The following is a 72,089-nucleotide window of genomic DNA, read 5'->3' on the forward strand; positions in this document are numbered from 1 at the left end:
TAATAATAATACAATTGTTTTTTTTTAATTGTTTGTTTTAATTTTATTTCTTTTGTAGGATAAAGGGAAATGGGTCAATCCAAGATCCACATGCAAGATCCAGATCAGATTTGTGAATAGAGATAGGAAGATCCAAATCAAAGACAAATCAACCCAAAGTAAGGCCAAGGAAAGGATCCAAATATAGTTTTGTAATTATTATTATTTGAATAATTAGATCTAATATTAAACTTTATAAGTAAAAAAATAATAATAAAAAAAAATAACTTTCTTTGTACAGTTTTATTATTATATTATTATTATTTGAATAATTAGATATGTTATTAATAAATTTCTATAAAACTTTAGAGCCAGAGCCTAAGTAAAAAAATAAAAATAAAAACAATTTGTTTTCTTTGTACAATTTTATTTTATTTATTTATTTAATTTATTTAATTTATTTTATTTATTTATTTATTTATTTATTATTATTATTTTTATTATTATTATTATTATTATTACTTTTATTATTATTATTTTTATTTTATTATATTTTTTATTTTTATTTTTATTTTATTTTTATTTTTTTTATTTTTATTTTTTTTTATTTATTATTATTTTTTTTATGCAAACCCTTTAATGCTTAAAATGGAAAAAGTTCTAAAATGTAAAGCGTAAAAATGTTTTAAAAAAAGGCCAAAACTAATTAGTAGAGACCTTAGGGTCGTTGTGGGACATAGTGTCTAAAAAACCCTTTTCCACACGTAACCAAACGCCGAACTCAAATCTCTTAAATTCCTAATTTTCAAAATTATGTGGCGACTCTCTAGTCGTGAGGTTAATTAATAAAAAAAAGTTAAAAAAGGTAAGATATGGAGTTGTCTATAAAGCCTTAATTTTAAAACTTCAAACATTAAAATTAATTCCCCTCACGTTTTCAAAAAATAAAATTTTTAAAGAGTGTCCCAGATTTTTTAAACTAATGATCAAAATTTTTTTAAAAAAATCGATCACACTTTCAACCATCCCATTTAATTCTGGTGTTTTCGGAGGCGATTTTTGGTGATGAATACCTTGCCGTCGACAATACTCATCAAAAGGCCAAATGTACTCTCCCCCGTTATCCGTTCGAATACACTTCACATTTTTTCCAATTTCCCTCTCAACTAAGGCTTGAAACACTTTTAATGTGTCTAACACTTGATCTTTCAGTATTAATGTATAATAAGCCCAAACCTTTCGAGAATAGTCATCAATGAAGGTTGCAAAATAATACGCACCACCAATTGATCTTGATTTCATTAGCCCACATACATCATAATGCACAAAGTCTAGTAATTATGATTTTCTTTTCGATTAAGATGATTTAAATGACACTCGTCTTTGTTTTCCAACCAAACAATCTGAACATCTTTTCAAGTGTACATTTGAAAACTCACATAAAACATTCTTCTTAACCAGCATATCTAAGCCATTCTCACTAATATCAGTTAAAAGTTTGTGCCACAACTCAAAAGAAGAACCAACTTCATAAGTGTTGATATAATATTTAGATATTCCAGAACGAACAATATACAAACTCGAAAATCTCTTACCTTTAGCAACAACCATTGATCCCTTTTAAGCTTCTATTCATCTCCAAAAAAAGAATTACAAAAGCCTTCATCATCCAATCTTCGAACCGATTAAAGATTGAAGCCAACATTAGGAATATGCTTAACCTCTTTTAGGACCAGAGTAGTGCCATTGACCATCCAACACAAATATTATCAATTCCAACCACTTTAGCTTGACCAATATTGCCCATACGAGTAATACCAAAATTACCAGCCTCATATATTAGAGAAAAAATCTCTTAGTGATGTAGCATAATGTTACGGGCTGCTCATCAAAAACCTTGGTCCTAAAATATTTTATGCACCCGTCTCTCGGCCCAAGTGTCCATATGGGCCAGTTTATGTTTTTATGGAATAATTCTGTTTTGTTTATTTTCTCTCTTATTTCTCTTGAACTGAATTCTGTTATTTTGAAAGTTTGTTGTAATCGAATACTCTTGGGTAAACCAACCTCTTTAAATGGTGATGCCCACCCCACTTTTTGGGGCTATGAATTGAATATTTTGGAACTTGGTGCTCTAAGTTATCTCTCGGCCCTTCTCCCCCTTCTTGGACCGCTAGGTATAATCTAGTGGTATTTCTCTTCTCCCCTTTGGCTCTTCTCTCCTTAACCTCGAATTCTCATCTCATTCTATGTCCGCTGCGTTTGAGAATTGAATTCTGTCCCTGATCCCTACAATCAAGAACTTGTTTCTTGAATTAAAAAACTCGAAAGGCTCGGTCATAATTTAAAGTCTAACACATAAGTATAAACACCATTATCCATAATCCAATTCATCTCATCACAAGACACATTAACATCCTCACTATCATTATAACAAACAATGAGGAAATCATCAACAATAGTAACATCATCACGATTTTTACCTTATTTATGGTTGGAAATAGTGGTTGTTTTCTGATTTTTCTTCATGCTCTTCTTCAATTTAAAATAATTTTTCTTGATATGGCCCTTCAGGCCACAATGATGACACTCAACACTTGCTCACTTATTAGAAGCCCCACGAGATTTGCTACGATTACTCACATCTCGCCATTTACTTCTCCCCTGGATTTTGTAACCAAGGCCTCAGATTGTAAAGAACAGTCTTGTGTCTTTTTTCTCATCTCTTCATTCAATACACTACTTTTTACTAAATCCATTTAGAGAACACCATTTAGAGCAGAATTAGACAAAGTTATTCTAAAAATCTCCCATGAGTTAGGTAGAGTACCAAGTCAACATAAGTCCTATATCTCGTCATCAAAACTGGGTTTTCATTGTTTTCCAATTGATTAAAAATTCCCACAAAAGTATTTAAATGGCCAGTCATCAGAGAACCAACTTGATACCTTGATGACATTAATTGTTTTATAAAAAAAACTTGTTATTACCTATCTTTCTCTCATACAATTCATCAAGTTTAGTCCAAAGAGTACGAAAATTAGTAATAGAAATCACTTGATTCAAAACATTTTTATTAACTCATTGACGAATATAACCACATACTTGTCTATGCAAAAATTTCCAATCATCCACATTTTTTTCTACAGACTTAAACGAAGAGAACACTATCAAATGAAAACTTTTCACATACATCAAATTTTCCATTTTAGCTTTCTAGATATTATAATTAGTCATTCCAGCTCACCATTCTAGATGTGTTAGTCTCCATCTTTATACTCAAATAAAATCAGGCTCTAATAACGCTTTGATGGGAACTTTATTTTTCAAAACATAACACTTTTTCAATTAATTGAGTGTAAGAGATAAGCAAAACATAATAAAATTGAAGCGACAATGCACAACAAGTTTTAGCGTGGAAAACCTTTATAAATCGAGAGTAAAATCCATAAGACTTATATATGCCACTTAACAATCCATTATCATCAGCAATGTTACAATAAATGGTTCACTCTAGATATAACCATACTAGAGTCTAATCAATTGCATCAATATCACATAACAATCTTGACAAATAACAAGAAAGAATAAGAAAGAGAAAGATCAACCAACCATACAAATTCTACAATTATGGTTGTTCGTCGGACTGACTTAGAATCCTTATAAAATAGATTTTTACCATTCAAAACATAGCCCTCAAAATAACCAATAAACTGTCAAAATTTGAAGACGATTAAACGGTGCAAACTCCGACAAACGAAAAATTTTCAAACCCTTGAATCTGTTTTGTTATGCTCTCTCTTGTTGTTCATAAAACCCAGATAACTTAAAATAAAAAAAATAATGTCCTTTCACATTATATAATGTGAATATAAACAAAAACCCATACCAAGTTGGGTCTCTCCAACTAAGTGAACCAAACCCAACCCAACCCAACCGAATGATTGACAACTTACAGCCGTGATGCAAGTACTCCAGTCCTTTCTTTTATATGGAAAGAGAACAATATATATTATATAATAAGGCCTTGTTCGTATTTGGGTTTTAAAATAACCCAACCAAATCAATTGTCATTTCACTCCCCCTCTCATCCTTCAAATCAATCAAGTCATTAACCAAAATACCCTCTATTTTAAATTATAATTATTTATTTTATTTATATATATCAATACCTTTTAAGTCTTTTTACCAAAAATCATCATCATTTTCTCAAAATTATCACCAATCATTAGCAATAATCATTTTTCTCTCTTTCCAGGTTATTTAAATAACCTGAACCGAACAAGCCTAAATGTGTTCCTAAATGTGTTTATTTAATTAAAAATATGAGCAACTTCTCACCTTGTGCAGGTCTATTGCAATGCGAATTCTCATTTCCCAATTCAATTTACTGGAGGCCTTAATAAGTAGTACAACATTAATAACAATCATTAGATAAAAAACATGGGTATCCATATTGGTAATGGTGGGATATTTTCACTAAATAAATACCTGAAAGAAAATCTTTGAGATTTCCATTAGCCATGTATTCGTAAATAAGAGACATATTGTTATTTTCGCCGCAACAGACACAAAGGAGGCCAAATTACGGTGGTGAACTCTCAACAAGATCTCAGCCTATGAAAGATATAAATACTTAATTTTGATATGCATTATGGTTGTTTTGAATTGTTGTTGGTGTTAAAACTATCATAGTTTTAGTAATGGGACAAAACAAATTAAATCTTTCAAATCTTTAAAAACAAATTTAAATTAAAAAAATAAAATTATTTATTCATTTCTAGATTTCCAACGGAGCAATAGGGATGACTATATGTGAACTCCAATTTTCGTCCCGTTTTAGTTCGAGAATTCATTTTACTACATCCCTACTACATTCGGTTTCAGAAAATTTCCATCGGATACTGTTTATATCATATTTTATAAAAAAAATATATGATAAAATTTTATAAAATATTGTTTTATATAATATAGTGTAATTTATTGAAAATTAATATTATTGTAAAAATATTTATAATATTTATAAAATATGAAGAATAAATAAATATATTTAAAATATTATATATATAGTTGTGTTTTTTACACAAATATCAATAATTATGAATTACTAGTCAAACAAGAAAAAAATCATTTCTAATGAGGACAATTTAGATTGAACACCATGAGAATGAACACTCATGCATTCACAATTTCGACTTCTTACATTCATTCATAACCAACGATAATCCCGAACAACCGAACTCTATTTCGTTCAATCTCTCGTGACTTCGAGTAGATCCAATAGTTCGGGGAGGTTGAACAGGATGAGGTTCGACATTTCGGGGTTGAAAATGAAATCGTCGATCGTGAAAGTCTATATGTATGTTGAAATCGCTAATTTGTTTGACCTATTTGTACCAATTTTGTGTTTTATTTAAATTAGTTCAAAATTTTAATTATAAAATTTAAGGGGTAAATTAGGTATCTATACAACTCTTTAAACTTGGTTCAATATGCTGTTTAAACAATTTAAATTAATAATTATTTTCATTTATTTCATTCTTAATAAAATTAATCATTTATTAATTAAAAATAATCATTTATTTCTAATTATTAAAAATTATTTAAATAAATTAACAAATATATATATAAATAAAAATATAAATGCAGTTTTTTCAAATAACTAATTGCTTACCCCACCCCATACGACCCATTTTGTTAGAGTAAACGGTTTGTTTGTTAATTAGCGGGTTGAAATGGAGCTAATAGTTTAGCGAGGTCACTCTATGAGAGGTCTATTAGGATCAAGGCAGTTAAAATCGAGAGTTTACGTAAAATTGTTCCTCAATTATAAACTCGTAAAATCTAGAATTACTTGAAATCGTAAAAATTTAATTTAAAAATTAATAGTTATATGTTATTATTATTTATATATATAATTAAATATTTTATACCTAATCAATTTTTAAAATTTATATATTTAAATATAAAATTAATTAAAAATTAATAATAAATAAATAACACTATAAAAAAATTATACTTATAAAATTAATTATATTAATTAATTTATTTAAAAAATAATAACTTTATTTTTTAATTTTTATATATTAATTTATTTTTTAAACGTAAAATCGTATAGAATCGTAAAATCGAAATTATTTATAAACTTGTAAAATCGTAAAATCTTATTATCTCAAATTTAAAATCTTAATAGTTTACTTAAAATCAAACTCGTTAACTTCATGTGAAATTGTAAAATCGTAAAATTTTAAGAGTTAACTCGAGATTTTAACAGCTTTGATTAGAATTGGTGACTGGTTTGTCAATGTAGTTGGTTGACCTTAGTGAAAGTGAGATCACGAGATTAGACGTCTTAAGATTGGGGTTGGTTGACCAGAGTGAAAGTGATATCACGAGATGAGAGATCGTGTGAGGTCATGAGATTAGTAATATGAGAGTTTAATTGGGGAACAAAGAAAACATGGGTGATTAAATATCTGAATAAGATGATTGGTTGACCGAAATGTGAAAGTGAGGTCATGAGATGAGAGGTCGATTAGATTGATGGTTGGGTTGTCAATGTGAGGGTAAAGAGAGGTCATAATAATATGATATAAGATGGTTGATGTAAAAAACATTTGAAGTGAGTTAATAATATTAGAAACGAGAGATTAACTAGAGAATAAAGAATATTAATAGCTAAATATATAAATGAGATTGTTGGTTGACCGAACAAATGAGGGTAAAGAGAATGGTGATGATAAAATTAGATGGTTGATTTCCAAAAGTAAGGGTAAAAGATGTTGATAAGGTTGGAGATGGTTGAGTGGAGAAGTGAGGTCACGAGATTAGAAAATATATAAATGATCCATTAGAAAATAAATGATATTGATGGTTAAATAAGATTTGTTGGTTGACCGAAGTAATGATAAAAGAAGTCGAAGAGGAAGAGGTCGCGAACAATTGAGAAAAAATGAATTGAAAGTCTTCTTATCAAAAATTTGTAATCATTCTTTTCTTTCTCACTTGATGATAACGAAGATGATGAATGAGAGGAGAAATATGACCACTAAGCTACTCCAACCACTAAAGCCTCTCATGTTCAGACCATAAATGTTGACGACGAAGAGGATGATGAAGGCGATGAAGACAACGACGATACAAATGTGAATATCGTTTATTTTAACTTTTTATATGTTGTATGTTCTAACCCCGGAGCACCTCTTGTTGAGACCATAAATATTAATGACTAAAAAAGGACGCGCAACGATAGAGATTACAACGATAATGAAGAAGACAATAAAAGATGAATTTGATTAATCTTGGAACGCAGAGTTATTATGCTAGGATTCCTAATTATGTATAATCTCTTTAGGACGTTTAACTTAGAAAAAACAAAATAGATAAATAATAGCCTTTAAACATGTCTTTAACACTAGCACTATTTTTTTTTAAATTAATAAAAAAAATGAATAAACAAACTAATTATCATTAAACCCACTAATAGATAACAAATAGTAAACCTATGCCACCTTCAATCAAATGTATAAAGTTTGAGAGATTTTGTTAACTCTCTCAAATTAAATTTTAAAAAAAAATATATTAACAGAATAAAAAAAATACTGCATAAATTTATTTACTTATTAATAATCCCAATCATCTCTACACGGTGTTATAAACCCAATTATAAAGACAAAATTCTTAATTTATTTATCTAATTTAAGAAGACTTTTGTCATGTTAAAAAGAAAATAACATATTTCACATATTAAATAAGTGATCCATCTATCTGGCTGATATACCACTTATAGCATCAACATTTCCAGAAAATACTTGATCCGAACTACTGGATTCATAGTATGTATTTCTTACCCTTGTTGAATGGGATTGGTTCGATGAATCCGACCCATTTCGTGGAATCATCTCCATTGACAAACACTCCTTAAGCTCTGCTAAAACAAAAGACATTGATTCTCTCTGAATGGAAGATGATCTTGTACATATCATGGCTAATTCCAAAGCTTTCAAAACTGAGTTGACATCATACTTAACTCCCAACCGTTGATCAACCAAACCATTTATATATGCTCTTTCGAGAATCGGTCTAACCCATTCTACTATGTGTATGCTTTCTTCTGGGCTTTGTTGTGTTATGATTGCGTGTTTTCCTGTTATCAATTCTAACAAAACTATACCAAAACTGTAGACATCGCTCTTGTCGGTTAGGTTCTGCATTATATAGTACTCGGGATCAAGATATCCTCGTGTGCCCATAACAACTGTCGATACATGAGTTATTAATTCCTCTCTTGGTGTGATGACCCTTGAGAGACCGAAATCCGCTATTTTCGCATCCATGTTATCGCTTAAGAGAATGTTTGCTGATTTCACATCTCTATGAATGATGGGCGGCTTACAACCGTGATGCAAGTACTCTAATCCTGTTTTTATTTATATTTATTTATTATCAAAGAGAATTAACAATATATATTAATAAATGTGTTTCATTTTTGTGGAGTATAATTAAAAGATGAGAAACTGATCACCTTGTGCAGCATCTATTGCAATGCGAATTCTCATTTCCCAATTCAATTTATTGGATGCCTTGTTGTTGTCTGCTAAGTAGTAGAACATTAATAACATTCATTAGAAAAAAAACATGGTAGCCTTATTGGTAATGGTAGGATGTTTTCACAAAATAAATACCTGAAAGAAAATCTTTGAGATTTCCATTGGCCATGTATTCGTAAATAAGAGCCATATTGTTATTTTCGTCGCAATAGCCGACAAAGGAGGCCAAATTACGGTGGTGAACTCTCAACAAGATTTCAGCCTGTGAAAAATATAGATACTTAAATATACAATTAATTTTGAAACTATCATAATTTTAATAATGGAACAAAATGAACTAAACATTCATCTTTTTGAAAAAAAAAAATAAATTAAAAAAAATAAAATCATCTATTAATTTCACGACTTTCCACTCAACCATAGGGATGACCATGATGGAGTGAACTTCCTACTAAAATTCATATTATTATAATTTTTTTTTTATAAATATGAAAAATAAATATATTTGTTATAATGGTGTCATTTACACAAATACCATTCATGGTCATATCGGTCAAATTGGAGAAATATCGCCTCAAACGGAACATTTAAATCGAAAACAGTGGACTGAATATCATTGCATTTGCAATTTCGACTTCTTACCTTCTGAACCCGTAGATATATGAGGTATGCGGTCTCTCTTAGTAACGAGAACTACTCTCAATTATCAATTACACACCTAACTTTCATTTCCTCAGTTTATCCTATACATTAAGATATTTAAACTTAATTTAGCAACTCTTCTCACAAGGCATACTTAATTTAACAACTCTTTTCAAAAGGCATACTTAATTTAACAACTCTTCTCAAAAGGCATGAATGTAAATATAAAACATCCCAAAATAAATATTTGTTCTTGTTCATGTAAATGTAAAAGAAAATTCTAAACTTGGCTAAATTTCTATGGTAGGTTGGTAACTCATGATCACAATGTTTTACATGTATTCGACCGAACTCTATTTCATTCAACCTCTCGCGACTTCGAGCATGCCCAATATTCTTGATTTCCATTTTAACTTAATAGTTCAGGGAGGTTGAACAAAATGATGTTCAACCATTCGGGGTTTAAAATAAAATAGATGGTCGCGACAACCTATAGTTTGTTGAAATCACTAATTTATGTGTTGGGGAGGCCAAGTGAAAGAAACATTTTTTATTCGTTTATTTGTGATAAGTCTTGTATAGCTAAATTCGTAATAGTTGAAACAAAAAATGACAAGTCAAGGATGTAATTTTACCTCGGCACGAAATTCTCTAGATCCTTGAGACGACGATGCAGACAACATCTTAACAGCGACTTGTGCAACATCATCATCCTCCTCCATTCGGCCCAAGTATACACAACCAAAACCCCCTCTCCCTAACACGGTTTCAAAGTCATTTGTAATGTGTACAATCTCACCATAACTGAACTTCCTCTTTTTCGATATTATAGAACCTTCCATCACGCCTTTCTCTTTCCCTGTTGTGCAAGATCATTCATTCATAGCATAGCTAATAATTGAAAAGCAAAATTAAAATTCAACCCAAAAGAGAATAAGATACCAACTGAGAATACAAAATAGAGACAAAGAGGAAGAGATCCAAATGAAGATGCTCTATTGAATATATATATTAGTAGTTGTTCTTGATTATTTTCAAATAGTATAGATCCAATATTTATATAATAATAGTTGATGTTTTTCAAAAATAATAAATGTGATAATTAGATAACCAATAAAATGTTTGAGTAACTGAGACAATAAATGTTACGCGGACTAATCGGCTCTCACAAACGAAACGGGGTGACACACCGTAAATTTGTCACGTATTTGAGAAAATTTGTTAAAAGAAAGTCCTCTCGTAAGAATGTCAACAATCTGATCATGAGTAGAGATGTATCGAGCGATTCGTTCACGAACAAAGTGGAAGTCAATTTCAATGTGTTTACTTTGGGCGTGGAAGACCGGATTGACAGACAAGAATGCAACCCCAATATTGTCACACCATAGAGTTTGAGCCTTAGATATTGAAAGTCGAAGTTTGCTAATAAGTGATTGTAACCAACTAAGTTCAACTGTGACATTAGCTAGAGGTCAAAATTCAGACTCAAGTGCTAAAATTCAGACTCAACTGTGACATTGCTAATAAGTGATTGTAACCCCAAGATGATCAATTTCATTACAAAAGTTGACATTGTTGATTGACAATTTGCAGATACGTGTCCAAAAACGATTGCATTTTGAGCATTTTAGACATTAATTTGTTGATAACAAGATGCCAAAATATATCTTTTTTTCATTATCTCAAATAGATTTTTACAACTCTTTATAGGAAAACATAGACTCTTCATATGCTTGACTCTTCAAATTACAAAACAAAATTATTCTGCATATTAAATAGCTCCCACCCAAATCTCTTGGTTATCCCACTCACCCCTAGTTATTACTCTAGGATTATTAAACATCAAAAAACTAAATACCTTATTAATTAAAGTTTATTCAACAAATTTCCCCCTTAAACTTAAATATTCTTCCCATCTCTCATTCCAATCAGCCTTTTACAACTCTCCAGCAGTGTGGTCGGTAATGGCTTGGTGAATATGTCAGCGGCTTGAGCTCGACTTTCAACATGCTCCAACTCAACCTTTCCTTCTTTGACTTGTTCTCGAATGAAATGAAATCGGACGTCAATGTGCTTGCTCCTTCCGTGATTAACTGGATTCTTTGCCAACTCGATCGCTGACTTGTTATCAACTCGAATCACAGTCCCTTCGTCTCGGATCACTCCCAAATGCTTTAGTAAATTTGAAAGCCATACTGCATGACACACACTCCAAGAGGCCGCCACATACTCTGCCTCGCAGGTCGACAAAGTTACAATAGGCTGCTTCTTTGACAACCAGGTAAAAGCTGAATTTCCGAGTAGGAATACATAACCCGAAGTACTTTTCCGGTCATCAACATCACCACACCAATCACTATCAGAGTAACCCACTAATCGGTAATTATCTGATTTTGAATAGAAGATACCAAGTGAAAGAGTTCCTCGAACATATCTCAGAATTCTCTTCAAGGCCTTCCAATGTGTATAGCTTGGATCCTCCATGAATCTGCTTGTTATCCCAACACTCAACATTAGGTCGGGTCTCGTGCTTGTAAGATACCTTAGACTTCCGATTAAGCTTCGATATCTCCCAGCATCAGCCCGTTCTCCTCCATCAAACTTTGAGAGTTTAGTGCCTGGTTCCATTGGAGTTGAAACTGGGTTGCAGTCCTCCATTTTAAACTTCTTTAAAATTTCAAGCGCATACCTCTCTTGGGATATAAAAATCCCTTCCTCTGACTGCTTCACTTCTAGGCCAAGAAAATATTTCATCAAACCTAAGTCTGTCATCTCGAACTCCTTCTTCATTACCTCCTTGAACTCCTCAATCAGTTTTGTGTTGCTTCCGGTGAATATGAGGTCGTCGACATAAAGAGCGACTACCATCATATCATTTTCTGATTTCTTTGTGTACAAGGCATGCTCGTACGGACATTGCTGGTACCCATTTTTCTTGAAATACTCGTCAATTCTCTCATTCCAAGCACGAGGAGCCTGCTTCAGCCCATAGAGGGCTTTTCTCAATCTCAGCACCTTCTTCTCATCACCTCTCTTCATATACCCAAGTGGTTGCTCGACGTACACCTCCTCCTTCAACACTCCATTTAGAAATGCTGATTTCACATCCATCTGTAGAATTGGCCATTGGTTTTGAGCAGCTAACGAGATCAGAAGTCGGATTGACTCCATTCTCGTGACAGGAGCAAAAACTTCATCATAATCGATTCCCTCCTTTTGTCTATAGCCCTTCACCACAAGTCGAGCCTTATAACGCTCAACCTCTCCTTCGACATTCATCTTTTTTTTGTACACCCATTTTACTCCAATGGGTCGAGTTCCTTCAGGAAGGTCGGTTAGCTCCCAGGTTTTATTGCGTTCAATTGCCCCAATTTCTTCATCCATAGCCGATCTCCATTTCTCGTCTTGTACAGCTTTCTCAAAATTCAAATCTTCTGAGTCGGCGAGAAGACATACAATGTGGACTTCATTTGTAGTGTCATATATCTCCCGTAGACTTCTCATTCTGGGCTGTAGAGGCTCAGATTCATCTTCTGAAAGCTCGGTGGTTGTTGATATCGGAGGCATAACAGCCTTTGAACTAGTTTCTTCCTCGATCGTGTTACTCCAGTTCCATGTCATTGATTCCTCCACGTGAACATCTCGACTCACCACCAATTTCTTATTAATAGGATCAAACAATTTATATGCCTTAGATTTTTCATCATACCCGATAAATATGTACTTCTTGCTTCGATCTTCTAACTTTGTCCTGTGCTGACTTGGTACTTGCCCATAGGCCACACTACCGAATACCTTGAGATGAAAGACACTCGGCTTCATACCACTCCAAATCTCTTGAGGTGTCTTCTCTCCTAGCTTGGCATGTGGACATCTATTTTGCACATAAACTGCGCACTGCACTGCCTCTGCCCAAAACTGTTTCGGCATATTCTTTCCTTTCAACATAGATCGAACCATATCGAGTATAGTTCGATTCTTTCGTTCTGCTACACCGTTTTGCTGCGGAGAGTATGGAGCAGTCAAGAAACGCTTGATTCCATGTTCTTCGCAGTATTTGTTGAACTCGTTAGAAGTGAACTCACCTCCTCTGTCAGATCGGACTGCTTTGATAACTTTGTTTGTTTCTTTCTCCACCATCACTTTAAATTTCTTGAAGTTTTCAAACACTTCTGACTTCTCCTTCAGAAAATAAACCCACGTCTTTCTCGAAAAATCATCAATTAAAGAAAAGAAGTATCTTTTACCACTAAATGATTCTGGAGTTATTGGCCCACATAAATCTGTGTGAATCAGTCCGAGTTGCTCCTTTGCTCTGTATTCAGAACTGCTTGGGAAAGAAGTCCTCGCTTGTTTCCCGATCACACATTCTTCACAGAACCTCTTTTCGAATATAATGTTAGGCAGTCCAAGCACCATCTCCTTTTTCACCAGCTCGTTCAACCCTCCGAAGTGAAGATGACCGAACCGATAATGCCACTTCATGGCCTCATCCTCTAGATCAAGTTGCATACATTTATCTTGAACTATTTTAAGCTCAAGTTTGTACATACGGTTTTTCTTCATTTCTACCTGGGCAATGAGTCTCCCAAGTTTATCCTTCAGTTGCATTTCTCGGTCCTTCATTATAGCCGAGTATCCTTTCTCCATCAACTGTCCCATGCTCAGTATGTTGCTTTTGAGATCAGGTACGTAGTAAACATCTCTGATTTCTCCGATTCCCCCATTTTTCTGCTGATACCTGATCGTTCCTCGACCTTTGACGGCTACTTTTGAAGCATCGCCGAAAGAAATGGATCCGGACTCCACCTTTGAGAGTATTTTGAATAAGCTCTCGTCGCCGCACATGTGGTTACTTGCCCCAGTATCCAAGTACCAAAATGAGTTATCAGAACAGCTTGGTTTGATCTCAGTTTCTGGAATTTTTGTCACCAGCAACAACCCTTCATCTTCTTTCTCAGCAAAAAAGTTTGTTGGTTCCTCCTTTTTCTTCTCGGATCTACAATCTTTGGAAATATGACCCAGTTTTCCGCAATTGTAACATTTTATCGAGTAACAATCCTTGGCAACATGTCCATTCTTTCCACAGTTATAACACTCAATATTATTATTTGTGTTTGTCCGGCCACCCCGAGCTTGACCTCTGCCATGCCAGTTCTGTTGGCCGACTTGCTCACTTCCTCGTCCACCTCTTCCTCTACCACCTAGGCTTCTGCCTCTTCCTCTGCCTCTGGTACTCTGAGCATAAAACACCTTCTCCTCTTTTATTGTCGCCTTCGCCTGGAGAGCCTGTTCAAGAGACTCCCCCTTCTTGTTTTTCCTTCTCTGCTCATGCGCTTCCAAGGACCCAGCAAGCTCTTCAATGGTGAGCGTTGATAGATCCTTAGATTCCTCTATTGCGCACACAATATTTTCGAAACTATCTGTCAATGACCTCAGAATCTTTTCAACAACTCGGTTTGATGAAAGACTCTCACCATTCCGATTTAGTTTGTTCACCACGGTCTCCACTCGAGTAATGAACTCAGATACGCTTTCAGACTCTTTCATCCTCATGTTTTCCAGATCGCCCCTTAGGGTTTGAAGCCGGACTTGCTTCACCCGTTCGTCTCCTTTGTTTGCTATTTTGAGTGTATCCCATGCCACTTTGGAAGATTTTGCGTCAGCTATCTTCTCAAAACCAGATTCGTCGACAGATCGGTATAGTAGATATAGAGCCGCCCTATCTTTAGCTCGAACGACCTTCAACGCGTTCAACTGGGCATTTGAATACCCATCCGTGTTCTCCGGTTCCTCATACCCAGTCTCGACCACATCCCAGTTATCTTGGGAACCGAAAAGGCCTTCATCTGCACCTTCCAGTTATCGTAGTTGACGCCTTTTGTCAACTTGGGTAGCGGGATGCCATTGGTTAGACCTTCCATTCCTATCAAGTGTTTAAACTCAACACACACACCTCACAAGGCTCTCGATCGCTTTTGTTTTTCTCTCTCGGCCAGCGCACACCGCGGCGTTCTCTTTTGAGACTAACAGGTTTTCTCACGCTCACCTCACACACAATAGCTCTGATACCAATTTGTTGATAACAAGATGCCAAAATATATCTTTTTTTCATTATCTCAAATAGATTTTTACAACTCTTTATAGGAAAACATAGACTCTTCATATGCTTGACTCTTCAAATTACAAAACAAAATTATTCTGCATATTAAATAGCTCCCACCCAAATCTCTTGGTTATCCCACTCACCCCTAGTTATTACTCTAGGATTATTAAACATCAAAAAACTAAATACCTTATTAATTAAAGTTTATTCAACATAATTTCCTATTTCGTATGCTAAAATTATTTTCGGGGCTATAATTGCACAGATCGCCAGACATAGGTTTGTGTTCTCCATAAAATCTAGACTCATATGATGTTGACCTATAGGGGTAGGCCTACTTAGAGTAGATCCATAAAAGTTAGGTCCTCCAACGTTTGATTTTGTCCGTTCGTCTCTGGAGGGTTGACCATCTTGATGTTGTTTTCTAGAATTTCTAAAAGCCACATTCGTAGCAGGCGATGGTGAGACATGATTGGTGAGTTTGAGCCGCTGCTCATGATTAAGGAGAAAACTAGTGAGATATTCAGTGATCACTGGTTGGACCCTAGTTGTGACAACAAGGACGTCGTATTCGGGGCAAGAGGTCCTAAAGTTTGAGTAAAAAATCTAAATCGAAAACCTTCTCGCCAATAAAAGCAAAAGAATTGACAACGAATTTTATGGATTGGAGATATTTTGTCATCTATTTGTCTCCATTTTTCTGAAGTTGGAAAAGCAATCAGAGTTGAACGAGTCGAGCCTTAGACCGAGTGACATACGTCTTTTCTAGGCAATCTAGAGATGGTGGGATGTTTCATAAACATATCATATGATTTGAGTAAAGACGGGCTCAGTGAACGCTTGTTCCGCTCCTCTCCTATGGAGTGTGAATAATCCTCGTAGGTTAAACATATAGTCTGTAAACACACTTAACGGTGAGAATTGATATGAGCCAACTTATTATCCTTTAATCTTGTTATTTCTAGATTTCGAAATGGGATTGGATAGGATAGTGATTTTTCCTCTTCATCAATAATATCGTTTTCAGCGGTAGCATTCGGGACATGATTTTTTTCGAAAAAGAAGTTGAACAACCGTTCTCTTTTAAAACGGGAAATTTGACTGAATGACCCTAATGATTCACTTATTTGAGTTTTTGACGCCCACTTAAAATAAAAAACGTTGGTTACACATTTTTCTTTTTTTGGATGATTTTTCTCCTGTCGCGAGACGTAACCGGCAATCGCGAGACGATTTTTTTTCGTCTCACGATTGTCGGTTGCGTCTCGTGATTGTGGACTGTTCACACGGTATACCGGAGGTTGCGTCTCGCAACGGGGACATTTTCATCCAAAAAAATAAAAGTGTCACCAGCGCATTTATTTTATGCGTTAGCCAAAAAGACAAATAAACTGATCTTTAAGGTCATTTCATCAAATTCCCCTTTAAAACCGGTATCACTTGAAACATCCAAAGAACGAAATTATGTTGGTCAAGTTTCACAGAGATAGACCGAAAAATCATTTGATTGATCAAAGAAAGTTGCAATCCAATATGGAGAGAATACAAAATATAGATAATAGATGAAGGTAGCCCAATAAAGATGCTCTATCGACTATGTGTATTAGTAGTTGTTCTTAATGATTTATAAATAGTATAAATATCATATTTATATATTAAGGGTTAACTTGTTCAAAAATAATAAATGTGATGGATAACCAATAAAATACTTCCGAAACAATAAATTTTACGTGAATTTTTCGACTTCTATAAAGAAATATGTTGGTTTAACCGTACCTGATCTCCATTTTCTATAAACACGCAAACTGATGATCAAAATGATCGCCAAAGCGATTGTAGATGTTACCGATGCCACTATAAGAGTCTTTATATTCTTCTTTTTGCAGGATCTTCCCTCTATCTGACAAATATATTCATCATCCACACTACCAATGCCAAAAAAAGGGTAATTAATTAATTAATCTCATAATAGCCCTCCAGAAGAGCAAGGAAACTTACATGAGTTCCAACTCTCTACTCCTGTATTTCATTAAAACACCAGTAGGAATAGGTCCAGCAAGATTGTTGTATTTTAAATTTCTGTTATATTGTATATAATCCACTTTTCAGATATTTGGTCATAAAATGAAAATATTGGTTGTATTATAAATGACTCACAAAAACTTCAGTGATTGTAATTCACCAAGGAATTCAGGTATACTTCCTGACAATCCATTATTAGACAAGTCCCTGAAAAAAAGAAGCAAAAATGAGCTTAAAAGAAAGAAGATTAATAGTCCCATTTGAGAGTTGAGTCATGAGTGTAAATTACAATATCTGTATCGAGGTTAGGTTGGCTATGGAATTTGGTATTATTCCTGTCAACTTGTTAGACGACAGGTTTCTGCATTTGATCAAACAATATTATGAAAAAAACAAGAAACTATGGAAAAACAATAAAAAAAAATTGACTTAACAGTGATATGATCCTAGGTTGAGTTGTATCATTATAGATGCAATCCAGCCCTTCCCAAATGTAATCTCGCGGCCCACAAGGATCACCCATCCAATTCTTGGTCAATTGATATGTTGTCATGATACTTGTCATGGCAACAACATCTTGATCATATGTTGGTAATCCTTGAATTGGTTTCAGCATAAAGACTTCAATTGCATTGAGAATGGGTGGGAGTTTGGAGTTTAAAGTTTTATAGATAGAAATTCGATGTTCTTTCGCGACCAAACCTGTTAAACTCGGTTCTGTTTCTGCAGAAAGGAAATGTGGAGTAATGGGTCCAAACAGATGCAATCCATTCCAAGACACATTAAATTCTCTAGATTGATTCATCAGTTCAGCAAAGTACATATAGATATAAAACCGAGAACCCACATCCGGATCAGCCCAATACAATTCCAAGGAGTCATTTGCATTAGAAGGTGTCACAGCAGATCTCATCACTTCATTTGGTGCACTATAGTCATCCTCAATGACTGTAAAAGGAGTGGTGATTGATTCCCAAGAAGGAGAACTTCTATAAGGCTTCCAAATTCGATCAAATACATCATTTTGATATCGACCCATTGCATTAGTAAATCCACTTTCATTTGTATATCCAATGTCGAATCTGTTGAACAACACCAACATCCCTTTTGTACCCAATTCTAGATTGTAAATGGAAGTGGTTAAAGGTCTTAGCTCTAAAGCAGAGATGAAAGGAGTGCCTAAACCCTTGTTTATAAAGAAGAAAGATAGTAAGAAGATAAGATAGAGAGAAGATTAGAATTGATATTGTGTATATTATTGATAAACAATAGACATATATATATATACATGAAATGGGAAAATGAAAAGTCTAAGACTATGAAAAGCTAAGAATATGAAAAGCTAGAAATACGAAAAGTTTTTAAATAATAAATGAGGAATTAATTATTTGGTTTAATATCCTCCCGCAAACGAAACGGAGTGGCACACACCGTGAGTTTGTCACGTAATAGAGCAAAACGGTTTGTCGCAAGTCCTTTGGTGAGTATATCTGCAATTTGATTATCAGTAGGTATGTACCGGATGGTGAGAGATTTTTGAGCAACACGTTCACGGACAAAGTGAAAATCAATCTCTATATGTTTTGTACGAGCATGGAAGACAGGATTGGCGGTGAGAAAGGCAGCACCAATATTATCACACCAGAGAGTGGGAGGTTGAATGAGAGAGACACGAAGTTCTTGTAGTAGAGATTGAAGCCAAATGAGTTCAGCAGTGGCATGGGCTAGAGCTCGGTATTCAGATTCTGTGCTAGATCGAGCAACAACCTGTTGTTTCTTGGAATTCCACGAGATAATATTATCACCCAAAAATATGCAATAACCTGTTGTAGAACGCCGGTCGTCAGGACAACCAGCCCAATCAGAGTCAGAAAAGGCAGAAAGTTCAATTGATGATGATGGACGAATAAGAAGTCCATGATGAGACGTGTTACGAAGATAACGAAGAATTCTTTTTACAGCAGTCCAATGAGTGGTAGTAGGTGACTGCATAAATTGACAAGCACGATTAACAGCAAATGAAATATCTGGTCGAGTATTAGTTAAATATTGTAAAGCTCCAACAGTACTGCGATAGAGAAATGGATCAGGGAGAATGTCACCATCATGTCGAGATAAGGATGACCCAGAAGATATTGGGGTATGAAGAGGTTTTGAGTCACTCATATTGGCTCGAAGGAGAATGTCTTTAATATATTTGGATTGAGATAGAAAAATACCAGAGGTAGAACGATGAACTTCAAAACCAAGAAAGTAGTGTAGTGGTCCCAAATCTTTGATGGGAAAAAGATTGTTGAGTTGAGAGATAATGGAGGAAATGTGAGAAGAGGAGTTGCTAGTAAAGATGATATCATCCACGTAAACAAGAAAAAATGATGTAGTATTGGGAGAGTGATGAATGAATAAAGATGTATCGTTTTTGGATTCATGAAAACCAAGGGAAAGAAGAGCAGTTTTCAGAGTAGTATGCCATTCACGAGGGGCTTGTTTGAGACCATAGAGGGCTTTGTGAAGTTTGCACACATGGTTAGGATAATCAGGATGAATAAAACCAGGCGGTTGAGACATAAACACTTCTTCCTTGAGAGTTCCGTGTAAAAAGGCATTGCTGACATCAAGTTGATGAATTGGCCATTGTTGAGTGACAACAAGAGATAAGATAGTCCGGATAGTAGTATGTTTTACAACCGGGCTAAAAGTCTCTAGATAATCAATGCCTTCTTGTTGATGAAAACCTTTTGCAACTAACCGAGCTTTGTGTCGTTCAATGGAACCATCAGCTTTTTGTTTGACTTTAAAAATCCATTTGCACCCCACAATATTCTGAGAGGATTGAGGAACAAGAGTCCACGTCTTGTTTTGAATGAGGGCATTAAACTCATTTGCCATAGCAGAACGCCATTGGGGATCTTTGTTGGCAGCGGAAAAACATGTTGGTGGAGAGATGGAGATTGTGGCAAGATTTGCATTATGAAGAGCACGAGTTTTAGCACGTGTGATCATATGATGAGAAGAGCATTCCGGAGCATGAATGGCGGTGGAGAGCCCACGTGTATGAATGGGTGAGTTAGGTGAGTTGTCTAGTGAAGGTAGATTATTGGTGGTTGGTGATGGTGGGGGTTCATATGATGAGGAATTAGATGAGGTTGAGGGTTCATATGAAGAGGAATGAGATGATGATGGTGTTTCATTAATTGGTGAATTAGATAGGGTGATTTGGGGAGAAGTAGAAGTAGGTAATGGAGATGATGGGATGGTTGTTTGAGATGTGGGGATAGGTATATTTATGAATGATATTGGTGATGGTGGTTCAGATGGAGGATTGGTTTGGTTTGATAGAGTTGAAAAAGGGAATGTTTGCTCATCAAAAGTAACATGCCGTGAAATGTAGATACGGCCAGTAGGAATATGTAGACATCGATATCCTTTATGATCGGGACTGTAGCCAATAAACGTGCACCGAATGGATTTAAAGTCCATTTTGTGTTGATTGTATGGTCTCATTAGAGGATAACATGCACATCCGAAAACCTTCATAAATGCATAATCATGTGTTCGTTTATACAAACATTCATATGGAGACTTATTCCTCAAGACGGGTGTAGGAAGTCGGTTGATGAGAAAAGCAGCAGTGAGACAAGCATCATCCCAATATTCATATGGCATGGATGATTGAGCTATTAATACTTGATATATCTCAGTTAGATGACGGATTTTCCGTTCAGCAACACCATTCTGTTCGCTTGTGTATGGACAAGAAAGACGATGTTGAATTCCATTGAGTTCAGTTAAGGATCCAAAATTACGGTATTCACCACCCCCGTCAGTTTGAAGTATTTTGATCTTCTTGTTGAACTGATTTTCTACCAAAGCTTTGAATTTCGTAAATGTAATTAAAACATCGGATTTCTTTTGGATGGGATAAACCCATGTGAAGCGGCTAAAGTCATCAACAAAATGAACAAAGTAGCGGCAACCTGAGTTTGAAAAAACCGGAGATGGACCCCATACATCAGAATAAATTAAATCAAGTGGAGCATTAGTTCGTGACGATGAGACATTGAAAGGCAATTTATGTGCTTTCCCTAACTGACAAGCTTCACAAAATGGAACATTTTTATTTCCAATTATTGGTAACATGAAACGTGAAATAAGAAATGATGTGGTTGAAGCTGATGGATGCCCCAAACGATGATGCCATGTTGTTGCTGATGATCGGGTGCCAATAAGAGCTTGTTTATTTGTAGGTGCCGGAGAAAGATAATATAGCCCGTCTTTAAGTTTGCCCCGAAGTACCTCTATCTTTGTATTGCGGTCCTTTACCGAACAATATGATGGATGAAATTCAAAGAAGACGTTATTATCGGCAGTAAAACGAGCAATGCTCAAAAGATTTTTCGATATGTGAGGTACATGCAAAATATTTCGTAAATGTAGTGGTTTTGGCACAGAATTAATCTTGGAGTTGCCAATATTAGAAATTGACAAAGACTCACCATTACCAACAATTATTTTTTCATTACCTTGATAAGGAGAATGAGTATGAAGGTTTTCCAGATCAGAAGTAATATGATCTGATGCACCCGAATCGGCGTACCAAGCGGGGTCGGAGATAACCGTTGTTGATGCCATCATTGCTGTATGAGGATTACTAGGCATAAAATTCTGATCAAATCGACGACGACAATTGGTGACTGAATGCCCAAAAATGTTACATAATTGACATTGTATATGAGCACGACAATTGTTGGAAGTGTGACCAGTTTTATCACATGTATTGCATTTTGGTCTATTATTTCCTGCGTTACGATTTTCAAAATTTTGACGATTCCCAGAAAATTATTGTGTCCATTATAGGACTGTTTGCTAGGCCCATTATAACCATTGTTGGACCTATTATTTTTCAGCCCAATCATGCTTGACCTATCAACGCCAGACCCAAGAATGCTTTGTTCGTTAGATCCACCATGTCCATTAGAAGAGGAATATTGATGGTTTCTGAAAGAAGATGAAAAGCCTCGTGATTGCCCTTTCGAGTTCCATCCGCGACTGTTTTCTTTAATAACAACATTCGCTGATCTATTTGAGACGTTAGAATGAGAGAGTTCGAGACGTTGTTCTTGATTTAGAAGAAGCCCCGTGAGATCTTCAATGCTCACTGGTTCAACTCGTGTTGTTACAGCAACAACAAGGGAATCATATTCAGGGCCGAGGCCACTAAGAACGTAGGTAAGGAGATCCAAATCAGAGACTTTTTCGCCGATAGAGGCAAGTGAATCGGCAATAGATTTTACAGATTGCAGATAATCAGTCATACTTTTTGTTCCTTTCTTTTGAGTTTGAATAAGAAGTCGTAACTGAACTAACCGTGCCTTAGATTGAGTTGCAAACATTTTCTCCAAGGCCGTCCATAGTCGAAATGACGTTTCACAAGCATCACCAACAACTTGAGCCAATATAGGTTCGGTGAGGGTGGAGAGAAGCCAACTTATGATACGTTGATCTTGTTCTTCCCATGATTCGAAAGCAGGATTGACGATCATGACTGCTTCTGAAGTTTCTTCTGCCGGAGCAAGAGTTGGGCTCGGGGCAAGAAGAGTTCCGTTGACATAAGAAAAAAGACGATTCCCCTTTAAAACGGGAATAACTTGAGATCGCCAGAGTACGAAATTTTGTTGATTCAGTTTCACAGAAATAGGCTGGAGGAAAGAAGAAGCTAACAAAGGAATATTTTTACTCTCAGCCATTACTTAGGATCGAAAAAGAAATTAATCAGAAGCTCTGATACCAAGAAGAAAGATAGTAAGAAGATAAGATAGAGAGAAGATTAGAATTGATATTGTGTATATTATTGATAAACAATAGACATATATATATACATGAAATGGGAAAATGAAAAGTCTAAGACTATGAAAAGCTAAGAATATGAAAAGCTAGAAATACGAAAAGTTTTTAAATAATAAATGAGGAATTAATTATTTGGTTTAATATATAAGACAAACATGAATTGTATTTGATTGAGAAACATTACTTATGACCTCTGTTATGACTATTTCAGATGCATTTCTGAATTTAACAGTGAACCAGTAACTCACATCGAGATATAGATCAAATTCTGGGAGTTTGTTTTCATGATCATAGTTTCCATAAAAGAATGAAGCTCTTATGAGATTTAAACTGCTCTTTTGTACACTAGGCTTTAAAGTGTAACAATTTTTCTTTCCATTAGGAAAGCTTTTCAAGTCATACAAAGGATTTCAAGTCATACAAAGGAGACGGGAGATTAGGATCTTCATATTCAGTAGCTATTTTTTTGCTTTCGCCAGTGTCTATGAAGGTATTATCTGACACATATGCAATTTTTGTAATTGGGTCGATGAAAAAATGGCGAGGTGACCCACAATCAATGCTAATGAATCCTGCAACAAAACAACTTTAATGGTTATTTGAAAACACAAGTATTATTATTCAAAAAGACTTACCTATTTGGGTCTGTCCAGTAACAGCAGCTGCAAAAGCAAACAAAATCAAGATCAAGAGGATTATGACTCGGGTTATCATTTCTATGTTTCACTTCCAAAATTTGCATACCAAAACATCTTAAATTTTTTTTCAAATAAGTATTGCAAAATTATTGCAGCCTGGTTCAACTAATTGACTTTATTTTAATATACTTAAAAAAAAAAAACTAATGTTTCTTAATCAACATTCTTTTTTTTATTATTAAATTTGAGTTGGTTTTTTTTTTTTTCAGTCTAATATCTTATTTAGTTAGATTTAATTTTTAATTCGAATTTTTAAAATTCGAATAATACTCTCAAGTCTGATTTATTTTCAATCCGAATTTTTATTGTCCTCGTACATACCAATTGAAATTGTCCTCGTGATCTATTTTCAAGTCTGATTTAATTTTTCAATCCGAATTTTTATAATCCGAATAATACTCTCAAATTATGGTGGTTGTTTGTTGCTCATACATACCAATTGAAATTGTCCTGATGATCTTTTTTTAAAGTCTATGTACCTCTCATTCTTAACGATAATGATATAATAATGCCAATTTGAAACTGCCCCGTGATAACCGCATTTAATTGTCCCGTTTAGGACGGTTTTTCTGCGGATTGACTAGTAGTTGACCGAGGATAGTATTTGTGTCCCCTGCCCTACTCCGATCTCACTATCATTATGCCCCGAATACTATAAACATAATTAAATATATAAAATCATTTATATATTTATTTATTCATTATATTTTATAAGAGTTATAAATTTATTTTTTTATAATAATATAAATTTTTAATATATTATAATATATTATATTAAAAATTTATTTATTTTAATGAATACGGTATAAACGGTTTATATCCCGAGATTATCTAAAACCAGTTTGAACTCAGAACATTAGTAGGTTTGAGATAACAAATTCTTTCAATTTGGTTAATTAAATAATTCAAATTAATAATTCTTTTCATTTATTTTATTCTTAATCAAATTATAATTTTTTATTAATTAAAATACTACTTATTTCTTTAATAAAAAATAAAAAATAAAATATTAATACATTATAAATCTTTTCACCTAATGATTCAATTTTTAATAATCCCAAACTATTAAAATTTATTTAAATAACTTAACAAATTTCATCTAATAATAAGGTGTTTTTGTGCGTGAGATATAGAAACTCCACTTTTTATAATACATATTTAAAAATTAATTTTAATAGTACTTTTGATATGTACAAATAAATGAGAAAGATTTATATGTATTAAAATTAAATTAATAAACGAAAATGTCATAATTTAGTTTTTCTAATATACTTTTAAAAATTAATCAGTCACTGTTATAACTGTAATCCTAAAAAAAACTAAAATCAAACAACCTGTTAAGGTTTGTTTGTTTTCTAGTTATTTATGATTTTTATTTAATTTTTAAAAAAAAAATTATTGGACAATAAAAAAAAATTATTTAACTTTTTAATTTGTTAAATTATTTATAATACTTTTACTATTTTTTTATATTAAAAAATCATCAAGAGAGTTCTTTATCATTTAAAATATTAGAGCATTATAATAATTTTCTAACAAATATCAACAAGTTTAGAGGAAGACAAAGTAGCCAAAGTTAATTAAAGGAATTATATTAGACTAGTCATTAATGAAATATACTTATTAATCTAAGGACTTATTAATATTTGATTATTGAGATAAAACTAAATTTTTATTCTAAAACTCAACAATTATATTACCTATCTAATTAATTTATTTATCTATTAAAACATCATAATTATTTTCTTACCTTTTTTTTAAATAAATAAATTATATAGATAAAAATAATTTAGTAAAATTAAAGAACAACAAATGACCACTATGTGTCTTTCTTTCTTTTCGATCTTATCTTATATTAAAAATGGTACCGGGAGTTAGTGCTTACTATCTAAGAGTTGCTCTATATCTCATCGGAAATATTTGATGCTTATGGGTTCTTTTTTAAATAAAAACTATTTTTTTTTATATTTTTAATCAAACAAGATTTTTGGAGAAAAACTTACACAAAATTTAAAAATTACTTCCTCAAACGAGCTCAAAGTTGGTAAAATTAATGAATTATATTATTATGTATTTTGATTCAATTTAAAAGGTTTTAATTTGAAGATTTGAGAGTGATTTTAATTTCTTAAATAAACAAAAATAAAATATTAGTTGATTAAAGATGGTAGATTATAAATAGACAAAGTGACTTATTAATACATTATAACCACTTGATATATTAACCAAACAAAATTTATTGACATCAAACATTTTACTCAAATCAATGACGTTACCTATTTGCTCCATTCAAAGAGATATCTTGTGAAATAAGATAAGAGAAAGTGACATTTTATATAATCAATAATAGTTGACCTAAAAATAAATAAAAAAGACCATAAGACTTTCTCAAAGAAGATATCAAAATTATGTAGGTCAACTAAAGAAGAAAAAAGAAAATAAGTACTTGTTCAATTCATATTATCCTCTATATACAGGGTTGGCTCGGGCTAGGGCAGCTCATTCCCTAGGGCAGCGCACTTGTTAAAAATATTAAGGTATTTACTAATAAAATCTATTGTAATTTTAAATGTAAAATGGTGTTGTTTACTGGTTCAACATACATACTTCAATTTTATATGGTTATAGATTCAAACCTCACCAAGAACAATTTTTTAAACTTGACCTAAGTTAACAAAAAAATATATCGACTTTTTTTCTACTTGGGGCAACCCAAACCTCGGGGTCAGCTATGTCTATATCTTATTAGTTAACTCACCCTTAGCTTAGGGTTGGTTTTTTTAATAACAAAAAAATCAAAACACACTAAAATATTATTATATTATATTTTATTATTATATATTAATATTTTTTAAATCTTAAAAAAATATTCATTTATTCAAAATTATTATCAATCATTTTTTAAAATAATCTACACATAACTTATTACACAATTAAACACGTATTTATATTTTGAACAAGACAAACCTTCAAAAGATAAAATGAAGAAAAATTGTGATCAACAAAACAAACAAAAGTGAGTTAAGTTTTGTTTGATGGGGTTATTTTTAAATAATCTCAAATTATAACATCATAAAATCCTTCCTATATTATATCAATTCAATTTATCAATAAAACACTAAAATACTTTATAATCAAAACATTGTATACATGACAAGAGCTAATGAGTTATTTTCAAATAACTCATTGTAATACTTTGCATTCACATTCTTTAAATTATTAATCATTTTAATTATATATTTATATTAATTTAACTTTTTTTTACCAAACTAATTTAACTAACTTTTCAAAAATCTAAACATGAAGATTATTTGTCTAATAGGATGTTTGACAATAGATACTTTAATTTGGGTTGTTTATGAGATTTTTACTTAAAATTTATTTATCTATAATATTTCTTTCCAAATCATAAAATCAATAAATTCATTTATTAAAATACTAATATATTTTTACTTTATTTTCATAAAATTTCAAATTTAAATAAAAATAAATAAATTATCAAATAAACTACTCTTTCATGTAATTTTATTTTTAAAATCCAACTAGAACCCTCTAAACACCAATATCCTAGTAAAACATTAAAACTATTCACTTCTTTTAGAGTTTGTTTGATCTTTAGTTTGGAATAAAATTAAAATTTTATTTCAAAACTCAACAATTCCTTCAACTTTAAATGTCTAATCAATTATTTTATAAATTAAAATATCAAAATTATCATCAACTTAAATATTTTATTTTATATATAAAAATTAATATATAATATTTATTTTATTACATTTAAAAATTTTATTTTAATAAAATTTAAATGAATAAATTATTTTATATAAAAAATTATATTAGTTATATTAAATAAAATAAATTTACAATATAAATAAAATTATAATATACTATATTATTTAATATAATATTTAAATTTTAATAGTAGTATTTAAATTTCTTATTTCTTAATTAATAAAAATTAATATTTATATATGTATAATTTTTTAATATTTATTTTATTATATTTTAAAATTTATTCTAATATAAATTATTTCATTTAAATTATATATTTATATTAATTTAACTTTTTTTTACCAAACTAATTTGAATAACTAACTTTTCAAAATTCTATTGTCTAACAGGATGTTTGACATAGATACTTTAATTTGGGTTGTTTTTGAAATTTTTACTTAAAATTTATTTATTTTATATTATTTCTTTACATATCCCATTAAGGCGGGAAATTTGAGGAAATGACCCTAAAGAGGGGCCTAATTACGGATGGTGCGGGCACATAATTTTAATAGCGCTGGTGACCCCCAAACTTTTTAATGACCATTATACCCCTGCGTGATGCACCCTCCAGCTGCGTGACGCACCCTAAACCCTATAAAGTCATATTTTTTTTTAATTTTCGATTCATTTTCTCTCTCATCCATTTCTTCCCCGTCTTCTCCGCCGTGAACCCTAATGGCGGCGGAGAAGACTTTCTCTTCTCTTTCATCGCCGAAGAACCAATCGAAGAGTCACTGTCGACCATTCCACCATATTCAATGGTCTATAGCTGCGAAGAACTTCCAAACGCGAACTGCGGCTCCAACGACGAACAACGACGGCCGAAACAAAAATTTCCACTATATTCGTTTATATTTTGTGTTTATTTCGTTTACATATGATTGTTTGTGTTGATTTCCTATACATATGATTGTTTGTGTGGATTTCCTTTATAGAACGTCATTGATTCGCCCTGATTCGTTGAATGCAGGTTGATTGGTTGGTTGCGTCACGCAGGATGCGTCACACAAGATTACAAATGAAAGTTGACGAAGAATCAATTGGAGGCTTATTCGTGGCGTTTCTTCATCAAGGGAGGTATATTACATTACATTTGCTGACTTCAAATTCTGTATTATTGGTGCTTTCATGTTAATGATGTTTCTTTAACTAATCTGTCCCGTTTACAGTGTGCTAGGCAAGGTTTTGCATTGGGTTTATCTGTCCTAGTTAGTTCTATCCCAAGCATCAAAATTGATGCATTGTTGAATCTCATAGTAGATACCCTACCGACCACTTCTTCAATGAAAGGACAGGTTACAAATGAAAGCCTCAATTTTTTTATATTTTTTTGCCAAATGGAATAATGTTCATTTTCATTGAATATTTAACTAGATGATGGTGGCCAATATAGGACATGCGAAATAATCTTTTGGGTCGATTATTTTCTTATGGTGCTATTGCACGATCCAAAAGGTTATCTGAAGATTGGAGAACTGACCAGAACTCAACGCAAATTGTTGGATTCATTGGTTCTCTAGTTGGCCTTGCATCCAAGAAGAGGTACCTTCAAGAGCCTGCTGTCTCAATAATTCTGGAACTAATTAACAAGGTAAATTTCTTCGACATGAGGACACTTATTTATCTGAGGTGTTCACTCATTTATATGATATGTTAATTGGGTGGTGTTTACAGGTACCTGCAGAGTCTGTCTTGAATGAGATTCTTGAAGCACCATGTCTTGGTGATTGGTTTAATGGTGCAATTGAAGCTGGAAATCCCGATGCATTGCTTCTAGCTCTTAAAATGAGAGAGAAAATATCTGTTGAAAGCAATGTCTTTGGGAAACTTCTTCCTCATCCATATACAGTTGGAAGCTTTTTTACAGTTGAACACTTGTCCTCTATTTCTAACTGCTTGAAGGTGATGCTCGTAATTGGATTTCTCTTGATTCTTCCTTTTATGCAAAACTAGTCTTAATCTTCTTTGTATGGTCTAACTTGCAGGAGTCTACTTTCTGTCAGCCTCGTGTTCATAGTATATGGCCTGTCTTAGTGAATATTATCCTACCAGATGTGGTCTTGGAAGTAGACTCAACTCAAAGCTCGCATTCTGGAAAAAAACACAAAAGAAACCGCAAAGCTAGTTTGTTAGAAAAAGAGGTTGAGAAAAATCTGAAGTGCTTCTGCGAAGTTGTGTTGGAAGGATGTCTTCTTTTGTGCCAATTTGAGTTTTGCTGTAAACTCTGTACTGTGTATATATACAACATCTTTGTTATAGATTATTCTTCATTTAAGTTGGTTCAAACATTTAATTTATTTATCTTTTTTTTATTTGTTATTTGATAAGAGAAGTGTGATTGAGGTAAATCTTTGAATTTTGAACGAAATGATTCAATGGTTTAGTTTCAAGTTATAGAGGGTTAAACAAATCTGGATAGTTACAAATAAGTTGTGATTTGAGGTAACGTAATGCTTTACAATATAAAAATTTACAAATAAATTGTAACAGAGTTCCAAGATAGTTAAATTGTTATTATTTGAAGTTAAAACATGTAGTAGAATATCTCATTTCAACATAAAAGGCACAAACACTAAAACTGATATAAGCAACAATTCTAACCTGACTCGATTTTACCTATTTCAAACCAAACTCGACTTGATTTTTTCATGGTTCAATCCGCAAAAACTTCGAAAATTCAGTATAAATCAAATTTCAAATATTTATAAAGTTCCCAACATAGGGTGACAATTATTGAGTAATGTCTGATTTACAAACCAATGTAATTACATATAAAGTTCCCAACATATTTGATTTACAAACAAATAAGAAACAATTTATAAAAGAGAGTATAAAGACACATATCATCTGATCTTTGTTGATCATAAAAGAGATCGATTAGATCCAAAAATTAGGGTTCTTCGTCGTCATTATCCTGCACCAAGATGATTAACATGTCGATCTGGCTCTGCAATATCACGTTCTCTCTTTCTACATGAGACCTTTTATTTCTCTCCTCCAACAGATGAACTTGCAGGTGTTCAACACATTTTGCATCTTCTTCCAATTGCTCATTTAATCCATCAATCTCTCTATCCTGAGTTTTCAACAGACAATGGAGAAATATGTGACAAACTATGTCATCAAATTAAAAATAGAAGCTAATCAATCTACTACAATCCTAAACTACAAAATCTGGCTTTTATGGGCCACACAGCTTGGATTGACACCAGATAGCTATATAGATCCAATTTGAAGAAGATTTCATAATCAATAATAAACTAACATGCTTCAAGCCTTCAACACTCTAAAATCAGTTGTCAGTTACCCTCATTTCTTCAAAGAATAAATTGGGTATTTCAACAGGGCATTTCATCAACCCAATATATTTGAACTGTTAACACAAAAAAGAAATAACATATTCAGATGGTTGCTACTATCAATCGAGAGACACCGTAACAATGAAATGCAAATACTAACTATAAATGGTTTGGGGTGCGTCACTCAGGTGCGTCACGCACCTGCGTGACGCACCCGAATTTCGCCGCCGGTGACATTTACCTAATCAATCCCTAATCCCTAAACCCTAACAAACAATGCGTTCAAAGAAAGAAATAAAGGAAGAAGTAAGCATACCAGTAGCAGAAAGAGACATCTCCTTCGTTGGGATTCCGCCGTCTTCGTTGGGATTCCTTCGTCGGTGGTTGTCCTTTTTAGAGAGAAGGAGGAGAAAGGGAAGTGAAGAAAGAGAAGAAAAAAGAAAGAAATGAAAAGAAAGAGAAAAACTGGATTTTTTTTTATTATATAGTAAGGACATTGTGGACTTTTCACAATGCCCTCGGGTGCGTCACGCAACTGGAGGGTGTGTGACGCAATAGGGGTATTTTCAGCAGAAAATATTTTGGGGGTCACCAGCGCTATAAAAACATGGGCCCGCACCAAACATAATTTGACCCCTCTTTAGAGTCATTTCCTCAAATTTCCCATTAAGGCAGCATCACCTGTACCAAGAGAAAAAATCAATAAAGGAAGAGAGTATTGTTTCATTTGTGTAAATGTGTCATTTGATGAGAGATAAATGCAATGCCTGTATAGGTAGCCTAGAAGTAACCAAACTAAACCAATATCTCAGTAAAACTGTTCACTTCTCTTGGGATTTGTTTGATATTTGATTATTTAGATAAAATGAGATATTTTTTCCTCAAAACTTAAGTATCTCTTCAACTAATAATCATTTTATAAATTAAAATATTAAAATTATCCCCAACTTAAATATTTTATTTTATATTAATAAAATTTAATATTAATATATAACAATTATTTTATTACATTATAAAATTTATTTTAATATAAAATAAATGAAAAAATTATTTCATTTAAAAAATTTATATTTATTATATTAACTAAAAAGAAATTTATAATATAAATAAAATTATAATATACTATATTATCTAATATAACATTTGAATTTTAATAGTAATGATTTATAAAACTTTTATTCATTTAAATTTTATTTCTCTATTAATAAAAGTTAATATTAATATATGTAATTTTTTAATATTTATTTTATTATATTTTAAAATATATTCTAATATAAATGAAGAGAAATGATTGAGTGAGGGAATAAGAGAATGAATAATCGTCTAATTGACGGAAAAATCAAATAATTTCTCTCTTGTCTATTTCCTCATACTTTTTCATTTTTTCAACCAATGAGATGATTTCATATTATTACTCTCTCATTTCCTCTCCTATCACTCCTTATAAATTAAATTATTTCATTTATATATATATATATATATATATATATATTTTGTTAGATTAAAATTTTAATTGATTTAAGATAATTTATCATACTTATATTTCGATAATAAAACTAAGTTCAATTATTGTTACTCATATCAATTATAAAATATATATTTAGATATCAACATCTTAAGTGGTGTAGTGATAAGTATGCTCGTTAATTTGTCACGCGGGTAACCTATGTTTGAATCTCACAAGGTGTAAATTAATAATTGCGGGCACATGCAAGTAGAAGATTCGACTTTAGGCCCACTTCAAGTATAAATTGCTACTCAAGGACAACGGACAAATAGTTTGCTCCACAGTCGGTCACAATTTGCATACAATCGAATCATTTTTATGATCCATCGATCAAGATATACTCTCTCTCTAAAGCATCGTGTTTACAATTTCCTGAGAGTTCCCTGTAATTCATTCACTGTTCTTTCTGTGTGAAACTTCAGTGTTATAAAGTTGAACAGATGTTGTTCTGTTTAACAGAAAGTTAGTTAAAAGTTCAGAAGTAGACAGTTGTTAAGTGCTGTGGTTTCTGACTGGGTTTGTGTAGTGTGTTCTATACAAATCAAAGCCTTCTAGTGAATATCCTTCCGATTGTGGAAAAAATTGTGACGTATGAGTTTTATCTCCGAACATCTATAAAACATCCGGTGTTCTTTACTTTCTGTCATTTACATTCATTCATCCGAAGCTTCAAATCTAACAAACGGTTTCATACTTGAAATTGTGCAAGAGTTTGTGAAGATTTTAAATTCTAACAGAGTTAAAATCGAATTGAAGTTTGTAAGTTGATAACAATAGTGAGACCTACTAGTAATAATATTAAAAAAATCTGATTTTTTTCTAATTCGGTCAAATAAAGACTTTTTTTATTTACAAAATCGAATAAATTCCAAATAACCTTTCTCAAACTATTACTAAAAAAGGCCGGTATGTTTTTTGTTTTCAAGATTTTCGACTTCTTCTTAGGTCACAAGACATTACAAGAACAGTCTTACATGTTGTTAAGGTATACCATCAAACAAATTGTGTTATTTTAAAATTTCTTGTACGGAACACCACATAATAATAATATATACTTGAATCTTTCTGAATAAGTGACCTAAGAAAAAATAATAAATAAAATAGTCTGCTAACGTGATGAAAGGGAGATGGAAATTTCTGCCTCGGCTCATTTAAACAATGTGGGATTATTTTGACAGATATTTTTAGTAAGAAAATTTAAAATATTAGTATAATTATAAAATATATTTGTTTTAAATGGAGACTTTTTATTAATTAATAAATTTAATAATATAATTAATAGAAAAGATTGCAATAGTAATTAATTAGATTTTAATTGAAAACAATTGTGCTGGCAATCCGATTTCGGGTTGGTTTGGCTTGCGCCACATTTGCTAAATTATAGAGGTTGTAATATGCTACCGGTGGACATCAACTACTTCACCAAATGGGTAGAAGCAGCCTTTTATAACGTCTTGAAATCGTCTCACGTAGAAAAACCCATCCACACCAACATAATGGTTAGGTACAGAGTCCCTCATGCTATAATTTCAAATAATGGACAACACTTTCAAGGAAAAGTGTTACAATTGCTCAATAAATTCAAAATCAAGCACCACAAATCATTGTCTTATAAACTTCAAACTAACGGCGTAGTCGAAACGGCAAACAAAAACCTGATTAGAATCATCAAAAAGATGACTAACACATATAATGATTGGCACAAAAAATTGCCATATTCCTTATGGGGGTATCGTACAACTGCTCGAGCTTCGAGTAGTGAAACTCCTTACTCATTGGTTTACATGGCATGCTATATAACCAATCGAAACCAAGATTCTCACTCTATGAATACTCTTAGAAAGCCATGTCAACGAAGAAGTCTATATCAAATCTCGATATGACCAAATGACATTAATGGAGGATATAAGGTTAAATGCCTTGTGCAAAACCCAAATCTACTAAAGACGAATGTCATCCACCTTCAATAAAATGGTAAACCCAGAAACCTCAAAGAAAGTGATATGGTTCTCAAACAAACCCGTGAACTCCTAGATCATAAGGGCAAGTTTTGTCCCCCAATGGGAATGTCCCTTCGTGATTAAAAAAATCATTTCTAGAGGAGCAGTTCGCCTATCTATAGAGGTCATGTGTGAGAACCTAAGACCTCGAATGAAAAATAAAATCAAGCAAAACAAGACTATGTTGATTGAGATACGAAAAAACAACATTGTTGTTCATCTAAACTATTGTCTGATTTTCCAAAGCAAGAACGTAGTGTTTGAGTCTATTAGATATACCCCAATCATCAAGAAAATAGACCAAAGAAAAAAGAGAATACTCACAGAGGTTTAAATTTTGAAATCACTATTTGTTTTTCACTTAGACCCTTGTCTACTTTACATACATAAGAACAAGAATGTGTCGATTCTATTAGATATACCTTGAGTATAAAGATGAGCCCAACGACCTTAGAATCTAAAGCACGATGACCTTTAAGCTTGCCAAGTGAGACTAAATCTAATGGTGCATGGTGGAAAGATTAAGCATAACATGGGTTCCTCATCCTTTTCCACCTTTTAAGGGATGTTGAGGAAAGTAAGTCAAGGATTCTTTAACGTAAATTGTCTTAACACACAAAAAAACGTTTTCTTTTATAAAACAGTGCACAAGTCCAACCTACCATAAAATTTCCTCGTCTCCTACCGCGGGAGCACGTGAGGAAGGTAATGCATGGATCGATAACCAGATCACACAAACCGTCCTTAAAGACATGGTATTTTCTTAGGAGGGACGGAAAAAATGCATACAATATCAAATAGAAACATACATGTTGATGGTAGTACGATCATTTATATATGATCGCCATAAACGTTATTAGTTAGTAACTCACGTGAATAAGTTTGTCAATGTTCAACTAAACATATTTTTGATAGTACTACGATCATTTATACATGATCATCATACGTTAATTTTTAGTAACTCCCATGAATAATTTATTGACATTCACGTCAAATAAAAACATACATGTTGATAGTACTATGATCATTTATACATGATCGTCATACATTACTTTTAGTAACTCCCATTAATAGTTTATTGACATTCACGTCAAATAAAAATATATATGTTGATAATACTACGATCATTTATACATAATTTCCATACGCTACTTTTTCATTATTCACGTGAATAGTTTATTGACATTCACGTCAAATAAAAACCTATATGTTAATAGTATTATGATCATTTATATACGATCACCTAAAACATTACTTGTTAGTAACTCAAGTTAATAAGTTTGTCAGCTTTCATGTTCAACTAAACATATTTGTTGATAGTACTACAATCATTTATAAACGATTGTCATACATTACTTTTTAGTAACTCATGTGAATAGATTTTTGACATTCACGTCAAATAATAACATATATGTTGATAGTATTACGATCATTTATATATTATTGGCCTAAACGTTAATTGTTAGTAACTCACGTAAATAAGTTTGTCAAATTTCACGTTCAACTAAACCTACTTGTTAATAATATTATGATCATTTATATATGATCACCCTAAATGTTACTTATTAGTAATTCACGTAAATAAGTTTGTCAACTTTTACGTTCAACTAAATTATTTGTTGATAGTACTACGATCATTTACACATGATCGTCATACGTTACATTTTAGTAACTCCCGTGAATAATTTATTGACATTCACGTCAAATAAAAACATACATGTTGCTAGTACTACAATCATTTATACATGATTGTCATATGTTACATTTTAGTAACTCACGTAAATAAGTTTGTCGACTTTCACGTCAAATTAAACATATTTGTTGATAGTACTACAATCATTTATACATGTTCTACTTCTATGTTATCTATTAGTAACTCACGTAAGCTTTCACGTTCAATTTAAACATATCTATTGATAGTATTACGATCATTTATACATGATTGCCCTATACGTTACTTATTAGTAACTCACATGAATACATTTGTTAATTTTCACATTAAACATATTTGTTGATAGTACTACGATCATTTATATATGATCGCCCTTTATGTTACTTATTAGTAACTCACGTGAATAAGTTTGTCAACTTTCAAGTTCAACTACACATATCTATTGATAGTACTATGATCATTTATACATGATCACCATCTATGTTACTTATTAGTAATTCACGTGAATAAGTTTTTCAACTTTCAAATTAAGAATATTTATTCATAGTACTACGATCATTTATACATGATCACCATTTACGTTACTTATTAGTAACTCACCTGAATAAGTTTGTCAACTCTCACATTAAACATATTTGTTGATAGTACTATTATCATTTATACATGATCGTCCTCTACGTTACTTATTAGTAACTGTTAGATAAATTCATACCGGTTCGAATAAACCTAACTTAAACAAACTTCCCATGCAGGAACAAGAAACCGGACCAGATGAACAAAAGAAAACCAACTGAAGAAACCGAACCGGTCAAGTTACCATACCGATCAAAAGCATTCTGAACGTGACCGCACAAAGAATCGGCCAAAGCCTAAAAGCCAGATCCATCAAATAGCCGATTATCTACAAGACAAGAATAACCGGAAGAAGTCCGGTTACTTTACTACCAAAAGACATTCGGCCAAGTCAAGAGGCCGACTAGTACAAGAAGACACTTTGGGTATCTGTTGAGAATGATACCAAAGGAACAGACTGAATACTTCCATATCCATGCAAGTCTGAGGAAAGACTGTAGGCTGCAGAAAACAGTACTACCGGATCCTTCTACTTCGGGATAAGCCAGAAAGGAAATCTTCAAAGTACAGACAACTGTCCAAGCAGACAGTGCCTACATTGAGTAAAAGACAAACCCAGCAGGTTTGCCTTACAGACCGGCAGGTCTGAAACAGGATACCAGGTCTGAGACGACCGGCAGGTCTGAGACACTGAATCACTGCATCTCTGATCAGCCAATCAGATTCAAGGCTTCGAAATATGACCGTTGGCATATTTCACCTATAAAAGGAGGCAGTTGCAGAAGAGTAAATGCAGTTACTAAGAGTTACTAAGCGGGACATTAAGTGAGACAAGTGAAGCGTTGAAAGCATTTACTACAAGTGATAACAGTGTGGTATTCTAAGAAAGCCTAAGTGCGAAATTCTAAGTGTGTGCTACAATTTCGGTGTGAATTGTAAGAGTGTTATCGAGCAGGAAATAAGTCTCGATCGAATTGTACTTGTATTCCTTAGTGAATATCCTTCTCGCGGTTTCGAGAGGAAGGGGTGACGTAGGAGTTTTATCTCCGAACATCCATAAAATCTGTTGTGTTATTTACTTTATGTTGGCTTCATTACATAACCGACTAACTTATCCACACCGCTCCAAACCGACTCCATACTGACCATACCGAATATCCAGATAACCGAAACCGACCCACCTTTCTTCAAATCTCCATCATCCGAAACCGATTCCGCCTATCATACACGTGTACCGCTTCAACCTGAAAGCAAACCTCTTCCGCGCTTGAACCTAGTTCAAGGGTTTGTGACAGGTTGTGTAGTATTGAAACCCCGGTGTTAATCTCTAACCGGATTAATCACCACCCTACGAGTGAGAACCGCTAACCGGTCCAACCCCCGGTCCACCAGCGGCGACCTAGATCCTAACAATTGGTATCAGAGCAGTTAGTTTCAATACTCAAGCAAACATGTATCAGGATAGGCCTCCAATGCTAGAAGGTGATGACTTTGCCAACTGGAAGGCACGCATGCACCTGCATCTAGTCACCTTGGATGATGAAATGGAATCCATTCTAACCGAAGGACCGATAGTCATTGATAAAGATAGAAAAGAATGGACGGCTGAAGATAGAAGAAGGAACAATCTGGACAACCATGCAAGAAACCGGATCTCCAACAGCGTAGACAGAAACACATACTGCAAGATCAGAGATTGCCAAACCGCGAAGGAGACATGGAACACAGTTATCCAGATCTTTGAGGGAAATGAAAGAACAAAGGAGAACAAGATAATGGTAGCTACACAGAAGTTCGAAAGCATCAAAATGAAACCAGGAGAAACGATGAAGGAATACAGTGACCGGTTCACTGGTGTGTTAGATGAATTAGCAACTCTGGGCAAGAAGTATGACAACAAAGAGGTCATTATGAAGGTCTTGAGATCTCTTCCAAGTGCCTGGGATATAAAGACAATGGTAATGAGGGAATCAAAGAGCCTACGTAAGATGAAATTATACGATGTATTCGAAGATCTTAAGGCATACGAGTTCGAAATGAAATCCAGAACCGAAGAGGAAGTCTCGGCCTCAACATCAACCAGAGCACTAATCACATCTACAGAACCGGTCGTACCTGCTCCTGTACCCACACCTGCACCGATACCGGTTCCTGCACCCGCACCCATCAGAACAGCCGAACAATTTACTGAGGACGCCATGGCCATGCTCGCACAGAAGTTTGGGAGGTTCATGAAAAGGAGCCAACCGACAAACAACTACTATGGTGACAAATCAAATGTAAGATGCTATAACTGTAACTGTATGGGACACTTTAAGTGGGAATGCAGGAAACCTAGGAGAGATACCCAGAAACCGGACTATCAAAATGACAGAAATAATTATCAACAAGCCGGTGAGGGAAGTGAGGTACCGAAAGCACTGATAGCCGACGATGGAGGAAGTTTGTGGGCTCGCAGTGACAGTGACGATGAACTCACGTGCCTCATGGTCAATGAGGAACAGGTATTCGACTCTCCTTATGATGAATTTACTAAAGATGAGTTATATGAAGCATTAAATGACATGGTAGAAGAATATAAGAACCTATTGACCATGTTACCTAAACACCTCAACATCAAGCCCGACCCCATAGTACCTATTCCCATAGAACCAGAGGTACCCATCATCACCGAACCGGAAGTCACACAACCTGATGATACCCACACCCTAGAAACCGAGTTAGATCCTAAGATAGAACAACCTAGTGAACCGACTAGAGAGCTAACCGAGGAAGAGAATGCCCGATTCCAATATACGATGGCCGCCTATAAGAGATCTAGCGATATAGTTAAGGATATGAATAAACACTATAGGCATCCTCGTTGTAAGCGTGGTCTAGGATACACAGGGAATAGTTCTAAAGACCGAAAATCTATAGAGAAATCAAGACTCACAAAAGGAAACCTCCCCTTTATAAAATTTCTTAAGAGCACCTGGACAGCCGAAGAAGAGGAAACCGCATATTATAGGGAAGAGAAACTAAAATACGATTATGTTGGCCCAACCGATTCATGGCTTGACCTTGAGAAAAGAAAAGCCGAAATTCTCAAATATAAGAGAGACTTCCCTGAACCGCGTAAGTCAAACTACAGATCACCGAACCAAAGACGACCATCATTTAAGACATCTGATGGAAGACCGAAATACACCAGACCAAGTGTCAAAAGGACAGTTAAAACCCTAGCAAAGAAAACTGTCCGGTTCATCAAGGTTTGGGTACCTAAAGGACTAATCGCATGTGGACCCAAGTAAATGTGGGTACCAAACAGTTGTAAATATGTACATTTTGCAGGACCCAAAGAAACGACTAGGAAACTCCGAATGGTTCTTGGATAGCGGTTGCTCCAGGCACATGACCGGAAATAGCAATTTGCTAATCGATATCAGATCAGTAACCGGTGCTTTAATTACCTTCGGTGACAACTCAAAGGGTAAGACTGTGGGCAAGGGTAAGATTGTCCATGGTAACCTAACTATTGATAATGTACTCTTAGTTGAAAACCTACGTTTTAATCTACTTAGTATCAGTCAGATGTGTGATGCCGGATACACAGTAGAATTTCTTAAACATGCATGCTTAGTTAAGGATTCTCAAGGTATTGTATTGCTAACCGGAAATAGGATAGGGAACATCTATAAGGTAGACTGGAAAACAAGAGTAGAACATCCTATATGCATGATAGCTAAGACCGATCAAACCTGGCTATGGCACAAGAGACTAAATCATCTAAACATGAAAACCTTAAACTACATTCGCGGTAAAAAGCTAGTTGAAGGTATTCCTGATATAGTGTTCAACCAGGATAAGGTCTGTTCAGCATGCCAGATGGGTAAACAAACTAGGTCATCTTTTAAGAGTAAAGGAAATATTCAATCTAGCCGGTGTCTAGATCTTCTTCACATGGATTTATTTGGACCAATTCAGGTCATTAGTCTAGGCGGTATGCTTTACACCATGGTAGTTATTGATGATTATTCTAGATATACATGGGTAATATTTCTACCATCTAAACGTGAAGCTGTATCAAACCTGATCACACTTCTTAAGCGGTTGCAAAATGAAAAATCAACTCGTATCAACAGCATTCGAAGTGATCGAGGTACCGAATTTACTAATAGTACATTAACCGCATATCTTGATGAATCCGGCATTAGACACGAGTTGTCTAGTGCTAGGACTCCTCAACAAAATGGCCTGGCCGAGAGAAGAAACCGGACTCTCAAGGAAGCCGCACGGTCTATGATAGCCGATTCCGGCATTGCTCAGAAATTCTGGGCTGAGGCTATCAACACTGCATGCCATACACAAAACCGGTCTTTAATAAACAGATTTCACAACAAAACACCGTATGAGGTTTACTTTAACAGAGTTCCTAAACTCAAGTACCTCAGGATTTTCGGTTGTAAATGTTATATTCATATAAATGGTAAAACCCAACTCACTGCGTTTGATGCAAAGACCGATACCGGCATCATGCTTGGATACTCGGCAGTAAGTAAAGCATATAGAGTATATAATAATAGAACTGCAACCATGGAGGAAACAATTCACGTTGTTTTCGATGAATCGGTTGAAAGCAATACTGCCTCATGCTTCGATCTACACAACAGATTTGAAAATAATGATATTCATTCTGATAGTGAAGATGAGACTCCGGTTTTCAGGCGGTTTGTCCATGACCTAATGGGTAATATCGATACCCAGCCGGATCAAGCTGTTTCACAACAGGAAGCTGACACTTCGGTCCAAACCGAGGGAGTCGGTCGGTCTGACAATCTCGGTCAACCTACCGACAAGTCTAGCCTTGATCAAACAAACGGCAACCTGGTAGACACTCCTGAACTGAATCTCAGAAGAAATAGTAAACATCCTCCTGAGTAAATTATCGGTGACCCTTCAGAACCTGTTCGAACTCGGAGTCAACTTCTGGAAGGATATTTTAACTCTGCTTTTATATCCCAGATTGAACCGAAAAGAATAGATGAAGCATTGTCAGATCCGGATTGGATCTTGGGAATGCAAGAAGAGCTAAACCAGTTCGAGAGTAGTAAAGTCTGGTACTTAGTTCCCAGACCGAAAGATAAATCGGTCATAGGAACAAGATGGGTATTCAGAAACAAACTCAATGAAGACGGTTTGGTCACGAGGAACAAAGCCAGATTAGTGGCTCAAGGCTACAAACAGGAAGAAGGCATTGATTTTGAAGAGTCATTTGCTCCTGTAGCCAGGATTGAAGCCATTAGGATTTTTCTTGCATTTGCTGCTTTCAAAAATTTCAAAGTCTTTCAAATGGATGTTAAAAGTGCATTTCTGAACGGTGATATACGTGAAGAAGTGTACGTTGAACAGCCACCCGGTTTCAAAAATGCTGCATTTCCAAACCATGTATACCGGCTGAACAAAGCTTTATACGGTCTAAAGCAAGCACCTAGGGCCTGGTATGATACGCTAACCGCATTTTTATTAGAGCATGATTTCACCATCGGTTCGGTGGATAAAACCTTGTTTAAGTTTGAAAAGAAGGAACATATCCTACTTGTTCAAATTTATGTAGATGATATTATCTTCGGTTCCACCGATCCAAAGCTCTGTGACAAGTTCTCAAAAATGATGACTGACAAATTTGAAATGAGTATGATGGGAGAATTAAGTTTCTTCCTAGGTCTTCAGGTTAAACAACTCAAGGAAGGAACATTCATCAGTCAACCGAAATATACCAAGGAGCTGCTAAAGAAGTTCGGTATGGACACATGCTCCTCGGCGACCACTCCAATGAGTTCATCCATCAAACTGGACAGAGATGATGAAGGCCAATCAGTAGATCAGATTGCATACCGGGGCATGATCGGTTCCCTATTGTATCTGACAGCGAGTAGACCGGACATCCTGTTTGCAGTTGGTGTGTGTGGGAGATTTCAAGCAAATCCAAAGCAATCCCATTACACAGCCGCAAAGAGGATACTGAAGTATCTGAAGGGCACTCCTGATGTCGGTCTGTGGTACCCAAAAGACTCATCATTTAATCTGACAAGCTATTCAGACGCAGATTATGCAGGGTGCAAGATCGACAGAAAAAGCACCAGTGGAACATGTCAGTTCTTAGGTGACCGACTGGTGTCATGGCACAGCAAGAAGCAGACATCGGTGGCTACATCAACCGCGGAGGCTGAATACTTGGCGGCCGGAAGCTGCTGCTCTCAACTTCTCTGGATCCAACAGCAGCTGAAGGACTTCGGTATTATAGCCGAAGAGTCACCTATCTTCTGTGACAACACAAGTGCCATTGAAATCACCTACAACCCGGTTCTCCACTCCAGAACCAAGCACATCGACATCAGACATCACTTCATCCGAGAGCATGTCACGCTGAAGCATATCCGGCTGGAGTACGTACCGACCGATCAGCAAGTAGCCGATATCTTCACGAAGCCGCTGCAGGAGGCTAAGTTTTCTCAATTTAGACTTACTCTCGGCCTAACCGATATTAGCCAAATCCTTCCAAAGGATACTTAAAGGGAAATCGGTTCAGACAGACAAACCGATAACTCTTCCTAAGATGTTGAACTTTGAATCTTCGGGGTGTTTGTGGAAGAACCGCCCAGTCTATCAGATAGAGTAAACCGACCGGATACTTGGTGCATGCACCACATAACCGCATCGGGATGAACAACTGATAGCTGACCGGTTCGGAAGAAGGCTACCCTAGATTATTTGAAATTCAAACAGAAGAGGAATAGTTATCAGAGGTTAAAGGTCTCTGCTCTGCATCATTACCTTTTAGAATAAACCTGGTCGTGCCTAAAAAGACGTGAAGATCTTTTGATATCTTTCACAGTCCAGGCCTATGACCGACACCTAGACCTGCAAAATTGCCTGTTTTATGCAAAGATTTTTATCCTGCGGTCATTAGACTTCATCTCATTTAATGCCCGGACAATAGGCTAGCCCCAAAACCAGTATTTAAAGGAAGCACTATCTCACTCAAACATTCACAAAGCAATACACTTTTTCCCTCACTAAGGCAAAGAATCTCACAAGAACATCCTCTCTCTAAGGCAACCTAACAATGTCTATCTTCACAAACATTCAACAAGTTAACTTTGAATCTTGCTCAGATACCGATCACTATGATCTGTATCGAATGATCAAACAGCTGGAGGATACCGGCCTCCAGTACTTTCTGGATGATAATCAAATCATCTATCCTCAGTCTGTCGTGGAATTTTTCAACAATGCAAGGGTGTACCGGGGGACACCCTACTTCAATACCCACATCCAATCGAAGGTTGGGGGTATACTCTTTGATTTCACCGAGCAAGACTTTGCTCGGTGCTTCGGTCTGCCCAAACAAGGGCTCACGGATCTCCACCCTCCAGCCGACACTAAGGCTGAGGTCTCTCTTTCCCTCTCTCGGTCAGATGAGCCTGTCGATGACCATGGCTCTAAATATCCTTTGAGGGCTGAGTACCAGCTCCTCAACGACATCATAGGGAGGAGCATCCTTGGGAAAGATGTAACCAACACATATTGCACGGCAGCGTTCAATATGATGGCGGCCATCATCACAAGGACGCCGGTCAATTGGTCTAGGGTGCTGTTCGATGCCCTTATTTGGATAATCGGCACCAGGTCAGTGGCGTTCGTTCCTCAGATAAGCCGACTGTTTGAGGAGCTTGGGGTCCCAACTTGTCACGGCGAAAGTTTGGACCGCAGCCAGGTGCTCACCAAGGAACTCATCGACTCGTTCTACGATCGGGTTGAGAGAGAGTGGAGGAGGAACCACTAAGTCACTCCTTCTTGCATCCGGTCATTTTGCTTCATGCACCGGATGTATTATTGTTCAACTCAAATCTGACCATATCGGCTTCACCCATGTCCACTTCGGTTCTATCTGTGTTTTTCATTTCTGTATAACATATTTCGGCTTTATCGTTACCATTTTTGGTCTCTATCTAATCAATGTTGTTTATGTGTTAAATGCACTTAATGAGATAATCTTATTTAATGAGATAACTCCCAACCACCTACACATTTAATTTCCAACTAATCTGGTCACTTCCCAACTAATATTTACCTCGAGCCTTGCAATCTGCCCCTTCCCCATGCATCATTAAAAGGGAAAGATTCTCTTCCTTAATAAAACAAAACTGACCATCAATGCACAGATTTTCCCTCCAAAACCGATCTTATTTAAGGAGCCAATCTCTCTTCACTTTATCACATCCAAAAGTGCAAAACACTTGTACTCATCTTGAACATCTTTTGTTTCTCTCTCTCTATACTATAATCATGCCAAGCCGAACTCTGGGAAATTTCCTAAGTGTCGACTTCAGCTCATGTATGGCAGAATGGGATTATGATCATCCTAAGAAACACATGTTTGAAAGCCTTATTGTTACCGGTCTTCAATCCTTTCTTGACGAATCCGGTCCCATACTGACCGAGGATGTCAAAGAATTCTTCAGAAATGCCATCAACTGGGGCGATCGGATTGTCACCACTGTAAGGAATCATACTTTCCGGCTTGATGAAGCCGAATTTGCCACCCTCTTCAATCTGCCCAAAGAAGGGTTCTCTGATTTTCCGGCCATGGAGGGAACTGATGAATACTACTATGGGTTCCGCTGCTCTGCAACCTTCGATACGGTGGAACCTCATGGGTTAAAAACCCGTCTCGGTCGTAGCACTCAGCTACTCCTCGAGATTGTCACTCGGTCCATTCTGTGCCAATCTCAAAATCAGCGGTATTCAAAGAATACCTACAACATCATGACCCACATCTACAACCACACGCCCATCAATTGGGCAGCGGTCCTCTTTCAAATCTTGAGGAAAATGGTGCGGACCAAGAAAGGTCTCGGCTTTGCACCTCACATCAGCAAGCTGATTCTCAAGTACCGGCCAGATTTTGGCCCGGGTACACCGGCATCTCCCTCAAACATTCTTGATGCAGATACGGTGGTGGAAAAATATTCCAGAATGGTGCTTACTGCTTAAATGTCTATCTTTCGTATCATTTTATCGGTTTTCTCTATGTACTATTTCGTTTCGGTCTAAAATATCGTTCTAGTTTTAATGACCGTGTCCCTCTACTCTTTGCGAATTTATCTAAGTAACCAAATATTAACTTGCTCTTATCCGGTTTCATAGAATCTGATCAAAACTGTTAATCGAAATGTCTGAAACCGATTATTCATTCGGTCTCAAAGAAATGAAAGCGTCATCCATGACATAGGCTAAGTGTTTTGGAGGGAAAATTCCCGCTCAAAACAGCCGCCCATAGTTTTCGGTTTCCCGCCCATAGTTTGGCGCACTTTTCCTTGGAGGGAAAATTCCCGCCCATTCATGATGGGACGGTTGGGTTTCCAAACCGCGACTATAAAAGGGGGCCTTCGGTCATTTATTTCATTCTCACGCGAATTCACTTTATCTCTCTAACTTTCCTAAAATTTCTGAAGCCGATTTCCCTCATTCTCAAACTCTTCAACATGGGTCGTGATTCGGCGTTGTTCAAACTCTATTCTCAAGTAGACTTCGAGGAGATTCGGCAGAATGGGACAACCGAAGCAAAAGAAGTAATTGACCGGCTGATTAAAACCGGTCTGGGATATTTTCTAGATGGTCCTCACGTAATTTACAAGGACGCGGTCGAAGAATTCTTCAAAACCGCAACCATCTCCTACGACAGGATTCTTGCCACGGTTTGCGGTTCCCAAATAGAAATCACCGAAGCAGTGGTGGCCGAGAGTTTGCGTCTTCCAACTACCGGCGAGGATGCAATGGCAGAGATAGACGATGATACTTTTAAGACGGCTTGCCGCCTCTTATCGGCAACCAATAAGCCGATCACTACATCCGGAAAGAAACAGATGCTGAAACCGGAGCTTATCCCGGCGTGTGATGTTTTTGCCAGGGCGATACTGGCAAGGGGAGGAAATTTCAGCAATCTAACTAGAGACAAAATCAAAATGATTTTCGGGCTGCTGGAAGGAAGAGAGGTTAACTGGGCAAGAGCAGTCTTCGGCAACCTCATGGATATGGTAAGACCAGACTCAGCCCGGTCATGGGGGTATGCCGTGCAACTCGGTAAAATCTTCTTACACTTTAACATCAATGTCGGTCCCGGTGTTGGAATACTAAAACGTTGCATCATTCGATCGAGGCAATTTCTTCCAAGAAAGCAGTCGGCCTCCAGTTCCTCAGGTGGCCGAAAGAAGAAAGCCGCAAAGAAAGATGCCCCGGCAAAAGAAAACACCGGAGGGAAGAGAAAAGAAAAGATAATTTTCGAAGACCCACCGCAACAAGCGGAAGATGAGGAGTGGGCCGATGAGGAAGCCGACACAGAGGGAACCGAGGATAGAACGGACCATGATGACGATCTTTCGGCTCGGAGTCCGATCGATGCCGAACAAAGTATCAATCCTGAGACCAACGAGGGTGAAGACGGGGTTGATGAAGGAGACAATGATGAAGGAAACAATGATGAAAACTTCAACAGGGAGGAGGCCGACGAAGCCGAGGCCGAAAAACTTGCCCAGAATATCTTTCAAGGCATAAACAGGCGAGACGAAGACGTCATAGACTTATACTTGGAGTGGCATGAGTACCGCTTCAACACAAAGTATAAAGACATCCTATCGGACCTCTCGCAAGAAAATTGCATCGCCAGATTGGAGGAAGTCGAGAACATGATCTTAAGCCTCACAAAATCCAATACCATTCACGAGGTACAATGCCGAACTTGCCTACTGATACCGAGAAGTCACCTTCGGAAACTGAGAAGGCGCATCAGAAAGATTAAGGAAGAATATGCCGAAGGGGGATCGGTGTCTACCGTAGCACCGCGTGTATTGGAAAAGTTTGAAAAGGGCAAACTGGAAATTCGGCAGGAAATAGAGCGGCTAGAAGCAATATGTAACCAAAAGCAAGTACCGGTCTATACCGCTCCAATCATCGAAGAATTTCCAATTGACTGGACAACAACTTCAAGAGAGGACACTGAGACACCAAGGGATATTAAGACACCGATACAAGAAAATGTTGAGGTACCGACTTCGAAAACTGTTGAAGTACAAACTTTAGAGGATGTCGAGGTACCGATCCTGGAAAATGCGGCATTGAACTTGGAGGATGCGGTCACATTGGAACCTCCTAATGAGAATGCTGCACTGATAGATTCCTGTGAAAGAGCCGATCCTGACCCCACCGAACAATCGATCCCCTCTCCGCCACCGGTAGCCACCGCCTCGGTTCCTCCTACAGAACAACTTGAAGACCGGCTCCGAGAGTTTGAAGTCTCTGTTTCGGGGAAGATTGATGACCAACTTAAGAAGTTTGAAATGTCCATATCAGGGCAGCTTGAAGACCGGCTTCAAAAGTTTAAGGCATCAATATCAGGGCAGATTGAAGACCGACTTCAGCAGCTTGACGCATCCAATTCAGAGCGGATCGATGACCGCGTTCAAGCACACGAAGTATCCAGGTTTCAACCGTTCAGGGAGTGTTGCGATAAAATATTTGATTCGGCCATGCAGTTCGCCGATGTGACAAAGAAGGTTGTGGATCAACATCAAGCACGCCTAGCGGAACTCAGCACCGGCCTGTGGGAAGAAGCCGGTGAGCGAGAAAAATGTGCTCAGCATATTGCAGCTCTAGAGAGTATAACTTCGGACTTAAAGAAGGATTTCGACCGGGTCGACTCAACAATAGACCGGGTCTCAGTGCTGGAAAAGACAAATGAGACTCTCGTGGCCGAGGTAAAGGCACTCACAGAACAGATGGCCGAAATTCTAAAAGCTAAGGAAAACGCGGATGCCGCGGCTCTAGAGGCTGATGCCCTAATAGCTAAACGGGTCCAGGATGAACTAAACGCCGAAGCCAGCAAGGACAAAGAGGCGCCGCGATCGTCTCAGCTGACCGAAGCCGAAGTAGAGGCCGAAAGAATAAGAAGGGCCGAGATCTTATATCCAGGATATGCTGAGAAAGTGGCCAGACAGGCCGCAGCGGATGCCGAACGATTAGAAACGGAGCAACGAAGGCTGGCGGGATTTGCAAAGGAACACGAGAAAAAGAAGAAGGCGGCCGCCTCCGCTTCCGCACCGACAAAAAGAAAGAGGCCAGCTCCTAAGAAAGTTCGGATTGTCGAGATGCTAAATGAAATATCTGAGCCACTCTCTACGGGTACTTCGCAGCAAGACGACCAAGTCGAGGACGAAGTCGAAGAACAGCTGCGGTACCGGTCTAAACGACCACGATCCTCCCAACAGACTAGGCAACCGCAACCGCCACCGCAACCGAAGAGAAAGAAGAGCGCCTACGAATTCACGGACTCGGAATAGGGACTATCCTTCTTTTTCTTATTTGTCTTAGTATTTATACTTTCCGGCTATCTATAAATATATAAAGTTATTTTTGAATACCGGCCTTATTTTACATTTCTACATGATTTTGATAATTTTAAATAAAATAATCAAAAAGGGAGAAATTGTTAGATAAAAGATAGAAATTCTTCCAAAACTCCTCCTTACATGATTTTGATAATTTTAAATAAAATAATCAAAAAGGGAGAAATTGTTAGATAAATTCATACCGGTTCGAATAAACCTAACTTAAACAAACTTCCCATGCAGGAACAAGAAACCGGACCGGATGAACAAAAGAAAACCAACTGAAGAAACCGAACCGGTCAAGTTACCATACCGATCAAAAGCATTCTGAACGTGACCGCACAAAGAATCGGCCAAAGCCTAAAAGCCAGATCCATCAAATAGCCGATTATCTACAAGACAAGAATAACCGGAAGAAGTCCGGTTACTTTACTACCAAAAGACATTCGGCCAAGTCAAGAGGCCGACTAGTACAAGAAGACACTTTGGGTATCTGTTGAGAATGATACCAAAGGAACAGACTGAATACTTCCATATCCATGCAAGTCTGAGGAAAGACTGTAGGCTGCAGAAAACAGTACTACCGGATCCTTCTACTTCGGGATAAGCCAGAAAGGAAATCTTCAAAGTACAGACAACTGTCCAAGCAGACAGTGCCTACATTGAGTAAAAGACAAACCCAGCAGGTTTGCCTTACAGACCGGCAGGTCTGAAACAGGATACCAGGTCTGAGACGACCGGCAGGTCTGAGACACTGAATCACTGCATCTCTGATCAGCCAATCAGATTCAAGGCTTCGAAATATGACCGTTGGCATATTTCACCTATAAAAGGAGGCAGTTGCAGAAGAGTAAATGCAGTTACTAAGAGTTACTAAGAGTTACTAAGCGGGACATTAAGTGAGACAAGTGAAGCGTTGAAAGCATTTACTACAAGTGATAACAGTGTGGTATTCTAAGAAAGCCTAAGTGCGAAATTCTAAGTGTGTGCTACAATTTCGGTGTGAATTGTAAGAGTGTTATCGAGCAGGAAATAAGTCTCGATCGAATTGTACTTGTATTCCTTAGTGAATATCCTTCTCGCGGTTTCGAGAGGAAGGGGTGACGTAGGAGTTTTATCTCCGAACATCCATAAAATCTGTTGTGTTATTTACTTTCTGTTGGCTTCATTACATAACCGACTAACTTATCCACACCGCTCCAAACCGACTCCATACTGACCATACCGAATATCCAGATAACCGAAACCGACCCACCATTCTTCAAATCTCCATCATCCGAAACCGATTCCGCCTATCATACACGTGTACCGCTTCAACCTGAAAGCAAACCTCTTCCGCGCTTGAACCTAGTTCAAGGGTTTGTGACAGGTTGTGTAGTATTGAAACCCCGGTGTTAATCTCTAACCGGATTAATCACCACCCTACGAGTGAGAACCGCTAACCGGTCCAACCCCCGGTCCACCAGCGGCGACCTAGATCCTAACAGTAACTCACGTGAATATTTTTGTCAACTTTCACATTCAATTAAACATGTATTGATCTAGTGTAGCCGAAAATAGAAGAAACGACTTCAATAGACCATACAACCATCGAATGAGCACCCAAACTTCATTCAATGAACATTAAAGGGATGCGTCGCCCGCTATAACGGAAGCTAAGTGCTTTCACGTTGCACCGGATCAACTTACGCATGCCTCAACGCCGTTAACCCGAATGCGAATGGAACACTTAAACGCCAACAGATGAAGACAAAACGTCGCACCTAGACGCGCGTTCGCGTTTTGGCTCAAATCGACAACGTTTCAACTCAAGCTTGTCTGCTTCCTCGCAATGAACAAGATAAAAATCGACCGAAACTTTTAATTTTTCAAAAGTGGAACTCGGTCGATACTCAACCAAATCCGATGATTCAAAGGGTGAAATGATCACCCTAACATGGTGATCATTTTGCCTACGATCATTGGCGCAATGATGCCCTAATTGAATGAGAATGCTTGAATATAGACAACAATCATTAATCGCATTTAATATCGAATTTGATTAACTTGATCATCCAATCGACATTGGTTGGCTATAAATAGTCATTCTCAGGCAAAACAAAACCCAATATCAAGATCCCAAGACTCTAATCTAAACTTCACAAAATCTACCATTAAAATTTTTTCAAGATTTTGAATTTTAAAAATTTTGTGTAAGGCTCTAAGGTTCATTTCTAAATCATCACATAACCTCATAAAGAGTTCAAAAATTTTCTCCAAATCACAGTACATTTTTCAATAATTCTCGACATCAATCGCATATACTAATATTTTTCATAATTTTAAATGCAAGAAAACTCATACATGTTAAATAAAACGTAATAAAACTAAATTTACAAACAAATATCCAAAATTTTATATATTAGAAACCGTTTTTTAATGGGCACGGAGGATATATTGCGAAAATTATTTCTTAAATATCACCAAACATTGAACTCAACAGAATCTTTAATTAAATTAACGTTTATACACGTATACAAATATTTTTATTAATTTTAAATTAAAAATCAATTGACATCTTTTTAATAAATAAATAATAATGTTAAATTAATTATTTGATTATCTTATAATTTAAAAGATTATTTAAATTTGATCAATAATTAATTTTAAAATATTAAAAATACATTATTTTTTATAAATATTTGTTAAGGTTTTCGACACGTAAACTAATGTTGAAATTTCTCTAACCTCGAGCTTTTTCGCACAAGAAATTTCCGGGCGTTAAATATACTATACACTATTAATATTTATTATTTTATATAAAATAATATATATATATATATATTAAAATATAAATATTTAAATTTATCTCTATTCTATTCTAGAGTTTTAAATGTATAAATAATAATATAAAATAATAATTTATTTCCTATTTTTTAAATTTTATTTTTTTAGATAAACTTAACTATTTTTATTTTAATATATATATATATATATTTAAAATAAATAATATAATAAATAATATATATTGTACATTTATATGTTTTTGAAACTGATTAAATAAATATATTTTATATTATATAAAATAATAATTTAAATGTATAATATATATATATATATATATATATATATATATTAATAAATAAATTTATTTCTGGAATAAGAGAGGAATGAGAATTTTAAATATATAAATAATAATGTTTAAACTCTTATATATATATATATATATATATATATATATATATATATATATATATATATATATATATATATATATATATATATATATATATATATATATATATATATATATATATATATATATATATTACCTTTAATTATTATTTATGTTTTAAGATATATTCATATATTTAAATTGTTATTTTATATAATATAATAATATTTACTTAATACTAATGGGTTACAAAATATTTGTTAAATATTTTAGCTTTACTAATATTTACATTAACATTTTGATTTGATTACGGTAACTCAAGAAGTTCGAACGTGATTTTTTTTTTTTTTTTTTATTATGGTTACAACATTAGTTTGGGTGTCAGACATTTTTTAAAATAAAATATTATTTTTAAGAAGATTTTGATAATACTCGATCACTTTTAAAATTAATTATGTAAAAAAAAATTAATTTTTTCCAAATTTTAATAATACGTGGATTTGCGATAATCAAATGACATATTATTTTTTTTATGAAATCAGTTGGTTTAAATTAATTAAACATAATTAATTTAAGAAAAAATTATTTATTTAAAGACAGAGTCGCCAATTAATTTTAAAAAAATCAATAAAAATGTGTACGTGTACAAACATATTTTGCACTAGAGTTTTATTTTGGTTCGAAGTTTGGTGATACTCTTGAAATGACTTTTGCGATATGTCATCTGTACCCGTCCAAAAACGGTCTCTACTTATAAAGTTGTTTTTTTGAAAATCGGTTGTATAACGTTTTGAGTTTTTAGCCGTTTAATATTTTGTTCATAGTCATGTTTCTAGATTTAGCGTTATTTAAAGTATTGAAACATCAATATTTAAATGTTTATCCCTGTTGCGGATGATAACTAGGGTGGAAATACCTAAAAAATGTTATTTATTTTTAAAGGCATTAGGGTTTAAAAATAAACACCAAACGAGCCTTTGGTAAAATATTTTTGTATGGAAAACATTCCAAATATTTTGAAACTATTTTATATTTTTTGAGATTTTTAAAAAATGGTTTAGGGGTGCAAAATTACAAAAATAATATTTTTTAGAAAATAGTTTAGGTTAGAAACATCGGTCCTAGGCTAAAAGAAGTACTTGGTCCTGGTTCAAAATCCTCGGTCGAACTCCATGGTCCTAGCTCAAGAACACCGGTTCTGCTCTACGGTCCTAGCTCAAGAACATCGGTCCTGCTCCACGGTCCTAATGAAATCTTCGGTTAGAGTCTGATTAACCGGTTAAACGTTTACGGTTAAGACCGGTTTTGTCTTTTATTTTAAAAACCGGTTAACCGACCATTAATGATATTGATTTTACCGGTTTTGGTTCTACCGGTTTTGGTCGACGGTTCCGGTCGGTTAACCAGGAACTGATAATTCCACTTTTAAATTAAGTAATAAATTTATGAAATGATTTTTTTAAAAAAAATTATTGTTTAGACTTTCCTTTTATGCTATTCTCCCTCTTTTCTTGTCTCTATTACAATATATTATATTATTTATAATATAATATATTATAATTAGAATATATTATTTATTATAATATATTTTATTAATATATTTAAGAATATGTTATAATATATAATTTTATTATAACAATATAATATATTTTATAACTATTTTGTTAACCTTTTATATGTTCATGAAAAAATTCAAATTCATCAGGTTAATTAGTCTTTGACCAACCAAGTGTTTAACAGAAAGTTAAAACATGTTGAAGGCATCAATTTTTAATTTGTTTAATTATTTTGATTTTGTTAATTTATAATTTCACGTTACATATTTTAATGAAATTATTTCAGTTTGTTTTTAATTTTTTTTTTAAATTTTATATAAAATATAAATTATAATGTTTTTTAAAAATATTTCTATAAAAGTTATAATTTAAAATTTAAAAATAAAAAAGATTTATAGATTATTAAATATTATTTATAATATATATTATTTATAAAATAACTAATACAAATTATAAAATATAAAAATATATAACTAAATTATTACCGATTTACCGGTTAAACTGTTAGAAAAATAGGTAAACCAAAAACCGAACCGTTTAACCGGTAAAAAACCGGTTAACCGAAACCGTTAGAATCGGTTAACCAATAAACCATTAAAATGAAACCGGTTAATTATCAGTTCGGTTGGGTTACCGGTTTTCCGGATTTTTGCACAGCCTAGGTCGGACTGCACGGTCTTAGGTTAAGATTATCATTTTTGGTTTCTCGGTTCGGACCGAGGATCCTCGGTCGAATCCCACCGTCCTAGGCTAAGAGTCTCGGTCCTCAAGAACACCAAACTCAACTTTTAAAATTAGTTTTTTTAGCTCTGATTCTTTGATCCAAGAGCTTGAGTAGATTCACAAAGCTCCCAAGAACATGTTGATCATCATCTTAAGGTATGATTCAACCTGAATAATGATCAATTTGTTCAAAACAATTTGTGATCAAAATTTGAGTTTTTGATTTTAAAGTTGTTTTGGATTGAAATGAGCTATCCAATAGTTTTCTTATATCACATATACTAGATTGATATCAAAATAAAACACCGACAATTCATTTTGACCAGTTAAAAAATAAAAAATTCATTTATTTTGAAAAAAATTGATTTTGATCAAACATGATCGGGATGGATCAAAAATAATTTAAATAGTTGCCCAACTTCATTAAAATCATGTTAGGAAGTTTTATGGGATGTGATTCGGTCGAATTAACCAAATAACATCAAACTCATTTTTTTTTAAAATTCAAATTTGGATTTTTGTTATTTAGATTTATTGACCAGTTCTATTCTATCTAGACAGTTCATAAATCATCTAAGAATGAATTTTCAACCAAAAAATCACATAAACAGCAAGTCTACAAGTTTTTCTAATTTGAAATATAAAAATTTCAAATTCAAATTGTAAATATGAATTAGAGGGTGATTGGAATCTTACCAAGGATTGATGAACACTCTTTGATCCTTATGGGAGTTTTCTAAATGCACAGATCATAGCTTTGAGGCCTGAAACAAAAATTTTGAAAAATCCGAAGCTTTGAAGCTTTAATGGAGGATTTCAATTTTATATTTGAGATTTCTGTGTTGGTAGGTTGGCTTCAGAATGACTTAAGAAGGGTATTTATATTACTCATAGGTCAGTTGAAGAAGCCTAATGACCTGAATCATCCAAAAGTCATTAATGACTTTTGACTATTCTTGGATGGAAGTCACCGAAATAAGGTGATTCATCCTATTTCGTAGGGGAGAATGATCATCATCGTAGGGTAATCATTTTAATCTTTGAATCAGCTCATTGTGTGGACCAATGGCTGAGTTCCAAAAACTCAAAATCAACACGGTTGCTTCATGTTTATCCCCGCGACGTCGCGATGAAGATGAAATCAAAACCAAAAATGACGTCGTTTCGTCTATTTTTTGTGTTCCGTTGGTGATCTGTTAGCGGTCGTCAGTCTTAGCGCTTCATTAGCGTCCTAGCTAATGAGGCGTTAACCATTCTGCTGCGGCCCGAGTGCGCATCACTTTGGCTACAACCGGCTACGCGACCTTCTCCTGAGGGATAGATGAAAATTGAGCACTGATCCGATGGTCCTAGTGTGTGCTGCAATCAATTTTCTTGGTTTCGGCTATAGAGGATCACAATTTTATTTTTATTTTTAAAACATGAAAAGTTTGTTTTAAATTGATTTCTCCTTATCATTTATAAGTTAATTTTAATCTTTTTAAATATACAAAATATTAAAGTACATGTGGCAAGTATTTTAGTAATATTTTTTTTTATATTTTTAGAATTTAAATTAATAATTCTTTTACGTGAATTAGATACAAAATTCAGTCTAAATTGTTATTTTTATCCTTTAATTTTTTAAAACTATTTTAAAATAATTGAGTACAACATTTATCTTAAATAATATTTTGACTATTTTCTTTAATTAATTAGGCTTTAATTATCACAATAATTAATCAAATTAATTGTTTTAATTGGTTTTTGGTCATGTGGTTAATTATTTTAACTTTATTTATTTTAAAATAAGTCAAAATAAATATTTTAATATTATAAATTAGAGTGTAGATTTTGTGTGCTTATTATTATCTCATGTTTTAATTTTATTTTTCTAATTTAATCTAAATTTTATATACATCATTTAATATATATATATATATATATTTATTTATTTATTTATTCTTAAATTAATTATGACAATCAAGTTAATATTTATTATTTTATACAAAATAATAATTTAAATATATTAATATATATATAAATAATTAAATTTATCTTCTATACAAAATTGAGAGGAGAGACGTTTAAAAATAAAAATAATAATAATATAAAATAATAATTTATTTTCTATTTTTTAAATTCCCTCCTTTGGAGATAAATTAATTATTTATATTTAAATTAAGTGGGTAAATAAATTGATCAAATGTCTCAAACCAATATCTGAAGCGGCCAACCGAATTCATTATAATTTTTTCTATCTTTGTCGGTTCATATATAGATAAAATATATATTATTTATTTTTATTTATATCTATATTTATATCTATAACTGTCCTTCTTAAGTACCTGATTTCCATTTTCTATAAGCCAACAAACTAATGATCACAATGATAGCCAATGCGATTGTAGATGCAACCGATGCAACTATAGCAGTCGTTGAATTATTCTTTTCGGCACGATCCTCCGGTCTGACAAACATTTTGATCATCCACACTAGCAAGGAGAAAAAAAGGGTAACGACCATAATTAAGATGAATGGACAAATAATTAGGAAAGAGCCCTTCCAAAAGAGAAAACTTACAGGAGTTTGAGTCCTCCATTCTTAGATTTCATAAGAATACTAGTAGGTACAGGTCCAAACAATATGTTGTGCTTTAAATTCCTGTATAAGCAAAATTTTAAACTTAGTTTGAGTTAGAATCTAAATAATTAAGTGATTTAAAATAACAGTTATAAAAAAAATTAACTCAAATGAACCATCAATCATTCAAATGAAATGATAAGATGTATTAACAAACAAGACTCACAAAATTCTCAGTGATTGTAGTTCCCCCAGGAATTCGGGTATACTTCCAGACAATCTATTATTCGACAAATCCCTGAAAACAAAGAAAGAACAATTACCCTCTTTTAGCTTAGAAGAGAAGAAAAAACATGGTGAGTTGAGTTTGAGTGTAAGTTACAATATCTGTATTGACGTAAGGTTCACTATGGAAGTTGATATCACTCCGGTCAAGCTGTTCGACGACAAGTTTCTGCATTTTCAAACAAGATTATGAAAAAAAAAACGTCCTCAATAAAGATCTTCATATTAAAAACAAAAAATGACTAACAGTGAAATGATCTTAGGTTGAGCTTTTTCAGTATAGCTGCACTCCAGTCCTTCCCAAACAAAATTTCGCGGCCCATAAGGATCGCCCATCCAATTTTTTGTCAGTTGGTATGTTGTCATTATCCTCGTAATCGCATCAAAATCTTGATCGTATGTTAGTAATCCTTGAAGCGGTTTGAGAGTATAGACTTCAATCGCGTTGAGAATGGGTGGGAGAGTCGAGTTTCCTGTTCTATAGATAGAAATTCGATGCTCTTTCGCGACTAAGCCTGTTAAACTCCATGCTGTTTCTGCATAACGAAAACGTGGAGAAATGGGTCCAAATAGATGCTTTCCATTCCAAGAAACATTGAATACTCTCGATTGATTCCTCAGTTGTTCTAGTTCAGCAAAGTATAAATAAACATAAAACTTAGAACCAACATCCGTTTCATTCCAGTACAATTCCAAAGAACCATTTGGATTCTTAGGCTTCACAAACGACCTGATCACTTCCTGTGGTGCTCTATTGCCATTTTCAACAACATTGATATCGATCGGATTGGCGAATGTTTCCCAAGAAGGAGAAGAACTATAAGGTTTCCAAATACGATCGAATGTATCATCTTGATATCGACCGCTTCCGTTTGTATATCCAATGTCGAATCTATTGAAAAGAACTAACAACCCATTCGTACCCAATTCGAGATTGTAAATGGAACTGGTTAACGGCCTTAGCTCTAAAGAAGAGATGAAAGGAGTGCCTAGACCCTTGTTTATAAGACAAACATAAGTTGTATCTGATTGAGAAACACTTATGACCTCTGTTATGACTATTTCAGAAAAACTTGTGAATTTAACAGTAAACCAATAACTGACATCGAGATATAAATCGAATTCTGGGAGTTTGCTTTGATTATCATAGTTTCCGTATATGAATGAAGCTCTGAGGAGATTTAAACTACCCTTTGGTCTATTAGATCTTAGAGAATAGCAATTCTTGTTTCAATTAGGGAAGGATTTTAAGTCGGAAAGAGGAAGTGGGAGATTGGGATTGTTTGGATATTGATATTCAGTGGATATGTTTTTGCTTACGCCGGCGTTTATGAAGGAATTATCTGAGGTGTATTTGATGCCTGTATCGGGGTCGTCGTAGCTTAAGTGATCAGGTGAACCACAATCAATGCTAATGAATCCTGAATGAAATAAACCAATATCAGAAAATAGTTGAAGAAGAAGAAGAGGATAGTCATTGAGGACTTTTATCAAACAGCTAATGTGCATGTAAATCAAAAAGGGTTACCGATTTGGCTCTGTCCAGTAACAGAAGCTGTAATAAGAGCAAACAAAATTGAGATCAAGAGCAAGACTCGGGTAACCCAAAACTTCATAATCACCTTCTTCTTTTCTTCTTCTTCTTCCTCCCTCAGCTCTGGATTGTCAATTATAAACTTGTTTTGAAGTTCATTTTTCAAAATTTAACAAACTTTATTCTTTTTAAATTAGTTTTCATTTTTTTAATAAATATTTACTTAATCTTAATCAATTACAAAAATATTTTGACCTGATGGTAAAGTCAAAAGGAAAATTTGAGGAAATGACCTCAAAGATGAGGTTATTTGAACTGATGGTAAATTATAAATTTAATTGCGTTCGTGGTCTTTTTATTTTTTTTTGACGAAATTATCCTTGTAACAAAACGCTAAGAGACTTAGTGTTTCGCTAAGTGAATTAGGTTTTGTATAAATACTCTAATTTTTTTATTTTCTTTATCTCTCTTCTCTTGTTCTCTCTTTCACGGCGACGGCGACGGAGGTAGAGGCGGCGGTCTAACCTAAATCGATTTACACGATCTTCATATTTTTCAAACCCTAAACCTAAATCGATTTACACGATCTTCATTTCTTTTAAACCTTAACCCTAAACCTATTTTGCATGCAGGTCAGGTGAATGATGATTCTAAGGTGTCGAAGAAGATGTTCATTTCAAACCTAATTCGATTTATGTTAATGTTTCCATGATATTCTCAAACCCTTATGTTCTTATTTGATTCATATTGTTTCATATTTGTTATTTGGTTCGTTCATATCATATTGGTTCATATTTCTAGTTCATATTTATGTCGTTGATGATATTTGCAAATAATCTCGGTTCTGTTTCAGGGAAGTTTCGCTAAGTGCATTTCGCTAAGTGTTTAGCATTTCTCTAAGTGCATTTCGCTAAGTACATTTCGTTAAGTGCATTTCTCTAAGTGCATTTCGCTAAGTGCATTTTGCTAAGTGCATTTCGTTAAGTGCATTTCGCTAAGTGCATTCTTCATTTGTGGGAAGTCTTCATGGGGGTGATTACATTTTTATTTGAATTGTTGAATCTTCATGCTAATGATGTTGTTCATTATTAGTTTGTTAGTTGAATAGAATAGAGAGGTTCTTCTTATTTGTGTTGTTTAATCTTTCAACTATTGTAGAGAACCAAATCTTAAACTTTCAATCAATTTTTATAACAAAATATTGGTAACACATCTTATGAATTATGATGAATGGACCTTGGTTGGGTAAGAATACAAACCGATCCGAGCTATCTAACTATCCAATCTGAATTGAACTTTTGATCCTTTGGTTAAGTCCGTGATGGCTTGGATTCGATTCCATATTTAAGACATTCATGATGGAGTATAATCAAAATCTGAAAAAAAATCACACCGTTCACTTACATAAATTTGAATCTTGAAATGCCTCTTTAGATCTTGTTTTTATCTTAACAGTATAAAGAATTAGAACTTCACTTCTATCCATGAATAAAAGAGCTCTGCATAAATGAAATTGTACCAAGAACAAATAGTCTTATCAAACATATTATTCTTTTTTACCACATGAACTAAAAAATTACAATTACAACTGTGAACTACATATTATATGTTTTCATGTATACAAAATCTATTACCAATTAAAAAACAAACTTTTGAAGAGATTACTATATTTTTTCCCAGTAACTGAAATGGGAATAAGTAAAAAATAGCCTCTCCAATTAGTCTAGAATCCTTTCCTATATGACCAAGTTAGCATAGACATCAAGTCCTTGGCTGCTCCCATTTTTCTTTAGCTTCTTGAAAGAAATAATATTTTACTGGAAGGCGGATCGTTCTAGAGTGCTGGAAAATCGTCTTCCTAATGGATTGCCTTATCCACCAGTATGCATAAGTAGCAAACCTGTAACCAGCTTGAGGCTTGAATTTCTCAACACTTTTCAGAAGACCCATGCTCCATTCCTATAACAAAAGACTCAGTTTAAATTGGCAAAAACTCCCACGCAAAAATGCCTTTCAAACTTCTTTTTTCTTATTGAGATGTATGCACATATGTATGTGAGTGTGTGGTGTGGGTCTGTGAAATTTTGGTATACTTTTATCTAAAGTTTACATTTGTTATGTTTTCCAAAATCACAAAAATCTGGATTATGGTCCTGAAATAATCTTAGTAAACTGAAGCAAAAATTCACATTATAATTTGTATTAGATTCCAAAGAATATCTTATAACAAAAAAAATAAAAAATCAATTCCAATTTTAAGATTTGCCAATTTTTCAATTAGACCGTGATGGAGACAAAATAATAGTTTTCAAATAGGCTAAATAATTTATTCAAGTTTTGCTTGTACATGTAACAAATCATGAAGTTTGAGACTATGATTCTGATAATGTTTAGCGATGTGAACCACCATACGTAGATTGAAAGATATTAGCCTCTCCCTACTTCTGTTACAAAAATTAAGCCGCGACTTCAATTCCCTAGATGTGGCCTCCGCCCATTCAACAAGTGTTGGTTCGCGGTCGAACTGTGTGGAGTCTAATTTTCACTTCTTCTAGTTTCATTAGATTATGCCAAAATTCAACAAACAATACCGCATTTATACATATTTTTATTAGAAATACATGCGGTTATGAATGAAACATGCATGGCTTGAGAAATTATCTAATTGTTGGGAACAATATGCAGTTAGGATTGAAACTTGAATACCTGTATTTGATCAAAGAAGTCGTCTTCCTCTTTTCGAGTCAAAAGTTGCTTAGTTTCGACTTTCGAGTCAAAAGTTGTTGTATTTGATGCACGGGTTTTCCTTGAATTCTAAGCACTTAGCAAAACGCTAAACACTTAACGAAACGCTAAGCACTTAGCGAAACGCTAAACACTTAGCGAAACTTCCCTGAAACAGAACCCATATGATCCGAGATTATCTGCAAATATTATCATCAACGATATAAATATGAACCAGAAATATGAACCAATATGATATGAACGAACCAAATAATAAATATGAAACAATATGAACCAAATAAGAACAGAAGGGTTTGAGAATATCATGGAAACATGAACATAAATCGAATTATGTTTGAAATGAACATCTTCTTCGACACCTTAGAATCATCCTTCACTTGGCCTGCATGAAAAATAGGTTTAGGGTTAGGGTTTGAAAGAAATGAAGATCGTGTAAATCGATTTATGTTTAGGGTTTGAAAGAAATGAAGATTGTGCAAATCGATTTAGGTTAGACCGTCGCCTCGTCGCCCCGCCGCCTCTGCCTCCGTCGCCACCGCCGTGAAAGAGAGAACAAGAGAAGAGAGAGAAATAAAATGAAAGAAATGAAAAAATTAGAGTATTTATACTAAACCTAATTCACTTAGCGAAACGCTAAGTCCCTTAGCGTTTCGCTACAAGAGTAATTTCGTCAAAAAAAATAAAAAGACCACGAACGCAATTAAATTTATAATTTACCACCACGTCAAATAACCTCATCTTTGAGGTCATTTCCTCAAATTTCCCTTTTGACTTTATTAATTTTTTCTATAACATTGGTTAATTTTATTTTACAAGTTATATACATAATTTAAATTATAATAATTTATTTCTTATCTTGTAAACTCTCATTCTTATTATTTATATTTTAATATATATATATATATATATATTTATATTTATATTGTAACGACTCGATTTAAAAATTTTGCTTAATGAAACGCAGTTTAGAGATTCTGTTTCGATTCGAAGCTTTGTTACACTTGGAAAAGTCCTCTCGCGCTTACTCCTACGTGCCCGTTAGAAACAACGGTCTCTACTTTAAATTTTTGACCAATTTAAAATTTTTATTGTTTTACAATTTTAATTTTTGGATAATTTAAACAATAATTATTGAAGATAATTAAATTTCATAATTCAAATCATACATGGAGATAAGGCTTGATCGATTTTGTACATGTTTGCTTTTTTTTTCCTTCGATTTTCTTTTCGAAGTAAAGCATCCCGAGATTGGCGCATCTCGTTGGGTTTGGAGAAGCATTGGGAACCCCAATTTCTTTCTTCGAAGCCTTTTTTTCCCTGTCCCCCGCCCCATTTCGATCTCCTTTCCTTTCTTCCTTTTTCCTTTCTTTCCTTCGTGTTCCTCTTTTGGGAAATTTGATGAAATGACCCTGATAATGGGTCAAATTCTAAAAATGACCCATGCGTGAAGTGAATTATAATGAGATTCACGCGTATTATATAATGAGTTTCACGTGTATTACATAATTAGCACGTAACTACACGTGCAAACTCTAATATATAAACCTCAACTCATTTGGGACCCTCATTTTAAAGGTGTTTCACTCTCTCTCCAACCCATGACTCTCCAACTTCCACCACTCTCCAACTTCTTTTAACTTCGTTTAACATCATTATCGCCTCACTCTCAAACTCTAAAAACCCTAAACTTCGTTCAACATCATCATTGGATCGACTCTCCAATCATCTCTTTGTCTCCGAGAAACACTACCTATCATCTCTTTGTCTCCGTCTCTAGCTGCTTATCATCTGCCTCGATTCATCGTCCGTCTCGTCGTTCCTATATCCATGTGAGTTTAGCATTTAGGGTTTATGTAATGTTATTATTCTGGCGTTTAGGGTTTTACATGTATGTATTTGTATATTCTGATGGATAATCCTTAGCGTTTAAAGTTTATGTGGTGTTTAGGGTTTATGTATGTATATTATGATGTTTATTCATGTGATATTTGGGTTTATGCAATGTTCCTCATTCACGCGTATTACATCACGTGTATTGTAATGTTCTTTATTATGCATGCATAGTTTAGGGTTTATGCAATGTTCCTCACTCACGCATATTCTGATGTTCGTATTCTGCATGCATGGTTTAAAGCTTATATAATGTTCTACGTATTGCAATGTTCCACGTATTGTAATTCACTTCACGCGTATTGTGTGTTTTTTTACTTACTATTGTTCTTTTTTTGTAAATGGTGTCAACCATAATGCATGAGTTTTCTAATAGGGTTCATGGAAAACCAATCTGACAAAAATTGCCAACAAGTTTGCTACAATGGATCTAATGGAAAGGGTAGAGCAAACTCAATTCCGATATTTATTTAGAGAAACCCCGAGACTGTGGTTCTTAGGAACGATAATCCATCAAATGTTTCTCAAGAAAAGCAACACAAATTCTACGCAGCTAAATTTTCTCGTGAATGGAGAGGAGTTGTGTTTTGGGATGAAATAGTATGTCTTGGTGACAGGCCTCAACTTTGGAGATTCCCTACGGTGGAAAATATCTTCAATGAAGTTGAAGGATGTCCACATTTAGTGGTTAAATATTTTAATAGTAATATGATGATTAGAATTGTAAACGTTCAATCAAGATTTATGTACTGCTCTGATAAGGAATATGCATGGAAGTTAGGGATGATATTCCTGGTTTCCCATTATCTCTTCTCTCTTGACCCAAGGAGGATAATAAATATCAAAATTCTCCACATGGTCGAGGACATTGCCAATTTCCTCCAATTTCCATGGGAAATGTGTCCTTCAAAGCAACCTTAAAGGTATTAACAAGGACCTGGAACACTCCAGGTCGATATATCTGGCCAAAAAGAAAGTCATGGGGAAGAAGGTCAATGTTTCTTATACTGTATTTGGGTTCGCACTAACCCTCCAAGTGTGGACCTATGAGATTATCAAAATGTTTGTCCCCAAACTTGCCAAGAGGACGATATTGTAAGCGCATGAGCTCGTCTACCCAAAGATATTATTGTACAAATCCAGAAGGAAGAATATCGCCTCTGATCTTCACACTACCCTGTAGGGCAAGGTTGTCAAAAGGATGGAAGTGATTGAAGAGGAGAAGATTTTTATGGTATGGAAGAGTTTGAAGATATGAGAGGTAATTTGTATTATTCATTATTTGAACTAGATTCGAGAAAGCAAAAATATAAAGAGATTGAAGATGTAGTTCCTCCCAAACCTACCATGAGGAGAAGACAAATTATTCCTCCCAGCCCTAGCACCTCTCATTTTGTTCCTCACAAACCTGTCATGAGGAAGAGAAAACTAATTACTTCCTAGCCCTTCCCCCAGCCCTATCACCTCTCATTCTTTCCCCACCGTGACTCCATCATATGACTGATCATCAATAAAACATCTCCATGAAATGACTCCAACATCCCAAGAGAAGAAAAATAATACTAATGATGGATGTAGATTGGATGAACTAACGAATGAGGTAAATGAACTAAAAACTGAAATAAATCTCATAAAAGAGAATCAACTTCAGATGTTCAACCAACTACAAGAATATATGGGCATAATATCAGTCAAACTAGAGGAAAATAGTAGAAAAAGATTGAAGAGGAATGAGAATGAGAATGAAAATAAGAAGAAGAAGAAGAAGAAGGAGAAGAGGTAAAGAATGATGAGGTATGTACAATTCACCTTCACACTTTTTGTATAATCACCTTCACACATATTGTATAATCACCTTCACACTTTTTGTCTAATTTGTCAAAAAAATTCCAATGTGTAGGAGTTGGAGGAGAAGAAGAAGGTGGTAGAAGATGTGGAGAAGAATGAGAATGTGGTGGAGGACAAGAATAAGAAGAACGATGTGGAGATGGAGGATCTGGTGAAGGTGGATGTGGATGTGGAGGTGGAGAAGGAGAATAAGAAGAAGGATGTAGAGGTGGAGGTGGAGGAGAATAAGAAGAAGGAGGTGGAGGATTTGGTGAAGGTGGATGTGGAGGAGGAGAATAAGAAGAAGGAAGTGGAGGTGGAGAAGGATGAGGTATGTACAATTCACATTCACGTTTATTGTATAATCACCTTCACGCTTTTTGTCTAATTTGTCAAAATATTTTCCAATGTGCAGGAGGTAGAGGAGAAGATTGAAGAGGAAGATGTGGAGAAGGAGGATGTGGTGGAGGAGAAGAATAATAAGAAGGATGTGAAGGTGAATGTGGAGGTGAAAGAGAATAAGAAGTATGATGTGGAGGTGGAGGATCTGGTGAAGGTGGATGTGGAGGTGGAGAAGGATGAGGTATGTACAATTCACGTTCACGCGTATTGTATAATCACTTTCACGCGTATTATCTAGTTTTTTCCAATGTGCATGAGGTGGAGGAGAAGATTGAAGAGGGAAATGTGGAGAAGAGTGAGGATATGGTGGAGGAGGAGAATAAGAAGTATGATGTGGAGGTGGAGGAGGAGAATAAGAAGAAGGATGTGGAGAAGGATGAGGTATGTACAATTCACGCGTATTGTACCATTCACCTTCACACTTTTTGTCTAATTTTTCTAATGTGCAAGAGGTGGAGGAGAAGATTTAGGAGGAAAATGTGGAGAAGAAGGAGGATGTGGTGGAGGAGGAGAATAAGAAGTAGAATGTGGAGGTGGAGGTGGAGGATCATGATCAAGGGAGGGTGAAGGAGAAGAAGAAGGACAAGAAGAAGGTGAAGGGAGGAGAAGAAGAAGGACAAGAAAAAGTTTAATGTGGAGGATCAGGTGAAGGTGAAGGTGGAAGAAGTTGTGGAATTGAAGAAGAGTGCAGCCCAATATAAGAGAAAATGGTTGGAGTCGAAACTACTTACTCCATTCACCAACCCTTCTTGAAAAAAATGAGGGTCAATAATCTAGTCAAGGTCGATCCTATGTTGAAATATAAACCTGAACTACTGAATAAGTTGACGAATTTGTTGAAAAAAAATATGAATTTGAATTGGTGGATGTCAATACTGGCAAGGCAGACTCTTCATTCTTCAATACATTGCTAAAGAGATCTAGCTGACTCACTGATGAGGTATTATTCATTCTTCAATAAATTACAATATAGGAAGGATTGATGAGGTATTTGTCAATGTGCATGAGATTTATACCAGTTGTTTTCTGCTAAGAAGAAGAGTTGTCGAATTCCCTAGGACATATGGGAAGGATTTCACAATCGTTGATTATCATCTCGCTTGTATGTTCGCAACACATTATAAAAGTTTGTTGAAGCTCCAGAATGCTTTTCTTTTGATGTAAGCTTTATGGAGTACTATTGGGGTTCGTAGGACAAACATATGCTCACATGAGTAAAGTTAATGACATTTATGTCCCCTTTAACCTCAGTATGCAGCACTGGGTATTGTGCGAAGTGCGTCTACAAGAATGGTGTATCGACGTCTATGACTACGATCAATCTACTTTCAAGGGGGGGAAGTTTTGAAAAATTCATGAAACCCCTTTGTGAATTGCTTCCCTACTTTCTTCACCAAGCAATGTCTGAAGTGAAAAAAGCCAGATATCATAAGATGACCTTGACCAGTTTCAAATTTAATAGACTCCCACACACAAAAGTCCCAAAATCAAAATCAAATAGGGACTGTGGTGTATTTGTACTTATGTATCTAAAGTACTTGACTGCTAGGATTGATCTATCAGATGTGATATTAGAGACCTTATTTGTATGAGAAAGAAGTGGGCAATCAGGTTATTCCACCAAATTATAGACCCATAGGTTAATTGTTGTTAATTGATATACTATTGTTATAGAGAGGCAAAGGTTTGTTGACATGTGAACCATGAATTGTTATTATGTAAGTCTTTTATATGATAGTCTTTTTATGTAATAGTCTTTTATTGAGGGTTATTACAATATGTGTGAGGATGATTTGATTGCAATACACGTGAGGGTTATTACAATATGTGTGAGGGCGATTTGATTATAATAGGCTTGATGATTAATGAAATACGCGTGAGAGTTATTACAATATATGTGAGGGTGATTTGATTGCAATACGCTTGAGGTTAATTGAAACATTAAATTAACATTATTGAAATAGTATATTCACATTATTGAAATACCTCTTTTTATGTCCTTTTTACACTTCTATATATAGAGGCAAAGTTTGAGCATGGAAGTTCACAATGATCTCTATAAGACTTCTACACATCTGCACCAGCTCCCAATAAACCATTCGAGACAAAATCTTAATATCAAGGTTTGTTGGAGTTGGTACATATGTGTAAAAGTCTTAAAGAGAGGTAAAATTTGAGCATGGAGGTTCATAACACAACGATCTATAAGACTTTTACACATCTGATCCAACTCTATCAAGGTTTGTTGATATAAAGGTTTGTTAGAGCTGGTTCAGATGTGCAAAAATATTATAGAGAGGCAAGGTTTCACAGCACAACATGAAGGAACTATAGAATACTCAACACAATTCTCTATAATAATTTTGCACATACACACGAGCTCCCAACGAACCATGTGTGAAAATACGAGTGAGGGTTATTAAAATAAGAGTGAGGGTGATTGAAATAAGCATGAGGGTTATTATAAAGAGGCAAAGTTTCACAATACACGCGAGGGTTATTGCAATACGCGTGAGGGTGATTGCAATAAGCGTGAAGATTATTACAAGACATGTGAGGGTGATTGCAATAAGCGTGAGGGTTATTGCAATAAGCGTGAGGGTGATCGTAAAATCTTGATATCAAGGTTTATTGGAGCTGGTGAAGATGTGCAAAAATATTATAAAGAGGCAAAATATGGACCAACTCCATCAAGGTTATTGTAATATGCGTGAGGAATATGGTAGAAAAATCTACAATAATTAACACACATATTTCTCAATTATTAACCTAAGGTAATGCCACACATGAAATCATAAAATACAATTATTAACCTAAGGTAATGCCACACATGAAATTATAAAATACAATTATTCTACACATAAAATTATAAAATACAATTATTCATAAAATTATACAACATTAAGAGGACTTAAGGAAATTCCACATGAAATTAGAATTTTCAAGTCATTTAGAAATGCAAACCAAATTTTGGTTAAAAGACAATTCGTTCAAAGGTGTTGCGTTCAGAGGTGTTGGATTCAGAGGTGCTGCATTCTTAGGTGTTGTCTTCTTAGGCGTTGTCTTCTTAGGTGTTGTCTTCTGAGTTGGTGCCTTTTGAGGCTCAGGCACCCCCCATCCCTATTTGCCTCTTCGTTCTCCACCTCATCCCTATCTTCCATATCTGCATCCTCGTTCTCCCCCTCATCCCTATCTGTCTCTTTGTTCTGAAAAGGTGGTAGTGGAATGCGTCCAACATCGCTTCTACGTCTGAATCCTTCATTTTCCGACTCCGAATCCAACTCAAGCTTTAACTTCGTGTCGTTCCAACATGATAGTATAGGAAATCGACGCTCATCAACTCCTAGTCCTAGTTCAGGATTGTTAACCCTATACACGTAACACAGCTGAAAACATACATATGTTAAAACCATTTACATTTGCAACCACAAAAATAAATTAGTGATAACTTAAAATAAGAAATGTTTGTGGTCCTTGGAAATGTTGTTTTTCATGCGTCTTCCATTTTTCACATGATTGAACTCATCCTTAAAGTACAAATTTATACCAATTAAACTTTTTGATATTATGAACATCTAAAATTGATTTCAAAATTCTAAACCTGCAAGTGAAAAAAACAGATTTGAGATATTATTAACAATGCATATACCATACATATATTTAAGTTTTGAGATATACCTGGTTAGTTGACCTAGGTGATCACATTAGAGAAAGCAGTTGACAACAAATAATACGAAGTCTATCTTGAAATTGTTGTCAGTTGCTTTGTTCTCCATGATTTTCATTGGCATATCGGTCACTATAGGAGCGTCATTAATAGGGTTACCTCATCGAGTCCTAAAGTCCTTCAACTTGTCATCGATCTCGTTATTTTCGTATTTTACAATGTCCAGCTTCCCTCTAGGGAGACCCAATACGATTTGAATATCCTCTTCTTCGATTTTTACTTACTCGCCACTCTCTAGGATGAATGCACATTTACTAGGTTCAAATTGTTTGACGAGATAACGAGAGATCGTATCGGGGCATTTTGAAAGAGATAGTAATATAAGAGAGCCAAAGTCTATTGACTTCACAACCTCTTTTTGTTCATTAGACAGTAGTTGAAGAAGATTGAAAAGGCCAAAAGACGAGGTCCTCGTTAAAAATAAGTTGTGGGGGCTGCTTTGGTTTCTTGGGCGCCATTCCTTTTATGTTTATTTACTCTACAAAAACAAAATCATGAAGTAGATAAACATTTAAAAACTATGAAGCAGATAAACATTTAAAAATCATGAAGCAGATAAGCAAATAAATGAACCATGAAGCAGATAATCAAATTAATAAATCATTTTTTGACCCGAAATTAGTCTTTCAAGATGAGAAACTACCATTTCAGGTCCAGAAACTATTATATTGTGTCCCGAAACTACCCTTTCAAGACCCGAAACCATCATATTGTGTCTTGAAACCGCCATATTATGTCCCAAAACTACCCTTTTGGGTCCTGAAACTATCATATTATGTCCCGAAACCACCATTTTGGGACCCCAAACCACCATATTATGTCCCGAAACCACCCTTTTAGGTCCCAAAACTATTCTTTCGGGTCTTGAAACCACCCTTTTGGGTCCTGAAACCACCTATTTCGGATCCCGAAATCACCCTTTCAAGTCACGAAACCACCCTTTCAGGACGAAAACCCATCATTTCTTCTTTTCCAATGATAGTTTCTCGTCCTAAAATGGTGGTTTCAAGACCCCAAATTGTGGTTTCAAGACCCCAAATTGTGGTTTCATGACAATATGCAGATAATAAACCTTTCGGGACAAAATATGCAGCCAATATATGACACAATATATGGATATCAAAACCCTAAACCCTATATACTTATCTGTAGTTAAACCCTTAATGGAGAAACCCTATCAAATACTAAACAAATATCAAAATCATCTACGTTAAACAAATAGGATTTCTTATTTACTTTGGAGATCTTGGAGTCTTGTCGTGCAATGTACCTGGACCAACACCATCCTGAAAAGAAGAGTAGTATGAACCTGGACCTACCCTAAAGTGAAGATACACGAAGGAGAGCTTAAAAAATTACCTCTTTCGATCGGATGACGATGAAGAAAAGAGAAGAAGTCGCAGATGGATGTCGGAGAGCAAAATCGCCAGAGAAGAACGAGACCGATTACCGGAAATGAAAAATGAAAAGAAGAAAGAGAGGGAAGTGAAACGTTTTCAATCCTATTTATGTTATTTAATTTTTTTATGTCTCTCTCCTACCCACGTGGCAAAGCCACGTAGGATTCGTGGTCTTGCTTTCGCTAATATTTCGTTGAGTTTATCATTTCTCAATAATAAATACTACATAATAATTTTGGAGAGTTATAGAATCTTGGAGGGTTTTCTTTGCCTTTGGTAAAAGGCTTTATTCTGTTATTACTATTGAAGAAAAAAGTTGGAGAGAGATTATAACATGGAAGTGGCGATGATTCAATCCATGTTTACATGTGGGAGGAATTGGCGATGATTCAATCCATGTTTGAGTGTCCATGTTTGCGTGTATAGCGATCTTGATATTGAAACTATTTTCATAGGTAAGGAGAATAGTGTTGATAGCATTGTTTTCACCAAGAACTCATACATGAACAACTAAGTTATCTTCTAAATCCGAATGAACGCTTCGTTGGAAAATATAGAGAATCCACGTCGATTAGGGTCATTAAGAACTCTTCCATGTGTTCATTGGAGGTTTTCGAATGGCTGAAGAAGGAGAATTGGATGGACAAGGAGATAATGGAACTAATGGTTTTTCTTGTGCGAATGAGGTTAATGAAGCATGATGTTAACCTAGGGAGGAGTGTGTTCTGGGACATGAAGAATCGTCTTCCTATAAGTATCACTACGTTAGAATGGGAGAATGAATTTGTTTCTGTTTACAACAAAGATAATCCAAACCTACTTTTTAGCATTGAAGTCCGTATACTTCCAAAGATTATAATAACCCAATAGGCATTCAACAGAGTTTGGAATCTGAAAAATGAATAGACTAAAGAACGAATTGTTGTTGTAATTTTTTAAGGGTTGATGATGAACACTTGAAGGTGTTTGAGAATCATGCAAGGCAAATTCTATTGTCTTCAGGTTCAACCACATTCACAAAAATTCTGAATTCGTAAAAATTAAGAAAAAATGCTAAGTGGATGCATGGACGACTTTGTCGGATAAAAATGAGATTTTGAAGTTTTTGAAGCCGTAGAAAAGATTCCCTTGCGTCACCGAAAGAAATGGATTTGTTGACAAGATTTATCAATACCAAAAGAATGCTAA

At 34.7% G+C, this 72,089-nt stretch overlaps 3 protein-coding genes across 3 annotated transcripts; 1 reads left to right on the forward strand and 2 right to left on the reverse strand.

The window, feature by feature from the left end:
• Window positions 1–7,742: 7,742 nt before the first annotated feature.
• LOC124943145 (probable LRR receptor-like serine/threonine-protein kinase At4g29180) lies at window positions 7,743–10,012 on the reverse strand. The gene is made up of 4 exons (XM_047483699.1): window positions 9,806–10,012; window positions 8,637–8,808; window positions 8,504–8,572; window positions 7,743–8,404 (listed from the first exon to the last, which is right to left on the reverse strand). Exons 1-4 carry the CDS (start codon window positions 10,010–10,012, stop codon window positions 7,743–7,745), a joined length of 1,110 nt encoding a protein of 369 aa, XP_047339655.1.
• Window positions 10,013–28,292: 18,280 nt separating this feature from the next.
• On the forward strand, window positions 28,293–30,036 carry LOC124943146. The gene is made up of 7 exons (XM_047483700.1): window positions 28,293–28,475; window positions 28,588–28,737; window positions 28,787–28,912; window positions 29,011–29,208; window positions 29,292–29,519; window positions 29,603–29,834; window positions 30,002–30,036. Exons 1-7 carry the CDS (start codon window positions 28,293–28,295, stop codon window positions 30,034–30,036), a joined length of 1,152 nt encoding a protein of 383 aa, XP_047339656.1.
• Window positions 30,037–56,848: 26,812 nt separating this feature from the next.
• LOC124943147 (probable LRR receptor-like serine/threonine-protein kinase At4g29180) lies at window positions 56,849–60,860 on the reverse strand. Its single transcript, XM_047483701.1, has 9 exons — window positions 60,781–60,860; window positions 60,315–60,409; window positions 58,905–58,931; window positions 58,697–58,797; window positions 57,624–58,600; window positions 57,474–57,545; window positions 57,318–57,389; window positions 57,092–57,172; window positions 56,849–56,978 (listed from the first exon to the last, which is right to left on the reverse strand). Exons 1-9 carry the CDS (start codon window positions 60,858–60,860, stop codon window positions 56,849–56,851), a joined length of 1,635 nt encoding a protein of 544 aa, XP_047339657.1.
• Window positions 60,861–72,089: the final 11,229 nt, after the last annotated feature.

The sequence above is a fragment of the Impatiens glandulifera genome, chromosome 6, assembly GCF_907164915.1.
Source record: "Impatiens glandulifera chromosome 6, dImpGla2.1, whole genome shotgun sequence".
NCBI classification, from domain to species: domain Eukaryota; kingdom Viridiplantae; phylum Streptophyta; class Magnoliopsida; order Ericales; family Balsaminaceae; genus Impatiens; species Impatiens glandulifera.

Coding starts and splice junctions, on each gene's coding strand:
- LOC124943145 (XM_047483699.1), bottom strand. CDS start 10,012: ATGGAAGGTTCTATAATATCGAAAAAGAGGAAGTTCAGTTATGGTGAG. Junction 8,809..9,805: donor CTAGAGAATTTCGTGCCGAG/GTAAAATTACAT, acceptor TGTATATTTAAG/TATCTATATTTTTCACAGGC. Junction 8,405..8,503: donor TGCAATAGATGCTGCACAAG/GTGATCAGTTTC, acceptor AAATATAAATAA/AAACAGGATTAGAGTACTTG.
- LOC124943146 (XM_047483700.1), top strand. CDS start 28,293: ATGGCGGCGGAGAAGACTTTCTCTTCTCTTTCATCGCCGAAGAACCAA. Junction 29,209..29,291: donor TTCTGGAACTAATTAACAAG/GTAAATTTCTTC, acceptor TGGTGTTTACAG/GTACCTGCAGAGTCTGTCTT. Junction 29,835..30,001: donor GTGCCAATTTGAGTTTTGCT/GTAAACTCTGTA, acceptor TCAATGGTTTAG/TTTCAAGTTATAGAGGGTTA.
- LOC124943147 (XM_047483701.1), bottom strand. CDS start 60,860: ATGGGTCTTCTGAAAAGTGTTGAGAAATTCAAGCCTCAAGCTGGTTAC. Junction 58,932..60,314: donor ATTTCAAGATTCAAATTTAT/GTAAGTGAACGG, acceptor CTCTTATTACAG/CTTCTGTTACTGGACAGAGC. Junction 58,601..58,696: donor ATTCCTTCATAAACGCCGGC/GTAAGCAAAAAC, acceptor AATTGAAACAAG/AATTGCTATTCTCTAAGATC.